Below are 72,089 nucleotides of genomic sequence, written 5' to 3'. Positions count from 1 at the left end.
AACAAGGAGGTGATTGGGTCAAATGGAGTTGTCTTCGAGGTTTATGGTAAGAAGAACTTTCATCCTGGTAACTTGGAGAGGATTAGGATCAATATTTAATGTAGTTGCTTAACAACCACATAAACTGGTCCAGAAACTAGATTAGGATGATGCACTCTGATGAAGCATCAACTTGAGCTCAAATTGGGCAACGCAGAGTCATTTTGTCCTATGAAGATGCTCAAAAAGTCTCATACCAATAGGCCAAGCCAAACTGGTACTTGCTTCACAAACATCTCCTCTGGACAGAAATTTGCAAACATTCTAGAGGAATAATGGCTTGATGAACCATGCCCAAAATGGGTGGACGTAGGTTATATGGATAATAGAAGGCCTAGAAAAATTGGCAGCCATAATGGAGCAAGATAAAATATACTTGCTTCACAAATTGAAATTTTGGACAGAATCAAAGAATAGAAGATGAGCTCACATGGAGGCATGACAGGAGCTCTACTTTGGTTGAGGGCTATGATATGATTATATGAGGGATCATGAAAAATGGCAACTCATTTGGATATGCCTAGCTTGCACCTCCTTCACAAAGCTTCTTTCTGGATAGAAACTTTGGAAAATCATAATTAAATAATTACTAGGCAAATGTGGTTGCATTTTGGCATGTGGCAATGATATGGACAGGAAAAGGTGTCCAAGGAGTTTGAGGTCAATTGGGAAAAGGAAAATAGCACTTGCTTCACAATGTGCCATTTAGGGCAGAATAGGAAATGAATTATTTGAACATGATGATAAACATGACAAATGAAATATTTTGTCATATTTGAGAAAGATATGACCCAAAAAATTTATGAGAATTATTTGGGAATTTTAGGAGTGATGGAAATAAAGGTTGCTTCACAACCTAGGGCAATTTGAGTTATTCCTTTAATAGAAAAGGAATATTCCCAATAAAAAGAATATTGGGATTTGGGCTAGCATGAAAATGACAGGGTCTAGGGCAGGATTTGGGTAGGACAAGCCACTCTCGAAACAAAGAAGAGTTCATCTTCTTCACTTTCCAGACCACAAAGCCACAGAAAAAGAAAACTCAAGCAAAAACCTCAGAAAAACAAAAGAAAAAGAAAAGAAAAAGAAAGGGCCAAAAATCAGGCTGTCACACATGCCTTGAACGCCTGTCGGAGGTCCACACAAGGTACTGCACGACCAGCCACGCAAAAAAATTGCACTTATGTAAAGCCCAGCTCCTCTAGATGCATTCGAATGTTGGTGTTCTCGTCAGGCCCAAACACAACCTGTGGTATATGTAAGATTTGTGGTATAAGCGTTCCTACTCTCCTTTGGGAGAGCCGCGTGCGTTTATTTATTGAGGGCAAAACAGGCCTTGCTGTGGCGTACAAGGGATACGAGAGAATCCCATTCCGGTTCGGTACAAGAGATAGAGATAGCTACGAGAGGGAGAGATAGAGGTAGTTTAAGATTACATGTGAAAACAACTCAAACTCTAACACCCTCTCTTAATCTAAACTATCCTATATTGAGATTCCTTTTGAACTCTTCAAAAGACTTGACCGGCAAGGCTTTGGTGAATCCATCAGCTACTTGATCCTTGGACAGAATGAACCGTATGTCCAACTTCTTTTCTGCAACCCTTTCACGCACAAAATGAAAATCAATCTCAATGTGTTTGGTTCTACCATGAAACAATGGATTAGCGGAAAGATAGGTAGCTCCCAAGTTGTCACACCATAGACAAGATATATGAGTTGCTTGATTCCTAACTCATGAAGCAAAGATTCCACCCAAATAATTTCAGCAGTTGCATTTGCTAGTCATTTGTATTCAGTCTCTGTACTTGATCTTGACACAGTGGCTTGTTCTCTGGCACTCCAAGAAATAAGGTTTGAACCAAAGAACACTGCAAATCCTCCAGTTGACTTTCTGTCATGAATACATCCTGCCCAGTCAGCATAAGAGAAGGCACTGACAAGTGTAGAACTAGAACGCCTGAACTGAAGTCACAGTGTGTTTGATGTATCGTACAATCCTTTTGACAGATGTCCAATGTGTGGAGGTAGGAGCATGTAAATATTGACAAACCTTGTTTACAACAAATGATATGTCTGGCCGTGTCCAAGTCAAGTATTGCAGGGCTCCAACAGCACCTCTATATTTTGTGCTCCCCTCTTCATTAAGAGGTTCTCCTTGATATGCTGAAAGTTGTTCTGAAGAAGACAACGGTGTAGGTGAAGGTTTGCAATCCTTCATTCCCATACGAGTTAGAAGTTCAGTGGCATATTTTCCTTGATTCAACACTATGCCATCTTCAGTCTTCTTAACTTCAATACCTAAGAAAAAGTGTAAATCACCAAGATCCTTCAAAGCAAACTCTGAACTCAAATCACACAAGAGAGCATTAGTTGCATTTTGTGAAGAGCTTGCAACTATGATGTCATCCACATATATGAGCACAAAAATCATTGTGTTTGCCTGATTATAAATAAAGAGGGATGTATCTGCCTTGGATGGAACAAACCCAAGATGCTTCAACTATGAACTTAACCTTGAGAACCATGCTCTAGGTGACTGTTTCAGACCATAAAGGGCTTTGTCAATCTTGCAAACATAATTAATGAGGTGTTTGTTTGTTTTCATATCCTGGTGGTTGCCTCATATAGACCTCCTCTTCCAGAACACCATGCAGAAACGCGTTCTGAACATCTAGCTGTCGAAGACTCCATCCCCTAGAAACAACAATGGCTAGCACAAGTCTTATTGTAGCAGCTTTTACAACTGGGCTAAAAGTATCCTCATAATCAATACAATACCGTTGCTTAAATCCTTTTGCAACTAGACGTGCTTTATATCTATCAATAGAGCCATCTACTTTTCTTTTAATTCTATAGACCCACTTGCAGTCAATAATAGTTTTACCTCTCTGACTTGGTACCAAGTGCCATGTTTTATTCTTCATGAGTGCATCATACTCTTCATCCATGGCCTTTCTCCATTTAGGATCTCCAAGTGCATCACTCAACCTTGCTGGTTCACCTGAAACACATAGCATGTCATATGGTACAGTGCCATCTCTTCTTATTTTGGGATTTCTAATACCTTTCTGTAGCCGGGTCATGACCCTTGAAGTAGTAGCAGGCTGTTCTTGCTGTTGTACAGAAAACTGCATATACTGGCTGGTGGCAGAAGATCCAGGCGACCCATCCATGTGTTCAGACTGGGGTGATGCACCGGATCCAGTAGACCCTGGCGTGGCTTGGCCCGAACTAGAGACGCCCGGGTCAACAGAGTTACCTGGAGCAAAGGATCCCGAGCCTGGTGTTCCTGTCCCCTGTGTACGCATGGTGAACGAGGGAGATCCTGCGCTCTCTTCTGTCCCATGCATGCGCGCTGATGTGGCGGACGTCGAGTGGTCCGGGGACGCCTGGTTTCCCTGTCGGCTGGCAGGCGCACGATCCCACGCGGACTTCCGCCCGTGATCCAAGGCGGATCGGCGCACAGGCATGGCAGGCGCCGCCGCATCCTCGTCGAGTTCCGCGCCTCCTGCTTCTTCCTCATACACATCAAATATCGCTCCATTTTGTACTGGATTTTGATCATTTTGACCGTTTTGAAACCCGTTTTCTTCATGCACCTGCACATGCATAGTACCAAGAGTAGAACTAGAAGGAACATTACCACATTGGTTAGTACAATTGATATCACCCCCTTGATCAAACTCCGGAAGAAGAAGAATTTCTTTTCGGAGAAGAGCACCGGCATTTGGATGAAGTGACTCAAAAGGGAAAACAGATTCATCAAAGACAACATCTCTAGATATGTAAACTCTGCCCGTTGAGACATCAAGATATTTGACCCCTTTGCGTATAGGACTATACCCCAAGAAAATACATCGTTTGGAACGAAACACAAGTTTGCGTGTGTTACATGGTCGGAGATTTGGCCAACATGCACGACCAAATATGCGGAGGGATGTATAATCTGGAGTAATACCAAAAAAGACGAGTGATAGGATTCTCAAATTTTATGACTTTACTGGGACGAATATTGATAAGATATGTTGCAGCGAGAAAGGCTTCATCCTAGAAATAGAGATGCATAGATGCATGAGCTAGCAATGCTAGTCCTACTTCAACAATATGGCGATGCTTTCGTTCAGCAGAACTGTTCTGTTGGTGAGCATGGGGACAAGATACATGATGGAAAATTCCAATCTTTTGAAAGAAGGAATTAAGTTTTTCATACTCACTTCCCCAGTATGTTTGCATGGAAAGGATTTTAGAGTTCAGTTGACGTTCAACAAGACTTGAAAATTGCTAAAAACTTGAAAGACATCGGATCGCTTCTTTAGCAAATAAATCCAAGTAAACATGCTATAGTCATCAATAAAACTTGCATAATAAGAAAATCTACCAACTGAAGTGGGAGCTGGTCCCCAAACATCTGAAAAGATAAGTTGCAATGGAGCAGTAGATACACTAGTAGAGATGGGATATGGTAATTGATGACTTTTTGCTTGTTGACACGCATCACAAACTGACTCAATACTAGACACAAAAGGAAGTTTATTTTTGCTAAGGACATGCTGAACGATGACTGAAGATGGATGACCCAAGCGTTGGTGCCACTTTCTGAAGATGGTTTGGTGACACTCCAAGCTTGCTTATTTGACCGTGACGAAGATGATGATGATGTGATTGGATAGAGACCTCCCTCGCATCTCCCTCTAAGGATGACTCTCCTCGTTGCCAAGTCCTTAATCACAAAAGAATAAGGATATAATATGATGAGAACATTATTGTCAAGTGTAAAGCGATGAACGGAGACACGATTTTTTGATGCATGAGGGATATGTAAGACGTTGTTTAGATGAAATTTTTTCTCAGGGGTTTTAACAATTGACTTACCAATGTGAGTAATATCCATACCAACTCTACTTGCCGTGTGCACTTGGTCACCTCCATGATATTTCTCCCGCATCGTCAACTTGTCAAGTTCTCCCGCATACCAGTTAGTGTCGATGCCATACGAGTTGGTGACAAGGTTGGCCTTTTTCTTTTCTTGATATCTTCCTCGTACTGATGCCAGCAGTCCCTGGCGCCTCCGGCATTGTACTTGTAACAGATCTGGCACTCGGGGTAATCACCCTCATGCTGTTGCTGGTGCCGCTGCGGTGGTGGCTGATGTTGGCGCTGCTGATAGCCGCTGTTCCCACCGGTGCGAATAGGAGAAGGAGGAGCACGGTCGGAGTGACCACGCCTCTTCGCCCACGGCCTCCTCTACCCCCAGACTAGCCGCGCCCCTGTACATGGCGTTGGCTGACGAACGAAAACCTGCTGGTCCGTCGCCTAGCATCTCCATCCTCTGATCAAAGGCGGAAATCTGCGAGAAAAGATCATCAACAGTAATGGAGTTCTTGATGGCGCCAACTGCTGCAACGATGGGATCGTAATCCCGATCGAGTCCGGCGAGAATGTAGTCCACCATCTCTCCATCTACCACCGGACGACCCGCTGCTACAATTTGGTCTCCGAGGCTCTTCATCCTGGCGATGAAGGCATTGCTGGACATGTTGCCCTTCTTGGTGTTGGAGATGGAAATCCTCAGGTTTGTTATTCGCGATTGCGACTGCGCAGCAAATAACATGGTAAGGGCGGTCCATAGATCAAGGGTATTATCCTTACAGTTGACTTGCACGAGGATCTCTGGGGTGAGCGAGTTCAGCAGATAGCTTAGGACCTGCTGATCCTTGGCGATCCATGGACCATACAATGGATTCGGCTCTATGGCCGTGGTCTTGTCCAGTTTGGCGATCTACACTGTTTTCGGCGGCGCGGCATCACTGCCGTCGAGAAGACCGGTCACCTGCGCGCCTCGCAGTGCCGACAAAACTTGCGCCTTCCATAGGAGGTAATTCCCCCTCGCGAGCTTCTCTGTTGGTGGAGCGCCGAGGTTGAGGCTGACGGTGCTGGAGCTCATGGTTATGGCGATGGAAGGGTGCTAGGGTTTTGGTTTTGTGTTTGCTAGATGATAGGGAAGAGGCTAGCTTTGTATACCATGTAAGATTTGTGGTATAAGCATTCCTACTCTCCTTTGAGAGAGCCGCGTGCGTTTATTTATTGAGGGCAAAACAGGCCTTGCTGTGGCGTACAAGGGATACGAGAGAATCCCGTTCTGGTTCGGTTCAAGAGATAGAGATAGCTACGAGAGGGAGAGATAGAGGTAGTTTAAGATTACATGTGAAAAGAACTCAAACTCTAACAGTATGTAGAGCGGACCGGATAGACCCCAGATACATCAGCAGGCCACCTAAATTGGTCTGGTAATCGCACATCCCATTCCACCCGCGACAAGGCAAGTCTAAGGTGCATTAGCTGCATCAGCGCCATGAAAGGGGTGGGGGCACTGATGTCACGTTCCCATCTGTTGTCCGCCAGCGCCTGCTCAACTGTGCGACTGTTAGAATAAATCCGAGGCATACCGTTGATCATCCGAGGACCAAGCAATCACACGAGCACGACACCGATATTTGTTAACGAGGTTCAATGATATGGCTACATCTCCGGGGCCTGACTACGGGTGCTCCTCCATGTGACACCGTTACAATGCCGCACACTGGCCACCCGGGCGCTGGCACATGCTGCCGCTCTGTTGGGGAACGTAGTAATTTCAAAACAATTCCTACGCACACGCAAGATCATGGCGAAGCATAGCAATGAGAGGGGAGAGTGTTGTCCATGTACCCTCATAGACCGAAAGCAGAAGCGTTATGAAAACACGGTTGATGTAGTCGTACGTCTTCACGATCGACCGATCCTAGTACCGAACGTACGGCACCTCCGCAATCTGCACACGTTCAGCTCGGGGACGTCCCACGAACTCACAATCCAGTAGAGCTTCGAGGGAGAGCTTCGTTAGCACGACGGCGTGATGACGGTGATAATGAAGCTACTGGCGCAGGGCTTTGCCTAAGCACTATGACGATATGACCGAGGTGGATTATGGTGGAGTTGGGCACTGCACACGGCTAAGAGATCAATGATCAACTTGTGTCTATGGGGTGCCCCCTGGCCACGTATATAACGGATGGAGGGAGGAGGAGGCCGGCCCTCATAGGGCGCGCCCAAAGTGTGGAGTCCTACTAGGACTCCCTAGTCCTAGTAGGATTCCACCTCCCACATGGAATAGGAAAAAGGGAAGGAAGAAGGAGAAGAAAGAAGGGGATGGCCCCATTCCCTAGTACAATTCGGACCAGTCCATGGGGAAGGGGCGCGGCCACCCTTGAGGCCTTTCTCCCCTTTCCCGTATGGCCCATTAAGGCCCAATACGAATTCCCGTTACTCTCCGGTACCCCGAAAAATACCGGAATCACTTGGAACCTTTCCGATGTCCGAATATAGCCTTCCAATATATTGATCTTTACGCCTCGACCATTTCGAGACTCCTCGTCATGTCCCCGATCTCATCCGGGACTCCGAACAAACTTCGGTCATCAAATCACGTAACTCATAATACAAATCGTCACAGAACGTTAAGCGTGCGGACCCTACAGGTTCGAGAACTATGTAGACATGACCGAGACTCATCTCCGGTCAATAACCAATAGCGGAACCTGGATGCTCATATTGGTTCCTACATATTCTATGAAGATCTTTGTCGGTCAAACCGCACAACAACATACGTTGTTCCCTTTGTCATCGGTATGTTACTTGCCCGAGATTCGATCGTCGGTATCTCAATACCTAGTTCAATCTCGTTACTGGCAAGTCTCTTTACTCGTTCCGTAATGCATCATCCCGCAACTAACTCATTAGTCACATTGCTTGCAAGGCTTATAGTGATGTGCATTATTGAGAGGGCCCAGAGATACCTCTCCGATACACGGAGTGACAAATCCTAATCTCGATCTATGCCAACTCAACAAACACCATCGGAGACACCTGTAGAGCATCTTTATAATCACCCAGTTACGTTGTGACGTTTGATAGCACACAAAGTGTTCCTCCGATATTCGGGAGTTGCATAATCTTATAGTCATAGGAACATGTATAAGTCATGAAGAAAGCAATAGCAACATACTAAACGATCAAGTGCTAAGCTAACGGAATGGGTAAAGTCAATCACATCATTCTCTAATGATGTGATCCCGTTAATCAAATGACAATTCATGTCTATGGCTAGGAAACTTAACCATCTTTGATTCAACGAGCTAGTCAAGTAGAGGCATACTAGTGACACTCTATTTGTCTATGTATTCACACATGTACTAAGTTTCCGGTTAATACAATTCTGGCATGAATAATAAACATTTATCATGAAATAAGTAAATAAATAATAACTTTATTATTGCCTCTAGGGCATATTTCCTTCAGTCTCGCACTTGCACTAGAGTCAATAATCTAGTTCACATCGCCATGTGATTTAACACTAATAGTTCATATCACCATGTGATTAACACCCATAGTTCACATCGCCAAGTGACAAACACTCAAAGGATCTTAGTTCACATCGCCAGGTTATTAACACCCAAAGAGTACTAAGGTGTGATCATGTTTTGCTTGTGAGAGAAGTTTAGTCAACGGGTCTGCCATATTCAGATCCGTGTGTATTTTGCAAATTTCTATGTCAACAATGCTCTGCACGGAGCTACTCTAGCTAATTTCTCCCACTTTCAATATGTATCCAGATTGAGACTTAGAGTCATCTGGATCAGTGTCAAAACTTGCATCGACGTAACCCTTTACAACGAACCTTTTGTCACCTCCATAATCGAGAAACATGTCCTTATTCCACTAAGGATAATTTTGACCGCTGTCTAGTGATCTACTCCTAGATCACTATTGTACTCCCTTACCAAACTCAGTGTAGGGTATACAATAGATCTGGTACACAGCATGGCATACTTTATAGAACCTATGGCTGAGGCATAGGGAATGACTTTCATTCTCTTTCTATCTTCTGCCGTGGTCGGGCTTTGAGTCGTACTCAATTTCACACCTTGCAATACATGCAAGAACTCCTTCTTTGACTGTTCCATTTTGAACTACTTCAAAAATTTCTCAAGGTATGTACTCATTGAAAAAACTTATTAAGCGTCTCGATCTATCTCTATAAATCTTGATGCTCAATATGTAAGCAGCTTCATCGAGGTCTTTCTTTGAAAAACTTCTTTCAAACACTCCTTTATGCTTTCCAAAAAATTCTACATCATTTCCGATCAACAATATGTCACTCACATATACTTATCAGAAAGGCTGTAGTGCTCCCATTCACTTTCTTGTAAATACAGGCTTCACTGTAAGTTTGTATAAAACTATATGCTTTGATCAACTCATCAAGGCGTATATTCCAACTCCGAGATTCTTGCACCAGTCCATCGATGGATCGCTGGAGTTTGCACATTTTGTTTGCACCTTTAGGATTGACAAAACCTTCTTGTTGTATCATATACAACTCTTTTTTTAAGAAATCCATTAAGGAATGCAGTTTTGACATCCATTTGCTAGATTTCATAAAATGTGGCAATTGCTAACATGATTCGGACAGACTTAAGCATCGCTACGAGTGAGAAAATCTCATCGTGGTCAACACCTTGAACTTGTCGAAAAACTTTTTGTGACAATTCGAGCTTTGTAGATAGTAACACTACTATCAGCGTCCGTCTTCCTCTTGAAGATCCATTTATTCTTAATGGCTTGCCGATCATCGGGCAAGTCAACCAAAGTCCATACTTTGTTCTCATACATGGATCCCATCTCGGATTTCACGGCCTCAAGCCATTTCGCGGAATCTGGGCTCATCATCGCTTCCTCATAGTTCGTAGGTTCGTCATGGTCAAGTAACATGACATCCAAAACAGGATTACCGTACCACTCTGGTGCGGATCTTACTCTGGCTGACCTACGAGGTTCGGTAGTAACTTGATCTGAAGTTACATGATCATCATCATTAGCTTCCTCACTAATTGGTGTAGGAGTCACAGGAACAGATTTCTGTGATGAACTACTTTCCAATAAGGGAGCAGGTACATTTACCTCATCAAGTTCTACTTTCCTCCCACTCACTTCTTTCGAGAGAAACTCCTTCTCTAGAAAGGATCCATTCTTAGCAATGAATATCTTGCCTTCGGATCTGTGATAGAAGGTGTACCCAACAGTTTCCTTTGGGTATCCTATGAAGACGCATTTCTCTGATTTGGGTTCGAGCTTATCAGGTTGAAATTTTTTCACATAAGCATCGCAACCCCAAATTTTAAGAAAAGACAACTTAGGTTTCTTGCCAAACCATAGTTCATACGGTGTCATCTCAACGGATTTAGATGGTGCCCTATTTAACGTGAATGTAGTTGTCTCTAATGCATAATGATACGTCTCCAACGTATCTATAATTTTTGATTATTCCATGCTATTATATTATCCTTCTAGGATGTTTTATGTGCATTTATATGCTTTTTTATATGATTTCTGGGACTAACCTATTAACCTAGAGCCCAGTGCCAGTTTCTGTTTTTTCCTTGTTTTTGAGTTTTGCAGAAAAGGAAAACCAAACGGAGTCCAATTGACCTAAATTTGACGGAGATTATTTTTGGACCAGAAGAAGCCCACGGAGCATCGGAGATGGACCAGAGGAGTCCCGAGGCACCCACGAGGGTGGGGGCGTGCCCTACCCCCTGGGCGCGCCCCCTACCTCGTGGTTGCCTCGGACACCCCCCTGACTTGTTCCCGACGCCAAAACCTCTTATATACGGAAACCCCCAGATCATAACCTAGATCGGGAGTTCCGCCGCCGCAAGCCTCTGTAGCCACCAAAAACCAATCTAGACCTGTTCTGGCACCCTGCCGGAGGGGGGATCCCTCTCCGGTGGCCATCTTCATCATCCCGACGCTCTCCATGACGAGGAGGGAGTAGTTCACCCTCGGGGTTGAGGGTATGTACCAGTAGCTATGAGTTTGATCTCTCTCTCTCTCGTGTTCTTGAAGTGGCACGATCTTGATGTATCGCGAGCTTTGCTATTATAGTTGGATCTTATGATGTTTCTCCCCCTCTACTCTCTTGTAATGGATTGAGTTTTCCCTTTGAAGTGATCTTATCGGATTGAGTCTTTAAGGATTTGAGAACACTTTATGTATGTCTTGCATGTGCTTATCTGTGGTGACAATGGGATATTCACGTGATCCACTTGATGTATGTTTTGGTGATCAACTTGCGAGTTCCGTAACATTGTGAACTTATGCATAGGGGTTGGCACACGTTTTCGTCTTGACTCTCCGGTAGAAACTTTGGGGCACTCTTTGAAGTTCTTTGTGTTGGTTGAATAGATGAATCTGAGATGGTGTGATGCATATCATATAATCATACCCACGGATACTTGAGGTGACATTGGAGTATCTAGGTGACATTAGGGTTTTAGTTGATTTGTATCTTAAGGTGTTATTCTAGTACGAACTCTATGATAGATCAAACGGAAAGAATAGCTTTGGGTTATTTTACTACGGACTCTTGAATAGATCGATCAGAAAGGATAACTTTGAGGTGCTTTCGTACCCTACAATAATCTCTTTGTTTTTCTCCGCTATTAGTGACTTTGGAGTGACGCTTTGTTGCATGTTGAGGGATAGTTATATGATCCAATTATGTTATTATTGTTGAGAGAACTTGCACTAGTGAAAGTATGAACCCTAGGCCTTGTTTCCTAGCATTGCAATATCGTTTGTGCTCACTTTTATCATTAGTTACCTTGCTGTTTTTATATTTTCAGATTACAAAAACATATATCTACCATCCATCTTGCACTTGTATCACCATCTCTTCGCCGAACTAGTGCACCTATACAATTTACCATTGTATTGGGTGTGTTCGGGACACAAGAGACTCTTTGTTATTTGGTTGCAGGGTTGTTGAAAAGAGACCATCTTCAACCCACGCCTCCCACGGATTGATAAACCTTAGGTCACCCACTTGAGGGAAATTTGCTATTGTCCTACAAACCTCTGCACTTGGAAGCCCAATAACGTCTACAAGAAGAAGGTTGCGTAGTAGACATCACATAACCCCAAAAATGATAGTTGTAAATCGGTAAGAGACATCATAGATTGCACTATATCCAATAAAGTACGGTTATGACGTTCGGACACACCATTACGCTGTGGTGTTCCGGGTGGCATGAGTTTGTGAAACTATTCCACATTGTTTTAATTGAAGGCCAAACTCGTAACTCAAATATTCGTCTCCGCGATCAAATCGCAGAAAGCTTTATTTTCTTGTTATGATGATTCTCCACTTCACTCTGAAATTCTTTGAACTTTTCAAATGTTTCAGACTTGTGTTTTATCAAGTAGATATACCCATACCTGCTCAAATCATCTGTGTAGGTTAGAAAATAACGATACCCGCCGCGAGCCTCAACACTTATCGGACCGCATACATCAGTATGTATTATTTCCAACAATTCAGTTGCTCGCTCCATTGTTCCAGAGAATGGAGTCTTAGTCATCTTGCCCATGAGGCATGGTTCGCAAGCATCAAATGATTCATAATCAAGTGATTCCAAAAGCCCATCAGCATGGAGTTTCTTCATGCGCTTTACACCAATATGACCTAAACGGCAGTGCCACAAATAAGTTGCACTATCATTATTAACTTTGTATCTTTTAGCTTCAATATCATGAATATGTGTATCACCACGATCGAGATCCAACAAACTATTTTCATTGGGTGTATGAACATCGAAGGTTTTATTCATGTAAACAGAACAACAATTATTCTTTGACTTTAAATGAATAACCGTATTGCAATAAACATGATCAAATCATATTTATGCTCAACACAAACACCAAATAACATTTATTTAGGTTCAACACTAATCCCGAAAGTATAGGGATGGAACCACTTCCAACACACATCATCACTTCACCCTTAATTAGTCTCTGTTCATTCTGCAATTCCCGTTTCGAGTTACTAATCTTAGCAACTGAACTAGTATCAAATACCGAGGGGTTGCTATAAACACTAGTAAAGTACACATCAATATCATGTATATCAAATATACCTTTGTTCACTTTGCCATCCTTCTTATCCGCCAAGTACTTGGGGCAGTTCTGCTTCCAGTGACCAGTCCCTTTGTAGTAGAAGCACTTAGTCTCAGGTTTATGTCTAGACTTGGGCTTCTTCTCTTGAGCAGCAACTTGCTTGCCGTTCTTCTTGAAGTTCCCCTTCTTCCCCTTGCCCTTTTCTTGAAACTACTGGTCTTGTCAACCATCAACACTTGATGCTTTTCTTGATTTCTACCTTCGTCGATTTCAGCATCATGAAGAGCTTGGGAATCGTTTCTATTATCCCTTGCATATTATAGTTCATCAGGAAGTTCTAGTAACTTGGTGATAGTGACTAGAGAACTCTGTCAATCACTATCTTATCTGGAAGATTAACTCCCACTTGATTCAAGTGATTGTAGTACTCAGACATTCCGAGCACATGCTCACTAGCTGAGCTATTCTCCTCCATCTTGTAGGCGAAGTACTTGTCAAAGGTCTCATACCTTTCGAGATGGGCATGAGTCTGAAATACTAATTTCAACTCTTGGAACATCTAATATGCTCCGTGGCGTTCAAAACGTCTTTGAAGCCCCGATTCTAAGCCGTAAAGCATGGTGCACTAAACTATCAAGTAGTCATCATATCGAGCTTGCCAAATGATACGTCTCCAACGTATATATAATTTATGAAGTATTCAAGCTATTATATTATCCATTTTGGATGTTTAATGGGATTTACTATGCACTTTTATATTATTTTTGGGACTAACCTATTAACCCAGAGCCCAGTGCCAGTTCCTGTTTTTCCCTTGTTTAAGTGTTTCGAAGAAAAGGAATATCAAACGGAGTCCAAACGGAATGAAACCTCCGGGAGAAGTTATTTTTGGAAAGAAAGCAATCCAGGAGACTTGGAGTGCACATCAGGGGATCAACGAGGAAGGCACGAGGCAGGGGGGCGCGCCCTCCACCCTCGTGTGCCCCTCGTGGCTCCCCTGGCGTATTTCTTCCTCCTATATATACCAATATACCCTAAAACCATCGCGGAACAGAATAGATCGGGAGTTCCGCCGCCGCAAGCCTCTGTAGCCACCAAAAACCAATCGGGACCCTGTTCCGGCACCCTGCCGGAGGGGGGATCCCTCACCGGTGGCCATCTTCATCATCCCGGCGCTCTCCATGACGAGGAGGGAGTAGTTCACCCTCGGGGCTGAGGGTATGTACCAGTAGCTATGTGTTTGATATCTCTCTCTCTCGTGTTCTTGAGGTGGTACGATCTTGATGTATCGCGAGCTTTGCTATTATAGTTGGATCTTATGATGTTTGTCCCCCTCTACTCTCTTGTAATGGATTGATTTTTCCCTTTGAGGTTATCTTATCGGATTGAGTCTTTAATGATTTGAGAACACTTGATGTATGTCTTGGGTGGGATAACCATGGTGACAATGGGTTATTCTATTGATTCACTAGATGTATGTTTTGGTGATCAACTTGCGGGTTCCGCCCATGAACCTATGCATAGGGGTTGGCACACGTTTTCGTCTTGACTCTCCGGTAGAAACTTTGGGGCACTCTTTGAGGTTCTATGTGTTGGTTGAATAGATGAATCTGAGATTGTGTGATGCATATCGTATAATCATACCCATGGATACTTGAGGTGACATTGGAGTATCTAGGTGACATTAGGGTTTTGGTTGACGTGTGTCTTAAGGTGTTATTTTACTACGAACTCTAGGGCTGTTTGTGACACTTATAGGAATAGCCCAATGGATTGATCGGAAAGAATAACTTTGAGGTGGTTTCGTACCCTACAATAATCTCTTCGTTTGTTCTCTGCTATTAGTGACTTTGGAGTGGCTCTTTGTTTCATGTTGAGGGATAGTTATATGATCCAATTATGTTATTATTGTTGAGAGAACTTGCACTGGTGAAAGTATGAATCCTAGGCCTTGTTTCCTAGCATTGCAATACCGTTTACGCTCACTCTTATCATTAGTTACCTTGCTGTTTTTATATTTTGAGATTACAAAAACCTATATCTACCATCCATATTGCACTTGTATCACCATCTCTTCGCCGAACTAGTGCACCTATACAATTTACCATTGTATTGGGTGTGTTGGGGACACAAGAGACTCTTTGTTATTTGGTTGCATGGTTGCTTGAGAGAGACCATCTTCATCCTACACCTCCCACGGATTGATAAACCTTAGGTCATCCACTTGAGGGAAATTTGCTACTGTCCTACAAACCTCTGCACTTGGAGGCCCAACAACGTCTACAAGGAGAAGGTTGCGTAGTAGACATCACCAAACGTTCATAACGTCTGTATCTGCTCTTACAATTGGTCTGTCACCTAGCGGTGCATCAAGGACATAATTCTTCTGTGCAACAATGAGGATAATCCTCAGATCACGGATCCAATCCGCATCATTGCTACTAACATCTTTCAACTTAGTTTTCTCTAGGAACATATCAAAAATAAAACAGGGGAGCTAAACGCGAGCTATTGATCTACAACATAGATATGCAAATACTATCAGGACTAAGTTCATGATAAATTAAAGTTCAATTAATCATATTACTTAAGAAATATCACTTAGATAGACATCCCTCTAGTCATCTAAATGATCACGTGATCCAAATCAACTAAACCATGTCCGATCATCACGTGAGATGGAGTATTTTTCAATGGTGAACATCACTATGTTGATCATATCTACTATATGATTCACGCTCGACCTTTCGGTCTCCAGTGTTCCGAGGCCATATCTGCATGTGCTAGAATCTTCAAGTTTAACCCGGGTATTCTGCGTGTGCAAAACTGGCTTTAACCCGTTGTATGTGAACATAGAGCTTATCACACCCGATCATCACGTGGTGTCTCAGCACGAAGAACTGTCGCAACGATGCATACTCAGGGAGAACACTTATACCTTGAAATTTTAGTAAGGGATCATCTCATAATGCTACCATCGTACTAAGCAAAATAAGATGCATAAAGGATAAACATCACATGCAATCAATATAAGTGATATGATATGGCCATCATCATCTTGTGCCTTTGATCTCCATCTCCAAAGCACCGTCATGATCACCATCGTCACCGGCTTGACACCTTGATCTCCATCGAAGCATCGTTGTCGTCTCGCCAACTATTGCTTCTACGACTATCGCTACCTCTTAGTGATAAAGTAAAACAATTACATGGCGATTGTATTTCATACAATAAAGCGACAACCATATGGCTCCTGCCAGTTGCTGATAACTCTGTTCCAAAACATGATCATCTCATACAATAAAATTTAGCATCATGTCTTGACCATATCACATCACAACATGCCCTGCAAAAACAAGTTAGACGTCCTCTACTTTGTTGTTGCAAGTTTTACGTGGCTGCTACAGGCTGAGCAAGAACCGTTCTTACCTACGCATCAAAACCACAACGATTTTTCGTCAAGTATGTGTTGTTTAGCCTTCAACAAGGACCAGGCGTAGCCACACTTGATTCAACTAAAGTTGGAGGAACTGACACCCGCCAGCCACATGTGTGCGAAGCATGTCGGTAGAACCAGTCTCGCGTAAGCGTACGCGCAATGTCGGTCCGGGCCGCTTCATCCAACAATACCGCCGAATCAAAGTATGACATGCTGGTGAGCAGTATGACTATTATCGCCCACAACTCACTTGTGTTCTACTCGTGCCTATAACATCTACGCATAAACCTGGCTCGGATGCCACTGTTGGGGAACGTAGTAATTTCAAAAAAATCTACACACACGCAAGATCATGGTGATGCATAGAGGGGAGAGTGTTGTCCACGTACCCTCATAGACCAAAAGCGGAAGCGTTATGACAACGCGGTTGATGTAGTCGTACGTCTTCACAATCGACCGATCCTAGTACCGAACGTACGACACCTCCGCGATCTGCACACGTTCAACTCAGTGACGTCCCACGAACTCACGATCCAGTAGAGCTTCGAGGGAGAGCTTCATCAACACGACGGCGTGATGATGGTGATAATGAAGCTACCGGCGCAGGGCTTTGCCTAAGCACTACGACGATATGACCGAGGTGGATTATGGTGGAGGGGGGCACCGCACACGGCTAAGAGATCAATGATCAACTTGTGTCTATGGGGTGCCCCCTGGCCACGTATATAAAGGATGGAGGGAGGAGGAGACTGGCCCTCATAGGGCACGCCCAAAGTGTGGAGTCCTACTAGGACTCCTTAGTCCTAGTAGGATTCCACCTCCCACATGGAATAGGAAAAAGGGAAGGGAGAAGGAGCAGGAAAGAAGGGGGCGGCCCCCTTCCCTAGTCCAATTCGGACCAGTCCATGGGGAAGGGGCACGGCCACCCTTGAGGCCTTTCTCTCCTTTCCCGTATGGCCCATTAAGGCCCAATACGAATTCCCGTAACTCTCCGGTACTCCAAAAAATATCCAAATCACTAGGAACCTTTCCGATGTCCGAATATAGCCTTCCAATATATCGATCTTTACATTTCAACCATTTCGAGACTCCTCGGCATGTCCCCGATCTCATTCGGGACTCCGAACAAACTTCAGTCATCAAATCACATAACTCATAATACAAATCGTCACAGAACGTTAAGCGTGCGGACCCTACGTGTTCGAGAACTATGTAGACATGACCGAGACTCATCTCCGGTCAATAACCAATAGCGGAACCTGGATGCTCATATTGGTTCCTACATATTCTACGAAGATCTTTATCGGTCAAACCACATAACAACATATTTTGTTCCCTTTGTCATCGGTATGTTACTTGCCCGAGATTCGATCGTCGGTATCTCAATACCTAGTTCAATCTCGTTACCGGCAAGTCTCTTTACTCGTTCTGTAATGCATCATCCTGCAACTAACTCATTAGTCACATTGCTTGCAAGGCTTATAGTGATGTGCATTACCGAGAGGGCCCAGAGATACCTCTCCGATACACAGAGTGACAAATCCTAATCTCGATCTATGCCAACTCAACAAACACCATCGGAGACCTGTAGAGCATCTTTATAATCACCCAGTTATGTTGTGATGTTTGATAGCACACAAAGTATTCCTCCGGTATTCGGGAGTTGCATAATCTCATAGTCATAGGAACATGTATAAGTCATGAAGAAAGCAATAGCAACATACTAAACGATCAAGTGCTAAGCTAACGGAATGGGTCAAGTCAATCACATCATTCTCTAATGATGTGATCCCGTTAATCAAATGGCAACTCATGTCTATGGCTAGGAAACTTAACCATCTTTGATTCAACGAGCTAGTCAAGTAGAGGCATACTAGTGACACTCTGTTTGTCTATGTATTCACACATGTACTAAGTTTCCGGTTAATACAATTCTAGCATGAATAATAAACATTTATCATGAAATAAGGAAATAAATAATAACTTTATTATTGCCTCTAGGGCATATTTCCTTCACGCTCCCCCTTGCGCGCCTGTGCTATTATGTTGGCATAGGTTACATCGTGTGTCTACCCTCGCTATATTTGAGAGGCCTAAGATATAAGTGTCCTACTTGGACACGACTCCATATCGTATCTAAACACAATACTACTCAGAGTCCAACTGTAACCTAACTTGTACACAATATTCGACACAACTCCAACAGCGACTATTGATTATGCGGGTGTTTACCAGAGCAAGGATAGCTGGTGATATATCCCCCACAGCCGATCCATTGATCCACCGGTCCTTCCAGAAACGGACTTTGCTGCCGATGCCCACCATGATCGCCACCAGACTGTTGAAGACTGCCCTTGCCTTGTTGTCAACTAAGAACGGAATTCCTTGCCATGGTCGATCCAGGTCTGTACGTCTCATCCATTCCCACCACACTCTGAGCACCAAAGCTTGTAACCTAAGATTTTTGATACCCAAACCTCCATAGCAATTGGGACGGTAGATTGTGTTCCACGCCACTAGGCACTGTCCTCCGTTCGCCTTCTCCTTCCCACCCTGATACGTCTCCAACGTATCTATAATTTTTGATTGTTCCATGCTAATATATATTCTGTTTTGGATGTTTAATGGGCTTTATTCTACACTTATATATTAATTTTGGGACTAACCTATTAACCGGAGGCCCAGCCCAAATTGCTGTTTTTTTGCCTATTTCAGTGTTTCGAAGGAAAAGGATATCAAACGGAGTCCAAACATAATGAAACCTTCGAGAACGTGATTTTCGGAACAAACGTGATCCAGAGGACTTGGAGTGGATGTCAAGAAAAGAACGAGGAGGCCACGAGGCAGGGAGACGCGCCTGCCCCCTGGGTGCGCCCCCACCCTCGTGGGCCCCTGTAGCTCTCCTGACCGACCTCTTTCGCCTATATATACTCATATACCCTGGAAACATCAGAGACGGAGCCAAAAACTATAAATTGTCTAGGTCTTCCTATTTTCGTCGATTTTTCTGAGTTCCAGGAGTTTGCGTTAGGTACAGATTACTACAGACTGTTCTGTTTTTGACAGATACTGTTTTTTGTGTGTTGTTTGCTTATTTTGATGAATCTATGGCTAGTAAAAGAGTTTATAAACCATAGAGAAGTTGGAATACAGTAGGTTTAACACCAATATAAATAAAGAATGAGTTCATTACAGTACCTTGAAGTGGTGTTTTGTTTTCTTCCGCTAACGGAGCTCATGAGATTTTCTATTGAGTTTTGTGTTGTGAAGTTTTCAAGTTTTGGGTAGAGATTTGATGGATTATGGAACAAGGATTGGCAAGAGCCTACTATTGGGGATGCCCAAGGCACCCCAAGGTAAAAATCAAGGACAACCAAAAGCCTAAGCTTGGGGATACCCCGGAAGGCATCCCCTCTTTCGTCTTCGTCTATCGGTAACTTTACTTGGGGCTATATTTTTATTCACCACATGATATGTGTTTTTCATGGAGCATCTTGTATGATTTGAGTCTTTTCTTTTTAGTTTACACAATCATCCTTTCTGTACACACCTTTTGAGAGAAACACACATGATTCGGAATTTGTTAGAATACTCTATGTGCTTCACTTATATCTTTTGAGCTATATAGTTTTTGCTCTAGTGCTTCACTTATATCTTTTTGAGCACGGTGGTGGTTCTATTTTATAGAAATTATTGATCTCTCATGCTTCACTTATATTATTTTGAGAGTCCTACAAAACAGCATGGTAATTTTCTTAAATTGTGAAATTAGTCCTAATATGATAGGCATCCAATATTAGTAAAAACTTTCTTATAAGTGCGTTGAATACTAAGAAAAGTTTGATGCTTGATAATTGTTTTGAGATATGAAGATGGTGATATTAGAGTCATGCTAGTTGAGTGGTTATGAATTTGAGAAATACTTGTGTTAAAGTTTGCGATTCCCGTAGCATGCACGTATGGTGAACCGTTATGTGATGAAGTCGGAGCATGATTTATTTATTGATTGTCTTCCTTATGAGTGGCGGTCGGGGACGAGCGATGGTCTTTTCCTACCAATCTATCCCCCTGGAGCATGCGCGTAATACTTTGCTTTGATAACTTGTAGATTTTTGCAACAAGTATATGAGTTCTTTATGACTAATGTTGAGTCCATGGATTATACGCACTCTCATCCTTCCACCATTGCTAGCCCCTCTAATACCGCACACTTATCGCCGGTATCATACACCCACCATATACCTTCCTCAAAACAGCCACCATACCTACCTATCATGGCATTTCCATAGCCATTCCGAGATATATTTCCATGCAACTTACCACCGTTCCGTTTATTATGACACGCTCCATCATTGTCATATTGCTTGACATCGTATTTGTGGCAAAGCCACCGTTCATTATATTTATACATGTCATTCTTGATTCATTGCATATCCCGGTACACCGCCGGAGGCATTCACATAGAGTCATATTTTGTTCTAAGTATCGAGTTGTAATTCTTGAGTTGTAAGTAAATAAAAGTGTGATGATCATCATTATTAGAGCATTGCCCCATGTGAGGAAAGGATGATGGAGACTATGATTCCCCCATAAGTCGGGATGAGACTCCGGACTAAATTTAAAAAAGGAGGCCATAAAAAAAAGAGAAGGCCCAACAAAAAAATGAGAGAAAAAGAAAGAAGGGACAATGTTACTATCCTTTTACCACACTTGTGCTTTAAAGTAGCACCATGATCTTCATGATAGAGAGTCTCCTATGTTATCACTTTCATATACTACTGGGAATTTTTCATTATATAACTTGGATTGCATATTCCAATGACGGGCTTCCTCAAATTGCCCTAGGTCTTCGTGAGCAAGCGAGTTGGATGCACACCCACTTAGTTTCATTTGTTGAGCTTTCATACACTTATAGCTCTAGTGCATCCGTTGCATGGCAATCCATACTCACTCACATTGATATCTATTAATGGGCATCTCCATAGCCCGTTGATACACCTGGTTGATATGAGACTATCTTCTCCTTTTTGTCTTCTCCACAACCACCATTCTATTCCACCTATAGTGCTATATCCATGGCTCACGCTCATGTATTGCGCGAAGATTGAAAAAGTTTGAGAACACCAAAAGTATGAAACAATTGTTTGGCTTGTCATCGGGGTTGTGCATGATTTAAATATTTTGTGTGGTGAAGATAGAGCATAGCTAGACTATATGATTTTGTAGGGATAACTTTCTTTGGCCATGTTATTTTGAGAAGACATGATTGCTTTGTTAGTATGCTTGAAGTATTATTATTTTTATGTCAATATTAAACTTTTATCTTGAATCTTTCGGATCTGAATATTCATGCCACAAATAATAAAACTACATTGAAAATTATGCCAAGTAGCTTTCCACATCAAAAATTCTGTTTTTATCATTTGCCTACTCGAGGACGAGCAGGAATTAAGCTTGGGGATGCTTGATACGTCTCCAACGTATCTATAATTTTTTATTGTTCCATGCTAATATATATTCTGTTTTGGATGTTTAATGGGCTTTATTATAGACTTTTATATTATTTTTCGGACTAACCTATTAACCGGAGGCCTAGCCCAAATTGCTGTTCTCTTGCCTATTTCAGTGTTTCGAAGGAAAAGGATATCAAACGGAGTCCTAACGGAATGAAACCTTCGGGAACGTGATTTTCGGAACAAACATGATCCAGCGGACTTGGAGTGGACGTCAATAAACGAACGAGGAGGCCACGAGGCAGGGAGGCGCGCCTGCCCCCCTGGGCGCGCCCCCACCCTCGTGGGCCCCTCATAGCTCTCCTGACCGACCTCTTTCGCCTATATTTACTCATATACCCTGGAAACATCAGAGACGGAGCCAAAACCCTATTTCTACCGCCGCAACCTTCTGTACCCGTGAGATCCCATCTTGGGGCCTTTTCCGGCGCTCCGCCGGATGGGGCATTGATCACGGAGGGCTTCTACATCAACACCATAGCCTCTCCGATGATGTGTGAGTAGTTTACCTCAGACCTTCGGGTCCATAGTTATTAGCTAGATGGCTTCTCTCTCTTTGGATCTCAATACAAAGTTCTCCTCGATTCTCTTGGAGATCTATTTGATGTAATCTTCTTATGCAGTGTGTTTGTCGAGATCCGATGAATTGTGGGTTTATATCAAGATTATCTATGAACAATATTCGATTCTCCTCTGAATTGTTTTATGTATGATTGGTTATCTTTGCAAGTCTCTTTGCATTATCAGTTTGGTTTGGCCTACTAGATTGATCTTTCTTGCAATGGGAGAAGTGCTTAGCTTTGGGTTCAATCTTGCGGTGCTCGATCCCAGTGACAGTAGGGGAAACGACACGTATTGTATTATTGCCATCGGGGATAAAAAGATGGGGTTTATATCATATTGCATGAGTTTATCCCTCTACATCATGTCATCTTGCTTAAAGCGTTACTCCGTTCTTATGAACTTAATACTCTAGATGCATGCTGGATAGCGGTCGATGTGTGGAGTAATAGTAGTAGATGCAGGCAGGAGTCGGTCTACTTGTCACGGACGTGATGCCTATATACATGATCATACCTAGATATTCTCATAACTATGCTCAATTCTATCAATTGCTCGACAGTAATTCGTTTACCCACCGTAATACTTATGCTATCTTGAGAGAAGCCACTAGTGAAACCTATGGCCCCCGGGTCTATTTTCCATCATATTAATCTTCTGTTATTTCTATTACCGTTTACCTTGCAATCTTTACTTTTACTCTTTATCATAAAAATACCAAAAATATTATCTTATCATCTCTATCAGATCTCACTCTCGTAAGTGACCATGAAGGGATTGACAACCCCTTTATCGCGTTGGTTGCGAGGTTCTTATTTGTTTGTGTAGGTGCGTGGGACTTGAGCGTGGTCTCCTACTGGATTGATACCTTGGTTCTCAAACTGAGGGAAATACTTACGCTACTTTACTGCATCACCCTTTTCTCTTCAAGGGAAAACCAACACAGTGCTCAAGAGGTAGCACACCCCAGAAGAACGATCACATCCAACCATTGATCTCCTCAAACACCCAAGCCGGCGCATCAAGAATCATAAGCTGATGTATGGGTCTGGCAGAGACCACAGATTTGATGAGCACAAGCCGTCCGGGCCTATGGATGAGGCATTTCTGCCAAGCCAGGATGAACTTTTTCACTTGGTCAAAAAGGGGCTGCCACTCGGTTTTAGTCAGCTGATTGATAGATAGAGGAATGCCCAAGTATTTGCACGAGAATTTGAACGAGAACAACCGGTAAAAGCGGCTCACACCGCCTTGTTAGGCCCCACAACACAGAGAGAACACTCGCACCTTCACCCGACGACGACCGAACCTACACATCGCACATGGACCAAACAACCCACACCCAAGGGGATGGCAGCGGGCATCAGACAAGCCGACCCCCGAAGCATGGCCACCCCATGCACCAGTTAGGAGGTTGTTGGAAAGGCTGGCTTTCGGTTTGTTCAGGTTCGAGTCCTATTACGCGGTTCATCTAGTAGCTCATGCAACGATATTGGACCATGCACTCTTGTAGCCCGTGCAGTCGAGACAGTAGCAAGAAAAGGCAAGTAGCAATGGGAGTGCTAGTGTGGCATGCCTTATCACACCGGCTGGGTAAGAACGAAGAGAACATGATTCCAAGCCGCCATCAGGCGGATAGGCGGGAAGGAAGCAACCCCACATCGACAAACTATATGAAGGCCATGAAAAAAAGTTCAGAACCAAGGAGAGATGGTTGGAGAAAGCCACTTGAGGGTTTTGTGAAGTTAAATGTAGATGCAACTTTCAGCGCACATTCTCTCCAGGGTGCTGTAGGTGCTGTTCTACGTGACCATAAGGGTGGCTTCATCGCGGCGTCAAATGAAAAGCTGGAGCATGTTGCGGATGCAGGGACGGCGGAAGCGTATGCACTACATCATGGGCTGCTATTGGCGCAACAGCTGGGTATAAGCAAGCTGGTGGTCGAGTCGGACTGCCTGGAGGTGATCAATACTATGAAGAATGGAGGCTTTACGGCTTCAGGCGCATCAGCGATCTATTTGGATTGTTTGGTCCTTATTATAGGCTATACTTCGGTTTCTTTTGTTCACTGCCCCAGAGAGGCAAACTCTGTTCCTCAGGAATTAGCTAGGCTAGCGAGGTCGGCCCCTTCTGAAAGAAATATGCCCTAGAGGCAATAATAAAGTTATTATTTTATTTCCTTATATCATGATAAATGTTTATTATTCATGCTAGAATTGTATGAACCGGAAACTTGATACATGTGAGAATCCATAGACAAAACAAAGTGTCCCTAGTATGCCTCTACTAGACTAGCTCGTTAATCAAAGATGGTTAAGTTTCCTAACCATAGACATGTGTTGTCATTTGATGAACGGGGTCACATCATTAGGAGAATGATGTGATGGACAAGACCCATCTGTTAGCTTAGCATAAATGATCGTTTAGTTTTATTACTATTGCTTTCTTCATGACTTATACATATTCCTCTGACTATCAGATTATGCACCTCCCGAATACCGAAGGAACACCTTGTGTGCTATCAAACGTCACAACGTAACTGTGTGATTATAAAGATGCTCTATAGGTGTCTCCGAAGGTGTTTGTTGGGTTGGCATAGATCAAGATTAGGATTTGTCACTCCTGTATCGGAAAGGTATCTTTGGGCCCTCTCGGTAATGCACATCACTATAAGCCTTGCAAGCAATATGACTAATGAGTAAGTTACGGGATGATGCATTACGAAACAAGTAAAGAGACTTGCCGGTAACGAGATTGGACTAGGTATGAGGATACCAACGATCGAATCTCGGGCAAGTAACATACCGATGACAAAGGGAACAACGTATGTTGTTATGCGGTTTGACCGATAAAGATCTTCGTAGAATATGTAGCAGCCAATATGAGCATCCAGGTTCTGCTATTGGTTATTGACCAGAGATGTGTCTCGGTCATGTCTCCATAGTTCTCGAACCCGTAGGGTCCGCACGCTTAACGTTCGATGACGATTTGTATTATGAGTTATGTGATTTGATGACCGAAGTTTGTTCGGAGTCCTAGATGAGATCACGGACATGACGAGGTGTCTCGAAATGGTCGAGAGATAAAGATTCATATATTGGAAGGCTATATTCGGACATCGGAAAGGTTTCGAGTGATTCGGGTATTTTTCGGTGTACCGGGAGTTACGGGAATTCACCGGGAGAAGTAATGGGCCTTATTGGGCTTTAGTGGAGAGAGGGGAGAAGGGCCAAGAGGTGGCGCGCGCCTCCCGCCTGCCCAAACCGAATTGAACAAGGGGTGGGGGCGTGGCGCCCCTTCCGTCTCCCTCTCCCTCTCTTTCCTTCTCTCCTACTCCGAATAGGAAAGGGAATCCTACTAGGACTTGGGAGTCCTAGTAGGACTTCCTATGCTTGGCGCGCCGCCTCCTCCCTCCCTGCTTTATATACGGTGGAGGGGAGCACGCCAAAGGGACTCAAGATTTGTCTTAGCCGTGTGCGGTGCCCCCCTCCACAGTTACACACCTCGGTCATATCGTCGTAGTGCTTAGGCGAAGCCCTGCGCCGGTAACTTCATCATCACTGTCACCACGCCGTCGTGCTGACGGAACTCTCCCTCGGCCTCAACTGGATCAAGAGCTCGAGGGACGTCACCGAGCTGAACGTGTGCTGAACGCGGAGGTGCCGTACGTTCGGTACTTGGATCGGTTGGATCCTGAAGACGTTTGACTACATCAACCGCGTTACTAAACGCTTCCGCTTTCGCTCTACGAGGGTACGTGGACACACTCTCTCCGCTTGTTGCTATGCTTCTCCTAGATTGATCTTGCGTGATAGTTGGATTTTTTTTTGAAATACTACGTTCCCCAACAGTGGTATCCGAGCCAGATCTATGCGTAGATGTTATATATATGCACGAGTAGAACACAAAGAGTTGTGGACAATAATAGTCATACTGCTTACCAGCATGTCATACTTTTATTCGGCGGTATTGTTGGATGAAGCAGCCCAGACCGATATTACATGACCGCGTTCATGAGACTGGTTCTACCGCCGTGCTTTGCACACAGGTGGCTAGTGGGTGTCTATTTCTCCAACTTTAGTTGAATCGAGTTTGGCTACGCCCGGTCCTTGTTGAAGGTTAAAACATCACACTTGACGAAAAATCATTGTGGTTTTGCTGCGTAGGTAAGAACGGTTCTTGCTAGAAGCCCGTAGCAGCCACGTAAAACTTGCAACAACAAAGTAGAGGACGTCTAACTTGTTTTTGCAGGGCTTCCTGTGATGTGATATGGTCAAGATGAAGGGGAAAGCGACAGAAAACAAAAATTTTCCGACCTACGCACCAGCCCAGGACCACTATGGAGACTGCATACATGGTTTGATCTTTTTCGTTACCGACTCGTAGCGCAGCGGGAAGTAGAGTCGATGACGATCGGCGGTGCAGATCCCCGCAGCTAGGATTTACAACCTCCCAACCGCGAGGATGTATACCCTCATCTGCTCCTCAGACAGCCCTCCGGGAGGCGGTCGAACAGCCCCCCGGACGGTGTCGCGGACAGCCCTTCGGGAGGACCTTCGAAACTCGAACGGTCACTCGGACAGCCCTTCGGGAGGACCTTCGAAACTCGGACGGTCACACGGACAGCCCTTCGGGAGGCACTCACGAACTAAGACCGAAACTACGATCTCTCTACAGAGTTGCACACATACGGTGTCATCTATCCGGCAGGGCTTCGCCGTCCAGAACTAGTTCCTGCCGGAACCCAGACAGCCTTACGGCTCTACGAAACTCTTTTCGTGGGAGGGAGAGAAGAAGCCAGATAATGCATGGCATGTGTATGAGAGCAAGGGATGAGTGTGGAGGGCTGCCCCTCCACCTCTATTTATAGGAAATCCCAAGGGGGTAGGGTAGTTTCACAAAAAACCCAAAATGCACATGAATGAAGTCCTTCCACAAGGACCTAGGAGTGAAACCAAGGAACAAGAGGGTCCCCAAGGGGGGATACCCCATGTGGCCGGCCACACCCCCATGAGGGGCCCAAAAAATGGCTCCTATCCATCCATGTCATCCCCAAGATCTTTTGGTGCAAAGCCCCAAAAGGTGGCTTTCCATAAAGTAACCATAAAGCTGATTTTCACTATTCACGACGACATTTTTCAGCGTCTGATCGAACTGAAAATATTTATGTGGGCTAAGAACATTTCCAGTACCCACTAAAATGATTTTCAACGCGTTCCGAAACAATTCCGGTTTTAGTGATTTTCATCTGCGAAACGCATCTGAAGTGGCTCCGGCAGCTCCGGAACATTTCCGGTTTTTATCTCAGAAAATTCCAAAAAGCTTCCAGAATGATTCTGGCATCCTCCAAGAATTATCAGGCATGTGCCGAAACCAATTTGACTTAATGGTGTATCCCGAAACAACTTTTCGGTATCATCGAAACTTATCCGATGACCTCTCTCTGCGGTACGATTCCGCTGTCCGAAACTTTTTCGGTGATTTTCTCTCAGACTCCCTGTCTAGTATTCAGAAGATAGATGACCCTTAAGCGTGTGACCCTATAGGTTCGGTGAAGTATAGACATGACCCGGAACCCCTTCCGATCAATGATCAACATCGGAGCCGTGGACACCCATATTGACCCCTATACCCACACGAATAAATATTCGAGTGAACCTCCAGTTGCCGTGTGCTATTCCTGTTGCTTCGCGATATGATACAAATACCCGAGGTGAGACATGTTGGCATTCCCGTGGATCAACAACTTGTCCACTATGCTAGTTACCTCGTTACCGGTATTGTTCTCTTTTCTCGTTATCGTGTTCCGGCATCCCCGTGATCAAATCACAAAGTGTCTGGCCAGACGATGATGGATACTGTAACACCGAGAGGGCCCAGAGATATCTCTCCATCGTCGGAGGAGCAAATCCCAATCTTGAGCTATCAAGTTACTTGACACACTTTTCCATGAACCCGTAAGCCGCCGTAATAGCCACCCATTTACGGATGACGTTTAACAAACCCCAAAGTTCATGAAGCAAGCATGAAGAAACTCGATACTCTCATGGTCTAAGGAATCATGCAAACGTTAACCATCTCTGTGTTATGTACCAATAAACTTGTGACGAATGAATCTCATAGCATAACATCAATCCGGGTCGATTCAACACAAATGTTCTCTTAACATTGTGCCCTCAAAGTTGCTGGCATAGACATGCCCATGACCAGGAAAACAGAATCATCATGCAACACTTGAGCTAGTCTTAGAGGCCAGACTAGGAATACTTCTTACCGTTTATTATTCCACACGTGCATTTGAGTCTTCCTCCGAGCCTCGTGGATATTGTAGACTCGAGAATCATTGCAGTTATAGCATGGAACATAAACATAATTATGAACTCGGAGATAAATAATATCATTTATTTTTGCCTCTAGGGCATATCTCCTACACAAGACGTGATGATATATAAATTGTTGTATGAGATGATCATGTTTTGTAACAGTTATCGGCAACTAGCAGGAGCCATATGGTTGTCGCTTTATTGTATGAAATGCAATCGCCATGTAATTGCTTTACTTTATCACTAAGCGGTAGCGATAGTCATAGAAGCAATAGTTGGTGAGACGACAACGATGCTTCGATGGAGATCAAGGTGTCAAGCCGATGACGATGATCATGACGGTGCTTTGGAGATGGAGATCAAAGGCACAAGATGATGATGGCCATATCATATCACTTATTTGATTGCATGTGATGTTTATTTTTTTATGCATCTTATTTTGCTTAGTACGATGGTAGCATATTATAAGATGATCTCTCACTAAATTTCAAGGTACAGGTGTTCTCCCTGAGTATGCGCTGTTGCTATAGTTCGTCGTGCTGAGACACCACGTGATGATCGGGTGTGATAAGCTCTAAGTTCACATACAACGGGTGCAAGCCAGTTTTGCACACGCAGAATACTCGGGTTAAACTTGACAAGCCTAGCATATGCAGATATGGCCTCGGAACACTGAGACCGAAAGGTCGAACGTGAATCATATAGTAGATATAATCAACATAGTGATGTTCACCATTGAAAACTACTCCATCTCACGTGATGATCAGACATGGTTTAGTTGATATGAATCACGTGATCATTTGGATGACTAGAGGGATGTCTATCTAAGTTGGAGTTCTTAAGTAATATGATTAATTGAACTTTAATTTATCATGAACTTAGTCTTGATAGTTTTTGCATATCTATGTTGTAGATCAATAGCTCGCGTATAGCTCCCCTGTTTTATTCCTGATATGTTCCTAGAGAAAACGAAGTTGAAAGATGATAGTAGCAATGATGCGGACTGGGTCCGTGATCTGAGGATTTTCCTCATTGCTGCACAGAAGAATTATGTCCTTAATGCACCGCTAGGTGACGGACCTATTGCAGGAGCAGATGTAGACGTTATAAACGTTTGACAAAGCTCGGTATGATGACTACTTGATAGTTTAGTGCACCATGCTTTACGGCTTAGAACCGGGACTTCAAAAACGTTTTGAACGCCACGGAGCATATGAGATGTTCCAAGAGCTGAAATTGGTATTTCAGACTCATGCCCGAGTCGAGAGGTATGAGACCTCTGACAAGTACTTTGCCTACAAGAAGGAGGAGAATAACTCAACCAGTGAGCATCTGCTCAGAATGTCTGAGTACTACAATCGCTTGTCAAGTGGGAGTTAATCTTCCAGATAAGATAGTGATTGACAAAGTTCTCTAGTCACTGTCACCAAGTTACTGGAACTTCCTGATGAACTATAATATGCAAGGGATGACGAAAGTGATTCCCAAGCTCTTCGCGATGCTGAAATCGGCGAAGGTAGAAATCAAGAAAGAGCATCAAGTGTTGATGGTTAAACAAAACCACTAGTTTCAAGAAAAGGGCAAAGGAAAAGAAGGGAAACTTCAAGAAGAACGGCAAGCAAGTTGCTGCTCAAGTGAAGAAGCCCAAGTCTGGACCTAAGCCTGAGACTGAGTGCTTCTACTGCAAAGGGATTGGTCACTGGAAGCACCCCAAGTATTTGGCGGATAAGAAGGATGGCAAAGTGAACAAAGGTATATGTGATATTCATGTAATTGATGTGTACTTTACTAGTGTTTATAGCAACCCCTCGATATTTGATACTAGTTCAGTTGCTAAGAGTAGTAACTCGAAACGGGAGTTGCAAAATAAACAGAGACTAGTTGAGGGCGAGGTGATGATGTGAGTTGGAAGTGATTCCAAGGTTGATAAGTCACCATCGCACACTCCCTTTACCTTCGGGATTAATGTTGAACCTAAAATAAATGTTATTTGGTGTTTGCATTGAGGATGAATATGATTGGATCATGTTTATTGCAATACAATTATTCATTTAAGTAAAAGAATATTTTTGTTCTATTTACATGAATAAAACCTTCTATGGTCATACACTCAATAGAAATGGTTTATTGAATCTCGATCGTAGTGATACACATATTGAAGCCAAAAGATGCAAAGTTAATAATGATAGTGCAACTTATATGTGCCACTGTCGGTTAGGTCATATTGGTGTAAAGCGCATGAAGAAACTCCATGCTGATGGACTTTTGGAATCACTTGATTATGAATCACCTGATACTTGCGAACCATGCCTTATGTGCAAGATGACTAAAACTCCGTTCTCCGGAACAATGGAGCGAGCAACTGACTTATTGGAAATAATACATACTGATGTATGAGGTCCGATGAGTGTTAGGGCTCGCGGTGGGTATCGTTATTTTCTAACCTTCACAGATGATTTGAGAAGATATGGGTATATCTACGTAATGAAACATAAGTCTGAAACATTTGAAAAAGTTCAAAGAATTTCAGAGTGAAGTGCAAAATCATCGTAACAAGAAAATAAAATTTCTACGATCTGATCGTGGAGATGAATATTTGAGTTATGAGTTTGGTCTTCATTTGAAACAATGTGGAATAGTTTCACAACTCACGCCACCTGGAACACCACAGCGTAATGGTGTGTCCGAACGTCGTAACCGTACTTTATTGGATATGTTACGATCTATGATGTCTCTTACCGATTTACCATTATCGTTTGGGGTTATGCATTAGAGACAACGGCATTCACATTAAATAGGGCATCATCTAAATCCGTTAAGATGACACCATATGAATTGTGGTTTAGCAAGAAACCTAAGCTGTCGTTTCTTAAAGTTTGGGGCTGCGATGCTTATGTGAAAAAGCTTCAACCTGATAAGCTCGAACCCAAATCGGAGAAATGCATCTTCATAGGATACCCAAAGGAAACTGCTGGGTACACCTTCTATCACAGATCCGAAGACAATATATTCGTTGCTAAGAATGGATCCTTTCTAGAGAAGGAGTTTCTCTCAAAATAAGTGAGTGGGGGGAATGTAAAACTTGATGAGGTAATTGTACCTTCTCCAAAATTGGAAAGTAGTTCATCACTGAAATCAGTTCCAGTGATACCTACACCAATTAGTGAGGAAGTTAATGATGATGATCATGGAACTTTAGATCAAGTTACTACTGAACCTCGTAGGTCAAACAGAATATGTTCCGCACCAGAGTGGTATGGTAATCCTATTCTGGGAATCATGTTACTAGACCATGACGAACCTACGAACTATGAGGAAGCGATGATGAGCCCAGATTCCGCCAAATGGTTTGAGGCCATGAAATCTGAGATGGGATCCATGTATGAGAACAAAGTATGGACTTTGATTGACTTGCCCGATGATCGGTGAGCCATTGAGAATAAATTGATCTTCAAGAGGAAGATGAACGCTGATAGTAGTGTTACTATCTACAAAGCTCGAATTATCGCAAAAGGTTTTCAACAAATTCAAGGTGTTGATTACGATGAGATTTTCTCACTCGTATCGATGCTTAGAGTCTGTCCGAATCATGTTAGCCATTGCCGCATTTTATGAAATTTGGCAAATGGATGTCAAAACTGCATTCCTTAATGGATATCTCAAAGAAGAGTTGTATATGATGCAACCAGAAGGTTTTGTCGATCCTAAAGGTGCTAACAAAGTGTGCAAGCTCCAGCGATCCATTTATGGACTGGTGCAAACCTCTCCGAGTTGGAATATACGCTTTGATAGTGTGATCAAAGCATATGGTTTTATACAGACTTGTGGTGAAGGCTGTATTTACAAGAAAGTGAGTGGGAGCACTACAGCCTTTCTGATAAGTATATCTGAATGACATATTGTTGATCGGAAATGATGTAGAATTTTCTGGAAAGCATAAAGGAGTGTTTGAAAGGAGTTTTTCAAAGAAAGACCTCGGTGAAGCTGCTTACATATTGAGCATCAAGATCTATAGAGATAGATCAAGACGCCTGATAAAAATTTCAATGAATACATACCTTGACAAGATTTTGAAGTAATTCAAAATGGAACAGTCAAAGAAGGAGTTCTTGCCTGTGTTGCAAGGTGTGAAGTTGAGTAAGACTCAAAACCCGACCATGGCAGAAAATAGAAAGAGAATGAAAGTCATTCCCTATGCCTCAGTCATAGGTTCTATAAAGTATGCTATGCTGTGTACCAGACCTATTGTGTACCTCGCCATAAGTTTGGCAAGAGGGTATAATAGTCATCTAGGAGTGGATCACTGGACAGCGGTCAAAATTATCCTTAGTGGAATAAGGATATGTTTCTCGGTTATGGAGGTGATAAAGAGTTCATCGTAAAGAGCTACGTCGATGCAAGCTTTGACACCGATCTGGATGACTCTGAGTCTCGATCTAGATACATATTGAAAGTGGGAGCAATTAGTTAGAGTAGCTTCGTGCAGAGCATTGTAAACATAGAAATTTGCAAAATGCATACGGCTCCGAATGTGGCAGATTCGTTTACTAAATTTATCTCACAAGCAAAACATGATCACACCTTAGTGCTCTTGAGTGTTAATCACATAACAATGTGAACTAGATTATTGACTCTAGTAAACCCTTTGAGTGTTGGTCACATGGCGATGAAAACTATGGGTGTTAATCACATGGTGATGTGAACTATTGGTGTTAAATCACATGGCAATGTGAACTAGATTATTGACTCTAGTGCAAGTGGGAGACTGAAGGAAATATGCCCTAGAGGCAATAATAAAGTTATTATTTTATTTCCTTATATCATGATAAATGTTTATTATTCATGCTAGAATTTTATTAACCGAAAACTTGATACATGTGTGAATACATAGACAAAACAAAGTGTCCCTAGTATGCCTCTACTAGACTAGCTCGTTAATCAAAGATGGTTAAGTTTCCTAACCATAGACATGTGTTGTCATTTGATGAACGGGGTCACATCATTAGGAGAATGATGTGATGGACAAGACCCATCCGTTAGCTTAGGAGAAATGATCGTTTAGTTTTATTGCTATTGCTTTCTTCATGACTTACACATGTTCCTCTGACTATGAGATTATGTAACTCCCAAATACCGGAGGAACACCTTGTGTGCTATCAAACGTAACAACGTAACTGGATTATTATAACGATGCTCTACAGGTGTCTCCGAAGGTGTTTGTTGGGTTGGCATAGATAAATGTTAGGATTTGTCACTCCGTGTATCGGGGAGGTATCTCTGGGCCCTCTCGGTAATGCACATCACTATAAGCCTTGCAAGCAATGTGACTAATGAGTTAGTTATGGGACGATGCATTCTGGAACGACTAAAGAGACTTGCCGTAACGAGATTGAACTAGGTATGAGGATACCGACGATCGAATCCCGGGCAAGTAACATACCGATGACAAAGGGAACAACATATGTTGTTATGCGGTTTGACCGATAAAGATCTTCGTAGAATATGTAGGAGCCAATATGAGCATCCAGGTTCCGCTATTGGTTATTGACCAGAGATGTGTCTCGGTCATGTCTACATAGTTCTCGAACCCGTAGGGTCCGCACGCTTAACGTTCGATGACAATTTGTATTATGAGTTATGTGATTTGATGACCGAAGTTTGTTCGGAGTCCCGGATGAGATCACGGACATGACGAGGACTCTCGAAATGGTCGAGAGGTAAAGATTCATATATTGGAAGGCTATATTCGGATATCGAAAAGGTTCTGAGTGATTCGGGTATTTTTCGGAGTACCGGGAGTTACGGGAATTCACCTGGAGAAGTAATGGGCCTTATTGGGTTTTAGTGGAGAGAGGGGAGAAAGGCCAAGAGGTGGCGCGCGCCTCCCCCCTTCCCAAACCGAATTGGACAAGGGGTGGGGGCGCGGCCCCCCTTCCGTCTCCCTCTCCCTCTCTTTCCTTCTCTCCTACTCTGAATAGGAAAGGGAATCATACTAGGACTTGGGAGTCCTAGTAGGACTCCCTATGCTTGGTGCGCCCCCTAGACCGGCGGCTCCTCCCTCCCTCCTTTATATAGGGGGAGGGGAGCACCCCAAAGGGCCTCAAGATTCGTCTTAGCCGTGTGCGGTGCCCCTCTCCACAGTTACACACCTCGGTCATATCGTCGTAGTGCTTAGGCGAAGCCCTGCGCCGGTAACTTCATCATCACCGTCACCACGCCGTCGTGCTGACGGAACTCTCCCTCGGCCTCAACTAGATCAAGAGCTCGAGGGACGTCACTGAGCTGAACGTGGAGGTGCCACTTGGATCGGTTGGATAGCGAAGATGTTCGACTACATCAACCGCGTTACTAAACGCTTCCGCTTTCGGTCTACGAGGGTACGTGGACACACTCTCCCCGCTCGTTGCTATGTTTCTCCTAGATAAATCTTGCGTAATTGTATGAATTTTTTTAAAATACTACGTTCCCAACACCTTCGCTGTGGGTCGAAGAACCGCCGGCTTTCATTGTAAAAGGTTTGGTGGACGATGTAACAGTTCTTTGATCCAATAAAGCGACCGAAGTTTTAAGAAAGACTGCTAGCCGGTGCATTCGAGCCAAGCCCACCCAGTGTCATACACGGCGCCACCTTGTCAAGACACTATACGTACAAATTCTAACAGATGCCTACTATGGTACACACCAACCCCCCACCGTCATCGGAAAACTCGTCGGCACAGTTCCCCAGGAGAGCATGACATGACGAACGCAACATCCTCCCGTACCTTTCCCCAACAAGACCGGAGCCACCCTTCGTCCTCCCCTACTTTGAGCGCGTGATGGCCACAACGCTCACACGGATCGTAGAAAATGCATGCCTACCCCGAAAGTGCTAATCTGGTCCCGAGCACAGATGGACCCTATATCCACATCGCCCATTCACATCAAGATTCGAACTGCGTGTTGTACAGACCGTTGTATATCGATCGATAGCAACCCGTATTTCTAGTAACTGTGACGGGCACCGTTAAAGCTCCGCCCGCACAGATGTCTGACGGCATGACCTGCATGCGCCTCATCGTTCTCTGATGCCGGCGACATCCTACCTCTGATTCACTCCCCGATTGTGGTCGCAGGGTTATTACACATGCCACCACCTTCTAAAAGTGTTTTTCATTAAATCATTCTTCTGTTCTTCCTAGTCCACTATCTCTGTCTATCCACCTATCCTATGGCAATGGTGTATCCAGCTTGCAATCAATCCTTTCCTTCCACCCAACCCTCACACACTCTTTGAATTTCAAACAAGTAATTGTGCACTCTATTTCATTTCAGAAATGTTCCTGTCAACATCACGAACTGCTTGCCAAACATCAACACTACAATATACAAGGTGAATGTCAGTCTAAAAGCATAGAAATCTTGACTAATTCCTGAGAGGCTACAACAGGGTGAATATCTGCACCCACAAACTGCCGTATTTCTGTAGTTAACTCTCCAAACAAGGATGCTCTGTTCACACCAATGCCACGAGCACCAATATAGCAACCATCTTCAGCCTAGGCACTTCCCCAACAAATCTTTCCGCAGCTTTGTACAATGGAACCAACAGGTGAGCATCGTAGGCTGAGTACTTCAGTTTTTAGTTTTAGTGAAATCATACTGAAACAACTGAATATGATATTCATCAGCAAACAAAGATAAAACACAATAAGTATTAAATATCATCTGCGATCACAGGAACAATATTTGCAACTGACAATGGATTAATGACTTAGGTAATGCCATGCTTACATGCATATCATCAATTTGCATTGCAACTTTTTATCTTTTTTTTTAGAACGAAGGCTCGAGAGAGAGCCCGGCTTTGAATTAACAAAGCCATCAACCGGCCAGGAGTTACATCGGACAGCACCTAACAAGAGGAAAAAGAAAAAGACGGCAGATACATGGTGCTACTAGACAACTTACAAACCTCAACAACACCAAGCACTACAACATAATGGACAACAAAGCTTCGCTTGATGTCGATGAAGTCCCCAGCCGCAGAATGAGCACCATAGGTGGAGCGGAAGCACTAACAAGATGAGACCCATCATAGGCAGGGAGCTTTGTTCTTTGAACGAAGGCTCGATGAAGTCCCCGCCCCCAGCTGAGACGAGCTCGCCTTGGAAGATCCTCGCCCATACGCATAGAGCCACACACGAAGGGATGATCTAGCTACGTCGGTAGAAGAGGCAGTGCAGAGGAGAATGTGTTCTTTGCTTTTTTGTTGAACCAAGCAATTCAAACCCCTCGAGGACAGCGCCATGATCAGAAGAACCAAGGCTAGACCAAAACTGATGTGATGAGGTTGTTTGCATATCCAACATACGCAAGTTGCAGAGCGAGTATGCAAGATTTTGTACAATTGGCTTGTTTGTTGCAGTATAACAGGCCCATCCCCAACAGTTTCAAGAATGTTGCAGCTATTAAACACCCGGTTAAAGTATGAAGTTCTCTTTTATCTGCACTATTATATATCTACAATATTAAGTAAACAATTCTTAAACCGAAAGATGTGAAGTAAAAAAGGAAAGCTGGACTGAAATTGCATCTTCAGTTTAAATCGGGGTGATCCCCCTAGAAACTACTGTCCATTATCATCACTTGCTTCCTCCAGAGCATCTGGAAAGGGCGCGACAGGAAGGTGTTTGATGACCGGCAGCGTCTGATGTTGGTCTTTGTGCTTATCATGCAAAGGATGCTCAAACGCTGGACTTCAACAACAGAATATAAAATTGTATTATGCCATCTAATTTAGGCGTTTCTCCCTTTACCCCAAATATTAAACTTCACTGAACCTTTCAAATTCCTTAACTGAATGTTCCTCTAAAAAAGTTGAATGGGCATGACTGTAGGCACAGTAGTATGACCAGAACTATGGACGGTGAAACTACAGGTTGCTGGCGATGAGACCAGTACTTGCCATATAAATAATCTTACAGACTGTAAAAAAATTACATAGTGATACATATAGACAGTACCTCTTTAGTCTACGACAGAGCCTGCGCAACTTCATATTAGTACTTGCTAAGACGTAGTATGTATCGTTCCAGTGCTCTTTGCCAAATGATATGTTATTGGGCTCTGCCGCGTCATGTGCATACAAAGGTGCCTGAAACCCCAAACTGATTAGCTCCCAAATAATTACTAACCAAACAGGAACATGATGAAGGATTCCAATAGCTTAATTAATGTACAAGTAAGCATTAATAGCAACATTTCAGCATGAGAAATTGAGGATTAAAGAGGAATCACAATATGTGGTATCACTTACCTTAGACTGAAGGCAAATCAATGACTGAACTTGGTTAAGAAGAATGGAGCCACCGATTATTCCAAATCCTTTCTCCTAGGAGTACATGTTGCAGAAATCGTACGCCTCTCCGAGCGAGTCAAAACTGATACCCGGTTTCAGGACAATGGCATTGCCCGAGGGGTTCTCAGCAAAAGCCCTCGCTGCTTTCTTGAAAGCACTCACGCAAGACGGGCAAGGGGCCCTGCTGGGTGCCACCAGCTCTATCATGAGGCTGAAAATGTAACTCCTCCAAAAAGAGTTCAGACAATTGTTCTGTAAACCAAAAATCACCAGAAGTATGACTCATACCACGCAACATTATTTTCACAGCTGGGAGGTAACACACTATCATCCACGTTATTATCATAATTCTTAACTACTTCCCCATTCGATCAGATTTTCCTAAAATGTTGCAAAAGCAGTAAGAACTGTACTAAAATGATTCATAACATGCAGAATTATTTCACAGACGGCAGGTAAGTGCACACTATCATACATGTTATTGTCAAACTTCTGAATGCTTGCACATCGGTCACGCTTTACTACCATGGCGCAAAAACTAGTAAGAACATTACTATTTTTGAATTTCTACCAACCAATAGCCCATACATATCTCAGCAGCACCTTTGCCATGCCAAATGGATTGACTGCACAATTTGTCATACTGGTACTTGCATCCGTATGATAAACATTGTTTACTAAGTATCCCAAAATTAATAAATAAACAAGCAACACGAGCAAGACCGCACACACAACGCGAGATTTGTTCCCTGCAAAATCAGAACGAACCTCTTAGACCATCCTGGCGCTTGAGGGTTCATTTCCCCTGTCAAGATTTCTGATTGTCTCTATGCTCTGCAATGTACCACCCGTTGTCCTCTACTCGGAAAAGTTTAATCAGAGCAGGGCACTCGCACCGACAAGACCTTGTGTTCTCGACCCCAGCTTTACCCTGCAGAAATGTTCACACTTTAATCAATACCAACACTGGAAGTACACCCGAACATAACTGAATTACCGATCACAAAGCAGCAACAGCAAAATTAATAACAAACCGAGCATGCACAAACTATCTCCTGCATGCACTCTGTCCTTTCGGCATTTAGCCATCTCTTGCCATACCGGATGCCAAAAACCTTCTCCCACAAATACAAGTTGTAGAAGTCATACGCCTCGGCCAGAGTCGAAAGTAGTGCCAAGAACCGGTGTGATCGCATTTTCAGATGGGTTCTTCGCGAAACACCTGACTGCCTTCTCAAACGCACTCACACGAAGTGGGCACGGTGTTCTGCTGGGGGCGGCAGCACCAATCCCTAGCCTGCAAACACAGGCAACACAAACCATGAAATTTCTAACTGCATAAAGCAATCAACAGGCAAAACAGAGGCACATATAGCATGATTTTTTTCTAATCGCAGGGAGCAATCAGCCTACCAACACAGGCACATATACTATGAATTTTCAAAATGCAGACACCAAACAGACTGCAAACACCAGTACATAATTTAGTAATTTCCGTAATGCAGAGAGCAACCAGCCTGAAAAGACAGGCTCTCATATAGTATGAATTGTCTAAATTCAGGGAGCAAACAGTCTGCAACCACCAGTAAATAAATCAGAATTTTTTTCACTACAGAGAGTAATCAGTCTGCATTTGTACTTTCAGAGACTATAGACGCCTGAATTTTGTGAATGCATAGAAAAAATCAGCGTGCAAACACAGGCAGACACAGTAGGAAATTTATTAATGCTGACAGCAATCAGCACTTGCTCCAACTGCATGATTTATTCAGTCATTTCTACTTTGATTTCCTAATAAGTCACAGAATATCTGGTGTAAGGCAAGGTTACTACTTCACCAACCTTTTGTTCCACACCGGTGCTTGGGGATTCATCTTCCCCGCGGACAGCTTCGACGTTGGCGGCGAGCTCTCCCTTCTGTTCGCGGCCGCCTCCTTCGCCAAGAAGATTTGTGCTTCGCCGCTGTCCACCGTCTACTGCTGCGCCACCTCCCGCTCCGCCTTCGGTGCCACTTCCAGATCTGCCACGGCAGATACATTGACAGCCATAGGAGCCGGCACCAAGCTATCCCCTACCTCCTCAAGCAGACTGGATCTGAATCTTGCAACAAATCCATCCTCTGGATCAGCTAACGGGAGGGCTAAAAAATGGAGGCAGCATCGCCGGAAAAATCTAAGATCCACGTACCTGCTGATTGGCTGATCCATGGCGGCTCGCCGGCGGCGCTAGTTGCCTCTGTCCCGGAGTCTCCAGCTTCCAAACGACCGACGCCGTAGCGGAAAGCGAATTTCCTGGTACACGGATCAGACGGGAACGCGGATTCTGATCCACGTCTCACCACGCAAGACACCGACGGCCGTCCACTATGCCCGGCAGTGAAGACCCACCACCACCACCCAACGGTGCCGCGTAAGTATTTTGCTACAGTACTCGATTTTCTGACCGACCGCCTGCGCGCGTATAGAACTATGGCACAGATCCTTGAGCGCTAGCCGACGACCTAGATAACGAGCTCATCTGAGCTCGCGCTCAATTACTCCACGTTCTGCCTACTCCGCATTCAAGACGCATCACCCTTCGTCCTCACCTACTTTGAGCGCGGGATGGCCGCTACAAGCATCCGAAAACGTGCTCGCCGTCCAGGACCAGCAACAGAAAACGCGCTCGCACTAACACGAGTATAATTGGAGCGTATATATAGCTACATCAAGTTCACACATGCATAGATAATTTCACACACGTTTTGCGGCAACCACCCAAAAGCTTTTGCTTTCCTTACAAACAAGGCCAATTTTTTTACAAGTCGCATCAACTTTGGCTAGAAATTTTAGCAGCATAACACGTCAGATTTGAGAATCAGTTATGTATGGTATAATAATTGAGATATCACATACATATATGTGTGAGCAAAAATACAACTTGTGTGCTTCGCCTCCTCCTAGCATCAATACCAGGATTTTTGATCTCTAAGAGCTAGCTACTTGCTACTCCAAAGCAACATGTTCCACAGCACACTGAGCAGGCTATCATTTGTTTGTTATTCCTCACAACTCCGAAAAGAGCCAACTAATCAACCAATGGGTTCATCTGTCACCCGTCTTCGCGACCACGTCGTCCGTCCTTCTTCGGTCAGACCAAAAGCTAAAACAAAATTGAGGTGGGCATTCAGCTAGTACTCCCTCCATTTTTATTTAGTCCACGTATTAGCTTTGGTCAAAGTCAAACTTTGTAAACTTTGACAAAGTTTATTAACAAATATATGAACATATACAATAACAAATCAATATCATTAGATTTATTATTGAATGTACTTTCACATCATATAGATTTATTATGGTAAATATTTATGTTGTTTTCTATAAACTTGGTCAAACTTTACGAAGTTTGACTTCAGTCAACTCTAATAGGCAGAGTAAATAAAAAACGGAGTGAGTATCTAACAAAATGGAGGTGGAGTTACAGTTTGTAACATCGAAGGACTTTTTTTTGGCGAATAACATCGAAGGACTTTGTTATTGCTTTATGTTTTATCACATCACTTTGTTGTTGCATTGTTGCTCGATCTAACGTATTCTGTTTATAGGTTTTAAATGAAGCTAGATCGTTCTAACAAAACCCACCGAAGGAAAGGCGACCCTACCTGGTTAACCGATAAGAACAAGCGGGTAATATCCCGTCAAATAAAAAAGAACAAGCGGGTGATATATTTCAACGGACGTCGTCACTGAATGTCCACACTGGCGCCTTAGTCAAATCCACATGAATGGGATGAGCCAGATAGTACGCCAAATGTATCACTAGTACAACATCTGTGATACCAATGAGCAGCCTCCAGTTCATGCATGCAACCCACCGCTCAAGTTAATATACAGACGGGCAATTTACATTACACGTAAGTACCGACAGCTATGGCTAGCTCCATAGTCCACTTTGATCCATTATCATTATATGTAAATATAATCTAACCAGTGCTGCCCTTTCAATGATCTCACTCTGACAAAAATAGGCAGGTCGTGCCTCACCAGTCAGCTAGGCACATGACTAGTCTACAACGACTGACCTACTCCCTCCGTCCAAAAATACTTGTCATTAAAATGGATAAAATAATATTTAAAACTAAAATACGTCTAGATACATCCCTTTATTTATTTTGATGACAAGTATTTCCGGATGGAGAGAGTACATGCGTACAATGGATGTCATCAGAATGATTAATGTATGTGTTTCCCTTAACGCGGCATTACAAAGCGCGGTAGGCCGGTTTCCCTGCCGTCTAACAGGCCGAAATTCGCAGGGCCATGTATGTGGGGTCAAGCCCCCCGACCGCTCGATTTGTTTTGTGATTTGTAAAGTTGTTAAATCCACACGAGTGCATAATAAAAAAACAAATCCATCAGAAAGTTTTTAAGTTTCAACGATGAAACTTACAGTTTTTGCATTATCAAGTTTTAAATAATTTCAGAGATATTCAGCAATTTTTCCTGTTGGCCACGGACACAAAATAATTGATTTTTATAGGTCGCTCATACTAAATTTTCAACACTGAAACTTAACATTTTTCTAAAAATTCAAAATATATTCAAAATAGATCAGCGCTGGTCGCGAGAAACACGAATATGAAACATAATTTAATTTCTAATTTTGGTTAAAAGATATAGAACTTGAAAATTGGAAGCCAAAATAAAAAGCCGGCACCAGGGACCCGAGTGTCCCCACACTTGCGTGCCGCAAATCCTAGTCTGTGTACCATAGCGTGTTTATCTACTTGTATGAAAATTATAAGGCCAACTCCACCGCACCACCGCACATGGACATCTATTCTGTCCGGATTTTGCCCTTTTGCATTGGCAAAACGGGCATGAGCATCGTCTGCCCGTCGGTGCTCCCAACCGGCCACCGCATCTAAAAAATTTGTCCATGTGTGGACTTAACACTGCTACAAGAATGTCTAACTATGGCGGGCGCAAAAAAGGCCAGCATTGACGGGTCAGAGTCTCAGGGGCGCCCGTCACTGACCTCCTGCTGCTGCTAACATGGCATCAGTGGCTGGCACGCGCCCGCCACTAGTGACTCTGTAGTGGTGGGCATCCAGTTATGCCCGCCACTGTTGATAGTTATAGCTGTGGCGGGGCCCACCATTGAAAGTTTAGGTACGTTTTTTGGAAAAGGAGGAATACCTCCGGCCTCTGCATCAGTCGATGCATGCAGCCATATTATTAGAAGTCGCAACAGAGTCTTAACATCCAAGGAAGCTCAAAATCCGAGCAAAAAAGGAGAAAATAAATATGTAAAGTGCCACAACTGGCAATAAGCGCCACATCCGGCGATAGAAAACAGGCTACGATGCCTACACACCTAGCTTATTATTAACTCGCTATCCAAATCGGCTGAAGATAGCCCGTGCTACCGTCTCCCAGCGGTTGCACCCAATAACCATAGGCTCCATGTAGTCCGCATCAGTTAGTAAGGACCGCATACGGATCCAGGCTGTAGCTCTGTAGATAACCTGTAAAAAAATGGTGAATATTGTACCATTAAAAAGCATATCATCTCTAGTGTTCCATATATATAGCCCACAATAAAGCACATATCCCTATCCAAATATGTTTAGATATGTGTATGTCTACTGTATTAAGCCACGTCCCAAATAATGTGTTTATGCTCATTGGAGGTTGGATGTTAAAAGCTATATGAATAGATCACCATAATAATTTTGCAAGTGGACACTCGAGAAAGAGGTGTTTAATCGTTTCGTTTTGATCATAAAAACAACACGTGGGGTTACCAACCCAATTCCTTTTCATCAGATTATCTTTGGTCAAGATGACTCTTTTGTGAACGAACCACATAAAGATCTTGATGCGGAGTGGAACTTTAATCTTCCAGATATGCAAAGACCTCGACAATAGCCCGGAGTCAATTAAGTCCAAATACATGGATTTCATATAGAATAATCCATTTGTGGTTAACTTCCAACTAATTTTATCTGCCTGATTTGAAAGTTGAACATCCATCAACCTACGGACCAGGTGTAACCGAGCATTCCAACGTTCCCCTACAAGAGATCTTCTAAATTGGATGTTAAGTGGTACTGAATTTAATACTGTAGCGACATAATCCTCCTTACGTTGCACAATATTATATAAGGAAGGGTATTGTAAAGTCAGAGGCGTCTGCCCTAGCCATGTGTCCTCCCAGAATCTAGTAGAGGTGCCACTACCAATTAGGAACTTCACCTGCTGGAAGAAAGTTATTTTTGTCTTCATTAACCCTTTCCAAAACGATGAGTCCGTTGGCCTTGCGTTCACCTGAGCCAAAGTCTTAGTATGTAGGTATTTATTCCTTAAGATTTGTATCCACATGCCTTCGCCTCCAAAGTTTAGGTACGTAAATTTAAAAATGTGCAGCCACCGCAACATTCGTGTAGCCATGGCTGCGTTTTGCATAAAACCCATGTAGAAAATTGCAATACGCTGCGATCTGGGATATTAGAAGGAAAATTAGTGTTTTCCTTGTGAATACTGCCGGGCCTGACACTAAAAGGCTGATAATTAGGCCGACGTTACGTGCGTTAGTTATAGAGATCGATGGATTGAGATCTGGTCATACAGGAGCAAGAGCGGGCTGAGCGGCACATCGGTGTACATCACGCACGATGACTATCGCCTACAGTCTGTTCGCCTCCTTTATCGCCTTGATCGCCTCGAAACCTCGTCGCCCGCAGACAGCGGCCGACGCAGGACAACCAGGCCTCACCGTCGCACCTCCCATGCCGAAGCTTCAGCCTACGCCCCATCACCGGTCTCTACGCCGCCGATTTCAGAGAAGCTAGGTGCCTTATTTCCGCCGATTTTACCCTAACTTATGACCTTGCTTTTGTTACTGGACAGGCCGAAGGCCTTGGTTGTTTGATCGTGGCCTTTGACTCCCGGAGCAAGACGTGGAAGCCCGTAGATGACTCGAAGGCTCTGTACGGGGATGATTGCTACATCTGCAGGACTGCCACATCAAGGTATGTAGATATCATCTATTTTTTTTTAGCCTTTCTGCCTCTTGGCTGAGTAGAAAGATAGCTAGTGTTTGCATGCACTTGCAATGTGAAATTACATTAACTTTTTCTCGGAAAGACATCAACGAAATGTCAAAACACAGCCAAATATGTAACTATCCAAATCCAACGAGACGCGGCCCTCGCGTCGCCCCCTGGCGAGTCGGGGGCGATCCGATCTTTCGCCGCCCGCCTCCCCTCATCCCCCTTCCGTCCCTCGCCACCGCCGGAGACGGCCGCCGACAAAGCCCGCGCGGACGCCGGGGAAGGTGGCGGCGGGGATCTCGGCGCCCGGGTCGATCCCGTCGGCCTGCGGGCCGGAGTATCGCATCGGTGGCCTGCGGATCCTTGGGCGGCGGCCCTATCGGCGAGGCGGCGTCGTCCGTCGGCTGGAGACGTCTGCCGGCGACGCTGGCCAGCGTACTCGGCCGCGCGGGTGGCGGGTCGCTGGTGGAGTCCGGCCATGGCGCAGTTCTCCGTTGCGTCAGATCTGGAGGTTCCCCTTTCTCCTGCTGCCTCTGTCGTCGTCCCGGTGGTTTGCGGTTGCAGGCTCCGGTGGTGGTGAGCCCTGGTGGTGTACTTTGGGTCTGGGGGAAACCTTGGCCAGTCTAGCCGGCCCGGCGGCGGCGACGCCCATGGGCGCCGCTTTCCTTCATGAAGGCACAGCTGAGGGCCCAATCTACCTACCCCGATCCTCGGCCGGATGAAAACCTTCAATCCTTTTCGGATCTGGCGGCAGCGGTGCTTTTTGCGTCGTGACCTTCCTGGAGGTGTCGTCAGGGGCACTGAGGCTCGGTTGGGAGTGCAGAGGATCTAGAGGTGGAGGGGATAAGACCAGTGGTAGCAGGTGGTGTTCGCGAAGGAGGAGCGGCGTTGCATCTGACACGTCGACAATGGCGGGTCTCAGCGGCATGGAGCAGCGGGGTCTCACTGCTGGGCGTGTGTTGATGGACGAGCGCAGGATGGTGGCGTTGCCTGGCGTCGTGGTGACGTCGTGGTTGCAAGCTAGATTGGTGGCAGGTGGCTACGGCGGCCTCATACCCGGCAGTCGTCCTCGTTGAGGAGTGCGCCGGACCGGTGGGTGACCCATACCCGGCAGGCGTCCTGGATCGGAACTTAGGTCTTAGGTGTTAGGTTTGGCTGCGAGGTCTGTTTGGTATTAGGCCCAGACTATCAGCATCCCTTCATCAAATGGATAGGATTAGCGACAGATGTTGCCTAGACGGTGGCTTCAGACTTACTGCTGTATTTCTTTGTAAGGTCTTTTGAGAATAATTAATAAAGTGGTTGTATGCATCGTCCAGATGCAGAGGCCGGGGGTCTTCCTCCTTTTCTAAAAAAAAATATGTAACTATATCTTAGGGCAGAGTAAATGATTTTTTTTTGTTGGATTAATAAGGACATGAATGGAGTACCTGCAATAAAATAAGAATGAACATGACAATGGTAATATACTGCAAACGAATGCACATTGAGTTATGGATCAGTATTTTTTTGGGGGAAGGAGTTATATATGGATCAGTCACAGCGTAATTATCAAACAATTATCATGTCTATGGAAATTGATAGTCATTCTCATTCCTAATGTGTATTTTGTTCGTATTATGTTCTCCAAACAAAAACTTAGAAGTAGCACAAAAAACTGAAAGTAGCTTTAAAAATTGAAATTGTTGAAGAACTATTTCATGTATACAATAGGGCCCCTGATTTTAGTTTCGCCTCGGACCCCTAAAATCTCAGGACAGGCCCTGTATCCTTCCGGTTGTATAATTAGTGAATGATAGCGGCAGTCGTTGGCCACATGCATCTTGGACTTGGGCCAGTGAGCAGGTTAGTCACGCATGCTTTTTCCGGGTAAAAAGGACGTCCCTGATGAATGTCCACACTGGCAGCCAAGTCAAATCCACAAGTATACTATCGATTAGCAAGATAGTGAGCCCTAGTGAGCCCGGGCTCGAAAACGACCCTCTCCCCAAATGCATAAGTAATGGAACCGGAGGCTCTTCCCTCATTCTGAAAAAATGGGCAGATCATTGGCATTCTTGCTGCCAGCTTTGCTTCTTGCTGCCACCGTTGAGAGCCTCCTCACCGTGAGGCCAGACTGCCAGGAGAGCTGCGGTGGAGTCGACATCCCCTACCCGTTCGGCATCGGCGCCGGCTGCTTTCGCCTGGGCTTCGAGATCACCTGCCTCAACAACACCATGCCGGTTCTGCCGGCTTCCACAGGGGTGGTACGGGTGCTGACCCTGCTGGTGATGCCGCGCCCGGAGGCCCGGGTGATGCTACCGGTGTCGTGGACGTGCTACAACTCCGCTGGCAACACCACGGCCGTGTCCCTGGACGGCAGAGTAAACTTCAACAAGGACAACGTGTACCGCATCTCCAACACCCACAACCAGCTCTTCGTCCTCGGCTGCAACACCTTCGTCTACACCATGAGCTGGTGCACAGCCCACTGCAACGATCCCCTGAGCGCCATGTACACCCTGTACAGCGGGTGCACCACCTACTGCAACGACTCCCGGAGCGCGCAGGACGGCGCGTGCGCCGGCGTCGGCTGCTGCCACGTCGACATCCCGCCGGGAATCGGCGACAACCTGATGAAATTCGACACCTGGTCGCGCGTCGGCAAGGAGTTCAGCCCCTGCGACTACGCCTTCATCGTGGAGAAGGGCAGCTACACCTTCCGGGCAGCCGACCTTCATATGGAGAAGCACACCAGATTGCCGCTGCGGCTCGACTGGGCCATCCGGGACAGCAACGTCAACTCCACTGCCTCCCTGTCCTGCGCCCAGCTGTCTCAGGGGAACAGCACCAGCTGTGTCAGCGACCACAGCGAGTGCGTCGACTCCACCAATGGCCCCGGATACGTCTGCAACTGCACAAAGGGCTACGAGGGAAACCCATACCTTCCCCATGGATGCACAAGTAAGCTACCGCTTCATCTATGAGAGCAGTTTTTCTAAACGCCTATTCAGTTACACCTCCCTATCAGCTGGGCTGTTCATACGTGCATCAAGATCTGTGCCAGCGTTTATTTCGCTCTCAAAAAACATCTCTTTTTTGTATCTCTAAAACCATAAAACTTACGATTTGAAACTTTGTAGTTCACTGAATCGTTTGAAAACAGAATGTAGAAAAATCACTTCGGGACTTCTTTACCATTATATAATTAATGAATTCATTTTGGATTTTAAATATTTGAAAACTTTAAATTGCACAAAAAATTCCAAACTATTTTGCAGCAAAACCATACAACTTATAGCAGATGCCCCAGATTGCTGGCAGCATTTTGCACGTGTGTTTGCAGCAAAACATACAAGAGTTGGAAGCATCCGAAAAGCACCCATGCAACAATGAATATTCTCGAAGAACTAGGGGCTGTTTGGTTTGTGCCCCAACTTGCCCTGCCAAAATTTTGGCATACCCAAAGCAAGGGCATGACCAAAATTTTGGTATGGTAGTGTTGCTTGGATTGTTGCCATAGCACCTAACAATTATTTGGCAAAATGGTTGGGTCTTATTTTGGTTTGTAGCCAATTAACATGTCACATATCAGTATCTGAGGTCTTTTTTCTTTTTTTTATGTGAATGAGCATCTGAGGTCCTAACCTGAAAATTTTATACAAGGAGCCAATAAACCATGATGATCAAACGTTCAGAAAAAAAACAGTAAAAAATGGTTCACCGAAGCAGCATGCACACGCTTTTGGTAAGTGAAACACAGGTACTAGTTGGCTGGATCGATACGATCCTTGGAGGCGTAAGTAGGCCAGCTAGCTAATTATTTTTCCGGCTCACGCAACACCCGGCATAATACGACGGGATGCTAGCAGGTTGGCAACCAATATTTTGGCGGACGAATTCTTCACCCTCGGCTCGCCCGCGTATTGGCGAGAAATTGCATAGGCAAACGGCGGCTGTGTTGGGCAAGCCAAATATTTGATGTCCAACCAAACAGCAGCCAAAACTCATGGGCACGCCAATATTTTGGCAAGGCCAACTTTGGTTCAAAACCAAACACACCCTTAACCTTGTGCTGGAGGGCTCACTAGCCACGAATCCAACTCATCGGAGCTCCACCAAAGTCAGATTGAGTGACCCTGAACCTGTTCCCCCTCAGAATCCCATCTTCCAAAGCTCAACACCGACATCAATCTCGATAGTTGAGCCATGAGGTCACCCATGGCTGTGGCTAACCAGCTTGGTGGGGGAGAGGGAGGGCCGGGGATGAGAACGGTGGAAGAGGACCCGAGGTGGAGGAACATACTCCCTCTGTTCCTAAATATAAGTCTTTTTTAGAGATTTTAATATAGGCTACATATGGATGTATATAGACATATTTTAGAGTGTTGGTTCACTTATTTGCTTCATGTGTAGTCCATATTGGAATATCTAAACAAACTTATATTTGGACCGAGGGGGTATATCACTGGGGGAGGGGGCAAGAGGAGGAGGAACGACAGGAGATGAGGGCAGTGGAGCAGGAGGAACAACGAGGTGGCGAAGATAGACGAGAGTGTGCGCAAGCCGCTAGGCGAGTGAGCGAAACGACCAACCGCTCGGCCAGATTGCTCGCCAAGTGGGGACCATTTTCCATCCTCAAATGATACCGACAAGATTCTATAACATAGACTTGTCACGAAGTAGACGGGGTTGTACTCGAAACAGGCTTTCGCCCCGCTTTATATATAAAGCAACAACCACACAGAGTCAGGGGAGTAGCCAGGCCTAGGACTGCCCGGGCCGTGGCCCTGGGCGTGGAGATGAAATCCTTTGGGGCACTGTGTAGCTATAGTACATACTGTGCCAAGGAGGCTGGCCCGGGGCGTGGAGATTTCCTGCCTACGCCACTGCACAGAGTACACAGCTGAATAATACAAGGAGATGGGATGACCCTCGAACAATTTTGATCCCACGATAACCAGATCACGTAGCACGCGACTACGCTGCTGACATAGAGTACAGGATGAAGGCAGCTTGTACTCCCTCCGGCCCATAGTATAAGAGTATTTTGCAAGCTATCATGCATGGGCAGAAGATATGAAAAAAAACTGTAACACAGTGGAGAGAGACGGCTGCTTAAAAAATGATATGAAGAAGAATTATAGCTCTGCGTACGTAATCCGTATAAAATTTTCCTAACCAAGTCATTTGTGATCTAGCTGTTGGATTTACGTGCTGATTGGTGCTGCGAGGCCATGGCTTCCTCATCTTTGACAGTGAACTTTATGGAGGCAGTGCCATGAGGACATGTTCGGTTAATCCCTCACCCAATTCCTGTTGGAATTAATCAGTAACATGCACTTAATCCCTCCCTTTAATACTTCATTATTCCTGTACTAGTCACAGAACTGTCTCACGTTGTTCCTGTACTGTTCACGGAACTAAAGTCTGAAAGATAAAAGCACAATCAGGACAATCAGGGCATTTACAGTTAGTTTCCAGCCCAATCAAGACATAAAAATCACTGAATCCCTAAACCAAAAGCCGGCGCTCACCTCGCAATAAAATTCCGAATGCAAGAACTCGTGACTAGAGGTGGAAGCTGGTGGATAATCCGAATTATCCAGCATTCGTATTCGAGAAATTTAAAATGGATGTTGTAATATCCGAATCCGAACAAAAATGAAAATAGATATAGTAAATATCCATATTCATTTATGATATTGAATTTTAAAACAAATTTTGATATGAAAATGGATATATCCGTATTCGAATATAATTGTGTTAGCCAATTTTGTTAATCTAGCCCCATATGCCAATTATCCAACCAAAAACAAGAACAAAGCGGTCCAATTTATTTTTCTGTGAACTACGTGCTGGCACTCAATCAAGTAGTAGCGCTGGCATGTCACTCGGCTCCTCGGCTCACTTCGGTGGCAATTTCTCCTTAGGCGCGTGTCTCAGCAACACAAAACGAGGGAACTTGAAACTATTGTGTATTATATCACTATATTTACCTTCGTACCGTTCGGTAGTTGAATCATTATAAGACACAAGTCTATTATTTCCTTATATTCGTTTCCGGCTACACGGCCGCCGTCAGTGGGGAGGAACGTCGGAGATGCAAGTCCGCTGCCACCGCCAAGCTCACCTCCGGGTCGCGCGACGTCCCGCGCGCTGCGTCGTTGGGATTCTTTTCACGGTGTATAGTGGGCAGGATTAGGAGGGAATGGGTCAGGAATCATACCGAAATGACGAAAACTGAATAAAAAAGTGAATAGGCCGAGGTGATACTCGTGGAACGGGCCATGACCCGCTGGAATGAGTGTAACCGAATGTAGCCCAAGGGGGGGGGGGGGGGGGGCGGCTGGAGGCATACAAGAGAACATAGGGATTATGATTGGAGAATTGCATCGACAAACCTACTACTGATTGTGTAGTAACCGGATGATGAATTTTGACTGTCATGAAGGTAATCCACATTTTCTTGGAATATGATTTATGCTTGAAAACTACCGAGGACAAATGATTTGCTGTTCTTTAACTTAATTGTACTTTTTGTGTGGAATATGAGCTCTAATGACTATAATTGGTCTATTCATGATGCAGATATCGATGAATGTGCACGTCCACGAGAGGAGTTCCCTTGCAAGGGTGAATGCCGCGACACCGCGGGTTCATACAGTTGCACATGCCTTCCAGGTTATCGGAGTAATGGAGATCCAAGAGAAAACCCATGCAATCCAAACTTCACACTTGCAGCAGAGCTTGCCATCGGTATATGCATATTAATTTCACATTTAGTCTTTAAAATTCTCGTCAATCTACAACCATTCGCACTACTACATAACTACTTATCACATACGGGTCCAAAACCCATCAATTACACAATATATATGGGTTATTACAAATGGCTGCATGTGCCGAGCCGTTTTTGATATGTTTTCATGTACAGTCCACAATCAGATTCATGTACCATAGATTCGTCGGAGCTAAACATGCCTCACCAGTGCAGCCAGGTAGTGCTTCACTATAATGCCCGTGGGCTTTTTATATAGTGTTCGCTTGGATTCTAGGAGTACCCAAATGACCATATCGATGAGGAGAACCCATAAACGACATATATATTTAGATCTTCTCTTAGCCCCCCCCCCCCCCCAAATGCGGCATCGAACATAGACTTCCGGGCGGAGGGCAGCCAAGCGCTCCATCGCCTCTTCTGACCATCTGTTTACCATCTTCTCGGGCTCCAAAATCTGAAATATGTGTGGATTCAAAATCGTTAGGGAGGAGAGGTACTGAAAAAATTGAGATTTAAAAAAGAGGCACAAATCTCACTAGGGGGTGACATTTCATACCTGGAATCTGAACGGAACTTCCATGCAGAATCCTTCATATTTCTAGAGGGAGTGTGATGGAAAAATAAAGGTTGACCACATTCCATTTGGATGGGAAGGAGATGATGAGAAAAGGGTGTTGACGGGAAGAGATGAGGGTGGAAGGGAGAATAAGGAGAAAAACTGGATCTGGATCTGGGAGTAGACACGCATTGTGTGGTGGAGGAATATATATCTTGCCAACATTGAAATTTCTATTTCTGATGATGGGCGAGACCTGAAATTTCTGGTCTTCAACTATCAAGATTTTTTTAGAACTGTCTATGAAGACCCGCAAAGCCATCTCGGTGCCCATGTCTGACCTCTCATCCCCTCATGTCCTTGCATCTTGCTCGAAAACCTTAAGACCCACAAAGATATTTAGTTGTTTTCATGTCTAGTTGTCCCTTACTTACATTTCTGGAATGTTTGTGTTGTGAGTGATGCTGACAAATGCACCTATATTATAAATGATATCTTCTCTAAAATTTTCAATATTATTTGCCTACAAGAGTCTAAGCTAAATCCTCTTATGTATGGAAATCTTGCTCCTTCCTTCCCCTCTTGGTATACCTTAGATATTCTTGAGTCCCTATGGCCTTCTTGAGGGGGCATCTTTACCGATTGGAACCCTTCAGTTTTCCATACTAATTCTCTAGCTTGTCCCGACTCCCTATCCACCTCATTTTCCTCGATCACTACTGACCTTACCTCATGAAACTAACACATATGGCCCTCATGCCCTAATGAGAAGTGTACCTTCCTATAGGAGATACTTTCGAATTGGTAGTTCTTCAATGATACCTCCATTCTTGTTGGATACTACAGCCTCATCTGCTCCACCTATGATAAAAACATCAACCACTTCAACTCGTCCTCAGTCTCTTTCTTCAACAACGTCATTAGTACATATTTCCTCCATGAAGTTTTTCTTCTTGACAACATGTGCACATGGTCAAGTAAGCGCAAAATTCCAACTCCGTCCTAAAAGACATCCTCTTACATGGCACCTCTTTTACCTCCCTCACCCACACCATCTCCCATCATCATCCTGGCTCCACAACCTCTTGTGAAATCACCACTTTCGTCTTCAAGAACATCTGGCTTCTTTACCATTCCTGCCTCAACATTGTCCATGGTGCCTTAGACATGCCCATTCCTGACGTTGGCGCCACTAGCACACTTGTCCACTATCTCAAGCAATGCCTAGTAACCTCAAATTCCTTAACACGCCACAAAAACAATCTGAATGTGTTCATCCATGATGGAAAATTCATCATTAATCTGCTCGACATTTATGAATAGGAGCGTGCCCTCTCTTCTAATGAGAAGCTCATATGATTGACCTTTCTCCATAGGCTTGTTGTAGCTATCAAACATGAGAAGAAATTTTGGCAGGAGCACCACAAAGTTTGCATCATCATCCATGTGTTAATATATATCTAGTGATTAGCTTGACGAACCACCAAAGCATCCTGGAGCCTGATGGTTTTGCTCAATGTTTCTGCAAGGCTTTCAAGGTACTTGTCTACCCTGCCATCATCATCTTCATTGATTCCTTCCACCACGGTGAGGGTCAGCTCGATTACATGAACCGGTCCTTCCTTATCCTTCTTCCAAATAAGGAGTGAGCGCTAGATTACAAACTTTTGGACCATCTTGCTGCAAAATAGTTGCATGAAGATGACGACAAATTCCCTCACTTCCCTCCCACAACTGCAAATTTGTATGGTCATTGGCCTTGACCAAACAAGCTTCATCCAAGAGTGCAGGATCTCCAAAAATGTTGTATACGTCTCTAGGACCATTCTCCAAAAACATGGCACCCCCACTCAGGTACCTAGATAAACTTTGCAAAAACTTTCGATTTGGTTTCCTGGGACAACCTCATTGTCACTCATCACATCAATAGATTCTAGGAAACAAAATTCTCCTAGAGTCACACCTTCATTATCTCTTCTTACATCACAATATTGATAAACGACGCAACCAAAAAATGGTTCATCTGGTAAAGGTGCTTTTCCCAAGAAACACCCAGTCACCCTACCTATTCATTTTGGTGTCCAATGTCCTACGCATGCAGCTCCACCCATAATCTTCACTCGGCCTCACCCTCTTAACACTTGTCACTGTCCACACCAAGAAATTCTCCATTATGCCAATGACACCCTCCTTATCCATAACCACATCAATGATGCTATCAACATGTGGCGTTGCATCAGTGCAATTGCGTTGGTGACTAGCTTCATCTTAAAATATTGAAAAACATTGTGATCCTAACGAATATCGAATTAACGAGCTTATGGCCATCGTTGAGGCTCTAAGCTGCAATGAAGACCAATTCAACTAGGTTTACCTAGGGATCCTACTCTAATAAGAAACTTGTGAAGCTTGACCTTTCCTCACTTTGTCACAAAAGGTGTACAAGTACCTCACAAAGTAGAAGGCCCACTTGCTTTTGCTGACTGGGACCGCATCCTAGTGAATGGGGTGCTTTCCAATTTCCCAACCTTAGAAATGTGAGTTCCTGAGCTCATGGCTAGAGTGGTCGAGGCCATCAAGGCCGCCACATGTTTCCATATTTCACGGATGACCATTGCTCTGGTGTCCATGTTTGGTTTCCTGAAGCTTTGTTTCTCGCCGCGTGGATGATTGCTGGAAAAACATCTGCAACTTGAAGCTCCATAACAAGAGCCACCTTCTCAAGCTGCTTCACTGGCTCCACCAACCACACCAATCAGGTTTCGTCCTTTGGTTATGGTCGGAGTTTGACTCGTTCTCTGCCGCAAGCGCCTTGTCGTCCCCGATGTGGCTCTCTGTGTCATCATTCCTTCTAGATTGCAAGGACATATCAACTACCATCATTGTCGTGGAAACACACCCTCCTTTTGGCATGACACTTGCTCCGATGTCTTCCCATTGACCGCTCAGTTATTGCCTCTTTTCTCACACTCCATCACGGACGACACCTCTATCCACTAGCTGATCTATGCGAAAATCTTCTCTACTCTCGTGCCATGGCTATCCTGTCATGTCAAGCTTGTTAATTTTACCGACCTCTTATTGTGGTCTGCCTGCAACACGACATCAACGATCGGTGCTCAATATTCCTCTGCTCAACAAAGGCAAGACTCTGTCCTCCAACTGCTATACGATCTTTGCTTGGCTTGTGTGCAATCGACACATTCAGTATAAGTCAAACTTGGTGAAGAAGAACATCTTCGATGATGCCACCTATGAGCTCTGCCATGTCTCCTACTACTCCAAACACATAATGTTCTGCTGCCAAAACATTACAATAATTTAGGGTGCTATCGGGCTTGATGATCATATCCTCTCCTCCTACTCAATCCAGATGAGCGAGCCTCTGCCCAGTGACTTGGGAGGCATGGAACACATTCCATGTCCTCCTGCTCCGGAACATTTGACTCCACCACAACAATGAGCGGCTTCGCCATCACCACAATGTCTACTCGAAAAATGTATTACCTCCGTTCCGATGAATAAGGCGTATATAAATTTTGTCAAAACTCAAAAACTTACTATGTTTAACCTTATCTGATCCTTGAATTGTATATTCTGTTAAGCAACTTATAATAAGGCAATAAAAGGCTATATGCATCACTTCGATGAAGAGGCCGGAGTTATCCCCTTTCCAAAAATAATCTATTAATATTGAGTTGGTATCATAAGTGTTGATATTTTTGTCTATAACAATGGTCAAACATAGAGAAAGTTGATTTTGACCAAATTTATATGACTTATTCATTGGAACAAAGGGAGTTCATGGATATTTCATCTTAAGCGTCAAGATAAAGCAAGCAGGATCATGACTAATGTTGTATTAAATCTATGTTTGCTTTGGCCAAAGATCAAGCAGAGACGAACGCGAGAACTTGCATGCAAAAATTCGCCAGAAACTCACGCGCACAACTTGTGGCAATTTTCTATATATTTCACTTTGGCAAGGCACTGCTCCTTGCAGCGTCTACCTCTTTAGTATAAGAGAAGCGTCTTTACCTCTTTACTTATTGAGGCTGTAAAATTATTAATTTAAATATAAAGATGTAGATGAAGATGAAGTTACTTTATATAAAATAATTAGGTACCCTTCCAAGAATCATATGATATTGCCAAAAAGCAAAAATGAAACATACTATACAATTATGTTGATATTTGTTTGTTATATATAAGCAGCAGTACTGCAGCATCTACATAAACACAGCGACTTGCATGCATGGGATGATGTAGGTTAAAAAAGACGTAGCTTAATTAGTTCGTCTCCTTAATTTTAGCAAAATAAGTTAAGAATAATTAATAACAAGTCTAACTAGTATCTAATTGCATGACCTATTGCAGGCATCAGTCTGAGTGTGTCCTTGATAGTTGTTGCTCTACTTTTGGTACTCATAATGCTCCAAAAGAGAAAACTGGATAAAGTATTTGAAAAGAACGGAGGCAGGATACTTCAAAATGTGAAAGGCCTGACGATTTTCTCAAAGGAAGGATTAAAGAAAATCACAAAAAATAATTCAGAGTTTCTTGGGAATGGAAGCTTTGGTAAAGTCTACAAAGGAACTCTTCCTGACAATACCATGGTGGCAGTTAAGGCCTCTATCAAGGTAAATGAAGCTACAAAACAGGAGTTCGCTGAAGAAGTGGAGATCCATTCACATATGATCCACAAGAACATTCTCAAGCTCATTGGTTGCTGCCTCGAGGTGGATGTTCCAATGTTAGTGTACGAGTTTGCTGCTAATGGGAGCCTCGGAGACACTCTCCATGGCAACAAAAAACAAAACCTTCCCTTGGACTTACGTTTGGACATAGCAATTGGGTCTGCAGAAGGGTTAAGGTACATGCACTTGTACACAACTCAAGCCATACGACATGGTGATATCAAACCAGATAACATACTTCTTGATGACAACTTAACACCAAAAATCTCAGATTTTGGGTTGTCAATGCTTCTTAAAGAGGAATATTTTGCCAAGAAGGTGGTTGGGTGCATGGGTTACATTGACCCGGTGTTCATGAAAACTGGGCTCTTAACACAGAAGAGTGACGTCTATAGCTTCGGAGCTGTTCTCTTGGAACTCATTACCGGGAAGGAAAATGTATATGATAAGAACCATAGCCTCATCATCGAGTTTTGCAAAGTTTTTGAGAAAGAAAAGACTGGGAGGGCAATGTTCGACAAGGAGATTGTTGCGACCGGAGAAGATATCTTTATCCTAGAAGAAATTGGTAAGTTGGCTATCGAATGTCTAAAAGAAGACATAGAAGATCGACCAGATATGACGGAGGTAGCAGAACGACTTGTGATGCTTAGGAGAGAAAGGAAGCTTCATAAAACTCCCAATAGAACTCCTAGCCGCTTTGAGGAAATAAATATGGAATATTCGCCAAACAATATTGACAGAAGTGGACCTAGCAGTGCCACATGTTCGGTGCCATCCACTCCAACAAGCAAAGATTTCGATGCTAGTCCATAGGTCAGAGCTGATGTAGTGTGCTGGCATTAGAAGATGTGTTTTATGGTATGTAACGCTTTCTCGACAATATATTGATCGACCTCTTGTAAGTTGCAGATATATATGACATAATTGTAGCATATGTGTGGATACATACTTTGTGTGTAAGCGACCAATATATATCATGCCAGTGTCAGCATGATACAGTGTGCGGAGAAGGTATTTGGCTATTAATATAAATAATAGCACTATTTGGTTGGAAATCATATTAGTCTACTATCTGATGTATTTGTTACAGTGTGCCAAGAAAGTATTAAGACTTACACAACACTAGTAGAGTAGTAGAGGCGATATATATAGTGACAATATCTAATGTATTACTATTCTTTCAACAAAGTGTAGCACAAATTAGGAGTTGCACCGCACTAAGATCTATTTGGTTTCCCTAAAAAAGGCTCTATTTGGTTGGTTTGTAGCCATCTTAACGGAAAAGCTGAAGCCCAACCAAATGGCACTGTTTACATATTTACATGATAGGTTGTTTCTCACAGGTTGAAATTGTAAAGATTGGAGGAAGCGTTGAACCCTTTGATCTCGGGCCGCTGTATATATTGAGAATCTGTCGTGGGTTACAAGTTTGGGAGATCGCTAGGACTCTCCAGAATTACACGAGAGAGAGAGAGAGAGAGAGAGAGAGACAGAAGATAACATGAGAGGGAGAAGAGATAGAAGTTTGAATACAACATATATCTCTACCTATCTATCTAACATCCTCCCTCAATCTAAACCTATGAAACTCTGTCAAGATTTAGATTGTATATGAACTCATTCATCCTCCTCGTGGATAGTGGCTTAGTAAACCCATCAACAAGTTGATCTCCTGTTGGAATAAACCTGATATCAAGTAGCTTCCGAGCCACTCGTTCTCTGACAAAATGGAAATCAACTTCTATATGTTTTGTTCGTGCATGGAAAACAGGATTTGTTGAAAGGTAGGTTGCACCAATATTGTCACACCATAGCCTTGCAACCTGTGGAACTTTTATCCCAAGTTCACATAACAAAGTCTGAATCCACATGACTTCAGCAGTTGCATTTGCCAGTGCTTTATACTCTGCTTCAGTACTGGATCTAGAGACAGTAGCCTGTTTTCTTGCACTCCACGATATAAGATTTGATCCCAAGAATACAGCAAGTCCACCTGTGGACCTTCTATCATCAACACATCCTGCCCAATCTGCATCAGAATATGCACTCACTAGCATAGATGGTGACTTAGTAATTTTAACTCCAAGCCCCATTGTATACTTGAGATACCTCACAATCCTCTTAACAGTTGTCCAATGAACTGTACTAGGAGCATGCAAAACCTGACATGCCTTGTTCACAGAATATGAAATAGGACGAGTTAAAGTCAAATACTGAAGTGCGCCAACAATGCTTCTATAATTTGTTGCATCCTCTGGACCAAGTACCTCTCCTCCCTCAACTGAGAGTTTTTCTGAAGTTGAGAGTGGTGTACTTACAGGCTTACAATATTCCAGTCCAATCCTTTTTATAATATCAGCAGTATATTTTTCTAGTGTCAAAAGTATTCCATCTTTCACCTGTTTTACTTCAATACCAAGAAAATAGTGAAGATTGCCCAAATCCTTCAATGCAAACTCCATATTAAGATCATGAAGAAGACTTGTAGTAGCATCTGGATTGGAACTAGCAACAATAATGTCATCAACATAAACAAGAACAAATATTGTTATACTACCTTTGTTATAGAAGAATAGTGAGGTATCTGCCTTTGATGGAGTAAACCCAAGTCGTTGTAGCTGAGTACTTAATCTTGAGTACCAGGCTCTAGGTGCCTGCTTTAATCCATACAAGGCTTTATCTAGCTTGCAAACATGATGTGGTGTGTTTTTGTTTTCATACCTTGGTGGTTGCCGCATGAACACGTCTTCCTCAAGAACACCATGAAGAAACGCGTTCTATACATCTAGCTGTCATAAACTCCAACCTCTAGAAATAGCAATAGACAGTACAAGTCTGATGGTAGCTGATTTAATAACAGGACTGAATGTATCTTCATAATCAATCCCAAATCTCTGCTTAAAACCCTTTGCAACTAGTCTATCCTTATATTTGTCTATGCTTCCATCTGCCTTTCTTTTGATCTTGTAAACCGATTTGCAATCAATCACATTTTTACCTTTCCCTGGTGGAACTAAGTGCCAAGTTTTACTTTTCATGAGTGCTAGATATTCTCCGTTCATAGCTTCTTTCCACTCTTTATGTGCTAATGCATCACTAAGACTTTCTTGTTCACCAACACTAGTAAGAAAAGCATATTTGCATTTGCCATACCTTATGGTGCCATCTTTGTATTCCTTTGGCTTCGATGTCCCATATTGAGACCTGGTGGTTCGCTGAGACACCTGAGGTACAACAATTGTAGCAACAGAATTATTATTTTCGGAACCACATGCCTCTGATGTAGCAGATCCTGAGACAGCAGGGTGAGCCACAGAAGATCCAAGCACATTACACGGAGGGGATCGACCGCCCTGGCGCTCCAGATCCGAGAAATCCAAATCGGCAGAGGGAATCAGCATCGAATCGGGCGTCATCCTCATACTGGGCGACCCAACAGGAGAACTCCGCGTGGCATCCGCTATGACCGCCCGCTCGGGTGTGCGGCAGGCCGCCTCGTGCGCGGGCCCTGCCTCGGTCGGCTTGTCTCCTGTGGGCCTGGCCAGCCCACGCATGGCGGCTGGGGACTCGCGGAGACCGCCCGCATCCAGCCCGCGCCTGGGCTAGCGGGGCCACCTGCTGTTGGCGCTGACGCTGCTGCAGGATCCTCCTCGGATCGCGCGTTCTGGAAGCTGCTGCGCTGCGCCAAATCATCATAGGATCCAGCGCCGTTTTTGTCCTGTTCTGCACACATAAAATCATGCCTAGAAACTGCATTGCTGTCATTAGATGCATTGTTTTCATCTGAATCTTTTCTGGTTGGATTAATCTCATGATCAGTTTCAATTAATTCACAACCATGATCAGGAGAAGTCAAAGGATCAGAAAGAAGGGAGATTTCTTGACGAAGGAGAGCACCTGCATTTGGATGAAGTTGAGCAAACGGAAAAAGAGTTTCATCAAAAACAACATCATGAGAGATATAGACTCGTCCTGTGGAAACTTCAAGACACTTGTAGCCTTTGTGAAGATTGCTATAGCCAATGGAAACACACTGAGTTGACCGAAAATCAAGTTTGTGACGATTGTATGGTCGAAGATTGGGGTAACAAGCACACCCAAATATTTTGAGGGAGTTGTAATCAGGTTTTTGATGATACAGTTTCTCTAAAGGAGTTGAATTTCCAATGACTCTACTAGGAAGCCTATTTATGAGATATGTGGCAGCAATAAAAGCCTCATCCCAATATTTGAGAGGCATAGAAGCATGAGCAAGTAGTGACAACCCTACTTCGACAATGTGACGGTGTTTGCGCTCGGCAGAACCGTTCTGTTGATGAGCATGAGGACAAGAGACATGATGTTCAATGCCTATACTTCGAAAGAAGGAGTTGAGTTTTTCATACTCCCCGCCCCAATCACTTTGGACGGCAAGAATTTTTCTGTCAAAGTGACGTTCAACAAGCTTTTGAAATTCTTGAAAAACAGCAAAAACTTCAGATTTGTGTTTAAGAAGATATATCCAAGTAAACTTGCTGATAATCATCAATGAAACTAACATAATATTTCTTTCTTCCAAAAGAATCTCTTGCATGACCCCATACATCACTAAATATAAGCTCTAAAGGAGCATGAGAAACACTACTAGACTTCGGATAGGGAAGTTGGTGACTCTTGGCACATTGACAAGCTTCACAAACGGACTCATTATTTTCTCTACCTGACAATGGAAGATTGTCTTTATTAACTACTTGCTCAACTATAACAGAAGACGGATGTCCTAATCTTTGATGCCATCTTGCCAAGGAGGGCTTGACGACGGAATAAACTTGACAACGATGCTTGCGGCTAAGAAACCTTGATGTAATAGGGTAGAGACCACCGATGCATCTACCGTGATGAAGAAGTTCCCTCGTTGCCCGATCCTTGATGAAAAAATATTTTGGATGAGTTTCAAAAAAGACATTATTATCAGCTGATAAACGAGACATTGATGCAAGATTTTTGTTAGCTTGAGGAACATGAAGGACATCTTCAAGAACGAGATCACTTTTAGAAGTAGGGGAATTAATGAAAGCACGACCAATATGATGTATGTCCATACCTCCACCGGTTGCAGCAGTGTTCACTTGATCGTTGCTGTAATATCTTTCACGAGTTGCAAGCTTCTCAAGTTCACCCGTGATGTGGTCGGTTGCACCAGAGTCAGCGTACCACACGGTTTCTCCTTCTCCGGCTTGTTCTCTCAAGGCAGCAAGGACATGGTGCTCTTCAGGAACATAGTTCTCATCATACCTATGCCAGCACTCAAGTACTTCATGACCAGGCTTCTTGCAGAGCTGGCATCGGGGTCGAGGCCGTCCACCAGATCGGCCGCCATTGTTGTTGTTGAAGGAGCATGCACCATTATTGCTGTTGCTGTTTGAGCGTCCATGTCCATAGTTGTTGTTGCCGCCTCGGCCACGCCCTTGTTGGCCTTGGTGACCACGGCCCCGACCACCATAGCCACGGCCACGGGTTAAGGCGTTCACCGAAGATTGGCGCAGATTCCCTTGCTGGAGCAGATTGATGCAGGCTTCAAAGCTAAGAAGCTGGTTGTAGAGCTCGGTGACGGTGACTGGCTCGACGCGGGCAGAGAGGGCCGAGACAACCGAGTTATACTCCATGTCCAGGCCCTTCAAGACGAAGGAGATGATCTCGCCATCGCCGAGCGGAGATCCGGTGCAGGCGATCTCATCCGTCAGGGCCTTGATCTTGGCGAGTACTCTAGCATCCCCATGTTTCCCTTCTGGAGATTTGCAAGGGCGATGCGAGTATTGACGAGCTGCGACTGGGTTTGCACAGCGAAGAAGGCGTGGATGGCGCTCCACACCTCAGCCGGCGTCTGGAGAGTTACGACCTGCGCAAGAACCTCATGTGATAGAGATCCCATAAGGTAACCTTGTACCTGCTGCTGCTGGGCGTACCAGATCATCCTGGCATAGTTGAAGACCTGCTCTTCCTTCCCATCCTTCGTGATGGTGATGGTGGCAGGGGGCGCCATGTTTGTGGCGTCCAGGAAGTGCTCCATCTGTGCCCCCTTGATCTGGGGTAGCACGATAGCCTTCTAGAGAAGAAAGTTCGTCCTCGTCAGCTTCTCTGACGGAGGCGATCCGAGGGAGCTAGCGCCGTTGCTGGAGGTGGAAGAAGAAGCGTAGGAGGAACCGGCGAACTGGGTAGTCAGGGCGCTCATGGTGGATGTAGTAAGCGTGGAGATGGTAGCGGCGGCGGTGGATGCATCTGTTCCTGCCATGGCTGTGATCTACGGCGGCTAGGTTGTTTTCTTCTCTGGGCTGAAGGCTTTCTCGTAGGTTTGCTAGATGCGATGAGGATAGGCTCTGATGACCATGTAAAGATTGGAGGAAGCGTTGAACCCTTTGATCTCGGGCCGCTGTATATATTGAGAATCTGTCGTGGGTTACAAGTTTAGGAGATCGCTAGGACTCTCCAGAATTACACGAGAGAGAGAGAGAGAGAGAGAGAGAGAGAGAGAGAGAGAGAGAGAGAGAGAGAGAGAGAGAGAGAGAGAGAGAGAGAGAGAGAAGATAACACGAGAGGGAGAAGAGATAGAAGTTTGAATACAACATATATCTCTACCTATCTATCTAACAGAAATTGCCACCTCTGACGGTTCTAGCAACCATTAGACCACACAAGGCAGTGAAACCTAGGTTCATTAGGGACGAGTATCAAAACCTCTTGGAGATAGGCCACATCTAAGGCGGTTGGCCATTGGTGAACCGTGAGTGGCAGGCGGTTTTTCTGAAGGAGCCCGTCACATGTGGACTTATCACAGGTGGTCCCAATTTTTAATCCACCTGTTATATGTAACTTGCTATATTATGGAAGGGCACGTCATTGCGTCTTGTGCTTCAGATCGTAAGGACGGCGAAGACATATGGGAGAAAGACCAACTGAGGAGCAGGGACAAAATAGTGGAACTTAGCTCTTCAAATCGTGTAATTAAGTAAATCCATAGACATATGGGACGTGTGAACATCCGTCTAACTCATTTATAGGGTCGTGCTCTGTTCCAATCGAGGAAACTGTTTGAAGTGAAATGGAAACTTCTATTCAGTGGAAGTTGCAGGTTCAATTTATATTGTCAGAACAGACGCGACACTAGAGAGAGTTGCGAGAGAGAGAGAGAGAAGGATGTCTCATTTGCGGAGGCAATAGCACGACCATTCCGGCAAGGGGAGATTCTCTCTAATTACACGCTTAATTAATCACAACAGCGACCGCCTCAAAAAAAAGTGGGGTGAGGGGGATGTCCTCCTTCCCTCCTATCTATATCTATATCTATACCTAATAACAAAGGGGCTATTGTTTCTGGCAGTACGTCACCGAAATTGTGTCTAAAGTTGTAAAATTCTACCCACCGATGTCATAAGTTATAAAAAAACGTTTCACAGAGGGGAATTCCTGCATGGGCCGGCCCATGCAGTACGAACCTTCTATACTACGCTCTATGCGCTGGGAGAAGACACAATGCGCGTGTTTGGACCGGGCCATGTCTGGCCGGCCTGTTTTTTTAATTTCGTTTTTAATTTTATTTCTATTTTAATTTTCTGTTTTCACTTTTTTCTACTTTAAATAATTTGGGGCATCAAATAAGTTTCAAAAAATGAAAAATGAGAATTTTGAAATAAAATCTTTAATAAATCATAAAATGTTTGTGGATTCAAAAAATGTTCGTAATTTTATGAAAAAAAGTTTGCTTATTCAAAAAATTTGAAATTTTGAAAAAAATTGCTTTAGAAGTCAAAATGCTTGCTGATTCAAAAAATGATTATGAATTTCAAAAATTGTTTGTAAATTTCAGAAATTGCTATGCTAATTTTCAAAACAATGTTCTTCCATTGTAGAAATGTTCGTGATTCAAGAAAATTGTTAAAAGAAAGTTGACATTAAACATTGTTTGCAAATAGTATAAAATGTTCAAGAATTCAACATATATTCTTGATTTTAGAAAATGTTCAAAAATTTGTAAATGTGTTCATCAACTTGAAAAATGTTCACGATTTCAAATATGTTCATGAGTTAAAAAATGTTTAAAATTTCATGAAATTGAGAGTGATAGTGTATCTCGGTGATGCAGCAAAATGTGATCAGCCATTGGAGATTATGATTTTTTTCTCCCGTTGCAATGAATGGACATGTGTTGCTAGTAAAACTTTAACATTGTATCCAAGCGCCTTGGGTTCTAATTTCGTCCCACACCTTGGACCATCAGTGTGTCCAACTGCAGCGAGTGTCAGCTAGCAATCTTAATGATGTTGTAATTTTTATTACCTCTGTTATTCTTTGTACTATCATGATTAAAGATGAATAGATTGAAAGTTTTTTGGAAAAAAAATTATGCCATACCATCTGCACACACGCATGCACGCATATATCAGCGAGAAATACACTAGAATAACAACTAGAATTTGATGGCACAACATGTTCAGCTCTCAGACAGTCCAAAACATGATTATTTTTACACAACATGAATTGGGACCGATAGTTCTTTCTCAGCGCAATTACATTCTCTTGTTCACCCATGTTTGCCACTACAGGCATCCGAAGACACGCTCGCCATCCAGGACTAACGACGGAAAGAGCTCGGATTCGCAAACCCCTTCCGTATTTGAACAAGGCCAGCCGGTGAAAGCGCCGCACAGCGCAAACACTGACACCTTCACCCGACGAGGCGGTGACCAGCAGGACGATTGAGCTTACACGGCGCATGTGGACCAAACAACCCGCACCCAGGGGGATGGCGGCGGATGGCGGACGAGACGACCCCGGGAACGTGGCCATCCCACGGACCAAGCACGTTCCAAGCTAATTGAGTTCCCTCTCATGTGCCTTCCAAGACCTCATCCCGACCAGCATGAACAGCATACATCCAAGAGGACGCGACACAAGAGTACAACACGCACCGCCTTTTGGACCAACTAAGGCTCCAAACGCAAGACTCGCACCCCGTGCAGAGCCTGGCAGGCCAAACAACAACGACGGCCTTATCAACGGTCGCGAACAGCGCACCTTTACGAGTCGGCATGGACCAGTTTTTACCGCTCATTTGCCGTCGTAGAGACCAAACATAGTCAGCCGCCGCGAAGGGTCAATATCTGTCATTCAGATAAACCCAGCATGTGCCATCGTCTATCTTTAGCCAACAAGACCGCTGAACGGCCAAAGTTGACTAGCCAGTGATACATCTCCAACGTATCTATAACTTTTAATTGCTTCATGCTATTATATATTATGTTTTGGATGTTTAATGAGCTTTATTATACACTTTTATATTATTTTTGAGACTAACCTACTAACCCAAGGCCCAGTACAAATTGCTGTTTTTTTGTCTATTTCAGTGTTCCGCAGAAAAGGAATACCAAACGGAGTCCAAACGGAATGAAACCTTTGGGAGCGTGATTTTTGGAACAAACGTGATTCAGAGGACTTGGAGTGGACGTCAAGAAATCAACAAGGAGGCCACAAGGCAGGGAGGGGCGCCTGCCCCCCGTGGGCGCGCCCCCACCCTCGTGGGCCCCTCGTGGCTCCACCAACCTACTTCTTCCTCTTATATATACCCATGTACCCCGAAACCATCGAGGAGCACCACGAAACCCTATTTCCACCGCCACAACCTTCTGTACCCGTGAGATCCCATCTTGGGGCCTTTTCCGGCGCTCCGTCGGAGGGGGATCGATCACGGAGGGCTTCTACATCAACACCATAGCCTCTCCGATGATGTGTGAGTAGTTTACCACAGACCTTCGGGTCCATAGTTATTAGCTAGATGACTTCTTCTCTCTCTTTGGATCTTAATACAAAGTTCTCCTCGATCTTCTTGGAGATCTATTCGATGTAACTCTTTTTGCGGTGTGTTTGTCGAGATCCGATGAATTGTGGGTTTATGATCAAGATTATCTATGAACAATATTTGAATCTTCTCTGAATTCTTTTATGTATGATTGGTTATCTTTGCAAGTCTCTTCGAATTATCAGTTTGGTTTGGCCTACTAGATTGATCTTTCTTGCAATGGGAGAAGTGCTTAGCTTTGGGTTCAATCTTGCGTTGCTCGATCCCAGTGACAGCAGGGGAAACGACACGTATTGTATTGTTGCCATCGAGAATAAAAAGATGGGGTCTATATCATATTGCTTGAGTTAATTCCTCTACATCATGTCATCTTGCCTAATGCGTTACTCTGTTCTTATGAACTTAATACTCTAGATGCATGCTGGATAGCGGTCGATGTGTGGAGTAATAGTAGTAGATGCAGGTAAGAGTCGGTCTACTTGTCGCGGACGTGATGCCTATATACATGATCATGCCTAGATATTCTCATAATTATGCACTTTTCTATCAATTGCTCGACAGTAATTTGTTCACCCACTGGAATACTTATGATATCTTGAGAGAAGCCACTAGTGAAACCTATGGCCCCCGGGTCTATTTTCCATCATATTAATCTCCCGCCAATGTGCTATTTCTGTCGCCGTTTATTTTGCAATCTTTACTTTAATTCTTTATCATAAAAATACCAAAAATATTATCTTATCATCTCTATCAGATCTCACTTTCGCAAGTGGTGGTGAAGGGATTGACAACCCCTTTATCGCGTTGGTTGCAAGGTTCTTATTTGTTTGTGTAGGTACGAGGGACTTGTGTGTGGCCTCCTACTGGATTGATACCTTGGTTCTCAAAAACTGAGGGAAATACTTACGGTACTTTGTTGCATCACCCTTTCCTCTTCAAGGGAAAACCAACGCATGCTCATGAGGTAGCAGCCAGCTATCCTTAGAGCGATAGTTCGCGGAGCTCCGCGCACCGACATTAACGATATGTCAACTCGCCATCACACGGCCAAGATGCAAGAAAATGTAACTCGCGAGGGAAGCGCTAGCGTGGCACGCCTTATCACACCCCGACCGAGTAAGAATAAAGCGAGCATGAGTCCATGCGACCGTCAGACTGATATGCGGGAAGGAAGCAAACCCATATTGGCAAACTGCTAGCCGGTGCATTGGAGCCAAGCCCACCTAGAAGCCAAAACCATTAACGACATACACGACACCACCTCGTTGAGACATTATATGTAACATCCTCCCGGACCTTTCCCAGATGATGAACAGTTCCCGGCACAGTTCCTCGTCTAACAGATGCCTCCGTGATACACACCAACCCCTCATCGCCGTGAAAAAAACTCACCGGCACAGTTCCCCTAGGAGAGCAGGGCACTACGACCACAACATCCTCCCGGACCTTTCCCAGACGAGATCGGAGGCAGTCGTATCGGCCACCAGTCGTCCTCGCCTAGTTTGAGCGTGTGATGGAAACAGAAGCAGCCGAAGGCTACAACAGATGCGAAGCTACTTCCAAACAGAGGAACATCCCATAGCTCATACTCACCCAGAATACAATAGCAGTTGGGAAAAGGCGAAAAGAATACTGGAGCGGCGGAAACAAAAAGTGTCTTACCTCGAACAGCAACAGACCTAGGCACTTCTGAAGAGTATACCTAGGCAATCTTGTAAGTGCAAAATAATGGTGCGATTTGCAAGGATCAGAGAATTCAAAAACTCGTATTTTGATGCGGTCAATTAATGAACTTGATTTTGTCCTGATAGATTATCAGGTTAGTACTACATGAACATATGAATGCCTAGTAAGCGCGAGTCATCAGCTCGCGTTGACTACGTCCCTGCCCTTTGTACACACCTCCCGTCGTTTGGCCGTACGGGGCGTGGCATGGGCCGGAATCCTAGCCATGGCAACGGCCGCGGAGGAGAACAAAGCAAGTTCTCGTGGAAGAGTGGTGATGACAACGACCGCACCAACTCCACCTCGTCCAATGTTGCCTCGGTGTCGGGCGACACCTTGATACGTCTCCAATGTATCTATAATTTATGAAGTATTCATGCTATTATATTATCTGTTTTGGATGTTTGTGGGCTTTACTAAACACTTTTATATTATTTTTTGGGACTAACCTATTAACCGGAGGCCCAGCCCAAATTGTTGTTTTCTTGCCTATTTCAGTGTTTCGAAGAAAAGGAATATCAAACGGAGTCCAAACGGAATGAAACCTTTGGGAGAGTTATTTTTGGAACGGAAGCAATCCAGGAGACTTGGAGTAGACGTCAGGGAAGCTTCGAGGAAGCCACGAGGCAGGGAGGCGCGCCCTACCCCCCTGGGCGCGCCCCTCACCCTCGTGGGCTCCTCGTGGCTCCCCTGACCGACTTCTTTCGCCTATATATGTCCATATACCCTAAAAACATCGAGGAACACAATAGATCGGGAGTTCCGCCGCCGCAAGCCTCTGTAGCCACCAAAAACCAATCGGCACCCTGTTCCTGCACCCAGCCGGAGGGGGGATCCCTCACCGGTGGCCATCTTCATCATCCTGGCGCTCTCCATGACGAGGAGGGATTAGTTCACCCTCGGGGCTGAGGGTATGTACCAGTAGCTATGTGTTTGATCTCTCTCTCTCTCGTGTTCTTGATTCGGCACGATCTTGATGTATCGCAAGCTTTGCTATTATAGTTGGATCTTATGATGTTTCCCCCCTCTACTCTCTTCTAATGGATTGAGTTTTTCCTTTGAAGTTATCTTATCGGATTGAGTATTTAAGGATTTGAGAACACTTGATGTATGTCTTGCATGTGCTTATCTGTGGTGACAATGGGATATCCACGTGATCTACTTGATGTATGTTTTGGTGATCAACTTGCGGGTTCCGTAACATCGTGAACTTATGCATAGGGGTTGACATACGTTTTCGTCTTGACTCTCCGGTAGAAACTTTGGGGCACTCTTTGAAGTTCTTTATGTTGGTTGAATAGATGAATATGAGATTGTGTGATGCATATCGTATAATCATACCCACGGATACTGATAACCCACAAGTATAGGGGAGCAATTGTAGCCTCTTTCGATAAGTAAGAGTGTCGAACCAAACGAGGAGCTAAAGGTAGAACAAGTATTCCCTCAAGTTCTATCGACCACCGATACAACTCTACGCACGCTTAACATTCGCTTTACCTAGAACAAGTATAAAACTAGAAGTACTTTGTAGGTATTTTTGGATAGGTTTGCAAGATAATAAAGAGCACGTAAATAAAAAGTAGGGGCTGTTTAGATAAAGACACAACTAAATTAGTTTTAGTAGAGAGCTTTTTGTCACGAGAAAGTTATTTGTCCCTAGGCAATCGATAACTAGACCGGTAATCGTTATTGCAATTTTATATGAGGGAGAGGCATAAGCTAACATACTTTCTCTACTCGGATCATATGCACTTATGATTGGAACTCTAGCAAGCGTCTGCAACTACTAAAGATCATTAAGGTAAAACCCAACCATAGCATTAAAGTATCAAGTCCTCTTTATTCCCATACGCAAACAACCTACTTACTCCGGTATGTGCTTCTGTCACTCACGCCACCCACCATAAACAAATCATGAACATATTGCAAACCCTACAGCGGGGATCCCTCACGCTTGCGCGACACGGAGAGCACCATAGGACAGCACCAATAATAAAACATGCAACTCAAACCAATCACGATCATCAATTAACTCATAGGACGAAACGGATCTACTCAAACATCATAGGATAGCCATACATCATTGGAAAATAATATATAGCATTGAGCACCATGTTTAAGTTGAGATTACAGCGGGTAAAAGAGGGGATACACCGCTGCATAGAGGGGGGAAGAGTTGGTGATGATGGCGGTGAAGTTGTTGGTGAAGATTGCGGTGATGATGATGGCCCCCGGTGGCACTCCGGCGCCACCGGAAGCGAGGGGGAGAGGGCCCCCCTCCTTCTTCTTCTTCTTCCTTGACCTCCTCCCTAGATGGGAGAATGGTTTCCCCTCTGGTCCTTGGTCTCCATGGGGTGAGAGGGGCGAGAGCCCCTCCGAGATTGGATCTGTCTCTCTGTCTCTCTCTGTTTCTGCGTTGTGGGATTCTGCCCTTTCACCGTTTCTTATATATCCGGAGATCCGTAACTCCGATTGGATTGAAACCTTCGCCAAGATTTTTTCCTGAAAATTAGCTTTCTTGCGGCCAAAGAAGAGCAGCAACCGCCTTACGGGGTGCCCACGAGGGTCAGGGGCGCGCCTAGGGGGGAAGGCGCGCCCCCCTGCGTCATGGCCCCCTCGGGCACCGTCTCGCGTTGATTCTTCTTCCCATATTTCACAAATATTCCAAAAATATTCTCCGTCCGTTTTTATCCCGTTTGGACTCCGTTTGATATGGGGTTTCTGCGAAACATAAAACATGCAACAAACAGGAACTGGCACTGGGCACTGGATCAATATGTTAGTCCCAAAAATAGTATAAAAAGTTGCCAAAAGTATATGAAAGTTGTATAATATTGGCATGGAACAATCAAAAATTATAGATACGACGGAGACGTATCAGCATCCCCAAGCTTAATTCATGCTCGTCCTCGAGTAGGTAAATGATAAAAAAGATAATTTTTGATGTGGAATGCTACCTAGCATAATCTTGATCACATAATCTAATCATGGCATGAATATTAAGACATGAGTGATTCAAAGCAATAGTCTATCATTTGACATTAAGACAATAATACTTCAAGCATACTAACCAAGCAATTATGTCTTATCAAAATAACATAGCCAAAGAAAGCTCATCCCTACAAAATCATATAGTCTGGCTATGCTCCATCTTCACCACACAAAGCATTCAAATCATGGACAACCCTGATGACAAGCCGAGCAATTGGTTCATACCTTTTAACGTGCTTCAGCCTTTTCAACCCTCACGGAATACATGAGCGCAAG

The 72,089-nt window shown here is 44.1% G+C and overlaps 1 long non-coding RNA gene and 1 pseudogene across 3 annotated transcripts; both read right to left on the bottom strand.

Moving 5' to 3' along the window:
• Window positions 1-36,670: 36,670 nt before the first annotated feature.
• On the bottom strand, window positions 36,671-40,619 carry LOC123119099 (uncharacterized). 3 transcript variants are annotated; one of them, XR_006458428.1, is made up of 6 exons: window positions 40,398-40,619; window positions 40,053-40,304; window positions 39,245-39,507; window positions 38,979-39,141; window positions 38,169-38,462; window positions 36,671-38,006 (listed from the first exon to the last, which is right to left on the bottom strand). It is a non-coding gene; the product is annotated as an uncharacterized lncRNA (long non-coding RNA). The 3 variants fall into 3 exon arrangements; XR_006458427.1 differs by having other exon boundaries at window positions 38,979-39,507; XR_006458429.1 differs by having other exon boundaries at window positions 38,169-38,421; window positions 38,979-39,507.
• A 22,197-nt stretch (window positions 40,620-62,816) lies between these two features.
• Window positions 62,817-62,955, bottom strand: LOC123126405 (uncharacterized; annotated as a pseudogene).
• Window positions 62,956-72,089: the final 9,134 nt, after the last annotated feature.

This window comes from Triticum aestivum, chromosome 5D (genome assembly GCF_018294505.1).
Source record: "Triticum aestivum cultivar Chinese Spring chromosome 5D, IWGSC CS RefSeq v2.1, whole genome shotgun sequence".
NCBI lineage: Eukaryota > Viridiplantae > Streptophyta > Magnoliopsida > Poales > Poaceae > Triticum > Triticum aestivum.
This window is presented reverse-complemented; position numbering and strand designations above follow the sequence as displayed.